The sequence below is a fragment of the Poecile atricapillus genome, chromosome 4 (genome assembly GCF_030490865.1).
Source record: "Poecile atricapillus isolate bPoeAtr1 chromosome 4, bPoeAtr1.hap1, whole genome shotgun sequence".
NCBI lineage: Eukaryota > Metazoa > Chordata > Aves > Passeriformes > Paridae > Poecile > Poecile atricapillus.
The window spans coordinates 14,253,957-14,320,704 of NC_081252.1; the positions used below are offsets into that span (position 1 = coordinate 14,253,957).

The 66,748-nt window shown below is 39.9% G+C and overlaps 2 pseudogenes; both read left to right on the forward strand.

Annotated features, from left to right (window-relative positions):
• The first annotated feature begins 27,840 nt into the window (after positions 1-27,840).
• On the forward strand, positions 27,841-46,206 carry LOC131578707 (uncharacterized; annotated as a pseudogene).
• Positions 46,207-47,103: 897 nt separating this feature from the next.
• Positions 47,104-57,957, forward strand: LOC131578710 (uncharacterized; annotated as a pseudogene).
• The last annotated feature ends 8,791 nt before the right edge of the window (positions 57,958-66,748 follow it).

Here is a 66,748-nt window from a genome sequence, read left to right on the forward strand (position 1 = left end):
ACCTCAGTTTGAATTCCTTATCCTATCACTACAGCTCCTGATGAAGAATCCCTCTCAAGCTTCCCTGTAGCCCCTTTCCATTCTTGAAGGTTGCAATGAGGTCTCCACACAACCTTCTCTTCTCCAGGCTGAACAGCCCCATCTTTCTCAGCCTGTCCTCACTGGGAAGGAGCTGCAACCCTCTTACCAACTTGCTGATTGTAACAGCCTATAGTTGGTATATAGCTGCACAGATAATTTGGCTTAACAGATACCAGCTCGACCCACCTAGCTCATTAGAGAATAAAGGTAAACATGACATGATAGTGATAAGTTGGGTTCAAATTCAAACACAGGACCACAGCCAATCCTTTTGAAGTATGAATGCAACCATAGCATTGGCCAGTAAGCTGGGCAGAGTTGAGACCTTTGACCAGTCATGTCTGTAAGTATGGGAAATTTGAACACCCTATAAAAGGAGCTGCCCAAGAATAAACTTCGGCTGTTGCAGCATGAACCTAGTGTGTGCTTGCTACTTTGCCTGTGTCCGAAACTGTAACAATTGGTGTGACCTGCTGATGTGATCCAACAGCTGCCCTGAGAAGAGAAGAGTGGGGAGACAGGTGGGGCAGTGTGGAAGAGCTGCCTGCAGCCTTCGAGTTGCAAAAAGCAGTGTGGAGAACTGCAGGGCAGCCTAGAGAGCTGCCTGCAACCTTTGAGTTGCAAAGTCCTGGTAGAGAAGAGCAGTGTGGAGAGAAAGCTGCCTGAAGCCTTTAGAGCTGCCTAGAGAAATGACAGGGAGAGTTGTCTTTGGTCTGGACCCCTTTGAGAATTGGAAACTCCGCCAGGAATATGAGAGCATGGACTTCAGTACCAGAAGACCCTGTTCATGAGGTATGGAATTTTTTTACATTATAAAACCATGGAGGCTTATGGAACAGGCTCTAAAAGCCACTGCAGATATTATAAAATCATGGAGACTTGTTTCAGACTGGCTGAGGAGGTTGGAAGCTGTTATAGATACGTAGTATAATATTGGCTTTTTGCAAGTATTAAGATGAATGCTATATGTATGTTAAAATTACTTTGCTGTATGAATACAGTTTTCATTTCTGCTATTAGCAAAAATTTAGGCATAGTGGTAATACTTGATATATAGTATGCTTGAACTGTCTGCTTAGTTGGGATAACATCTGTTGTGGTTTAAAAGCAGTAACTAAAAATTACTAGAAAACTTACTTATTTCTTGCTGTGATATATGGATTAGAACAAGAGCAAAACAGGCTTAAAACTTAAAAGGAACAAAGAAAGTTTATTAACAAAAACTACAAGAATAAGAAACTAGAATAAAACCTCCAGAAACCGTTTTTTCCCCTAACTACCCAACCATTTCCTTGTTCACATGACAACATAGAGACAAAAAAAATTCGGTGGTTAAAACAGTCTCAATATTTGAAATAGTCTTTTCATCAGTCTTTGTAGAGAAAAAGAAGTCCTCTTCTGCTAATCTATGGAGTTTTTCCATTTTCTTCCTGGCTTTCTATTTCTCTGCCACCTGCCTGGAAATTGTGCCATCAGTTTTCTCCTGTCATCACTCTGAGGTGTGCTATGGGTCAATGAGTCTAGGGATGTCATTTTTAAAGATGAGTTATTCAAAGGCAAAAGTGCTCTTCATCTATTTTTGTGAGCCTCTCTGGAAACAGAAGTTTTCTTGTTGCCTCTTAAAGGCCACAAATTTTCAACTACTACTTCTCTTTTTCTGTTTCAGCATCTCATAGGATTACAGCTACTTCACTATTTGTTTAAAATCCACACTTTGAAACACTCTATTTTTCCCAATATACTCTGTCATGAATTAAAGGAGTTTTTTTCAGAACACTATTGTCCATCTCCGTAGCTTTAACAGAAAAATATTTCAGCTTATTAAAGCATCTCCTTATTTCTCTTCCCCCTCTGAAGCTTAATTCCTTTCTTCAGTGTCTTTGATAGTTTATGTTGTCTCTTTACATGTTGATCATTCTCTCTCTCTTCCCCTCTCTCTGAAAAAAAAAAAAAATTAATCTGCAAGTCTCATCTGGGTAGTGAAAGGGTTAAAGTCTTGCTCAAGCTGCAGGTGTTCATGGTGTCAGGTTTAAGTTGAGGGGCAGAAACTGCAGCCGAGCCAGGAACCGGCCTGGCCCAGCCTGGGCCTGCTCCCTGCCCCCAACTCTGTGGCCTTGTCTGGCCTGGGGTGGGAAGAGGCTGAGCTGGAGCCCTGTTACCTCTTCAGAAGCCGGAAACTAAAGAGAGCAAGAAATTCCTGAGCTTAAGTCTTAAGGTGGTATTCACAGGTTGATCTCACTTTCCAATGGTCAAAACCACTGTCAGATCTCAGAAATGGCTGAGTTATTGGCTAGGAGAAAAAACTCCCATCAGCCTCCAGCAGTTTCAACTTCCCTAGCTCTCAAATCCAGTCTTAAAGGTGCAGAACTTAATATATAACATAAACCAGGCATTTGGAGATACCAGTATCATAAAGTTACTCCAGGACAACATCCAATAAACAGATAATGAGGACCCTGCTTCTTATCAACACTCACCGTTATTTAGAAAGAAGGTGCCAAGGCCCAAATTAAGGTGATAAGAAAAAGATACTGCCACTATTAGCACTTTTTAAAAATGCATGTTCTAAAAAGGCAGACCCAAGGAATGGCCATGCAAAACAGTTCTAGGAAAAGTTTGAATATGTATAATTGTTTATGAATATGCAATTGGCTGATGCAATGGAAATGGTATATAAAGGGTGTCTCCAAAACAGCAGGTGTGTTCTTGGCAGAATGCCAAGCACTTGGCCATTTTAACCCTTTGCTTTATTGTCTTTGTCTCCTATTGTCTTTTTTATTAAACCTTTTAAAATTTCACCAGGAAAAGTGAACATCATTTTTCACAAAGCCAGGAAAAATGCAAAAGCAGCTACTAAGACGCCAGCCAGCTGCTAAAAATGGCAGAGAGAACATGGCGCTGGAGTCACCCAAGATGACAGAGTGTGTGCGCCAGAAATTGGAAAATAAGCCAGCAGCCCGGCCACTGGTGCCCAGGGCTGTAGACTGCTGCATACCACCCTATCTGCAGTCAAGTTTCAAGAAACCTGTGAAACACTGAGGTAGCCAGTGCCACAGTCAGTGCCCAAGAGACTCAGCTGATGCAAACAGCACCCAGGACCATGAGACATCACATCATGCCAGCTGCAAATGGCCCCAGACTTCAGCAGGTTCATGCCGCACTGCCCACCACCACCACCAACTGCATTACCTAGCAACAACTGCGGGCACCGGATACATCCGCATGGCCTGCATGGCAGCTACCAAGCTGCCACCCCTAATGTCAGCATTGCACACAATTTTGCCCGTGTCCCGACTGCCCAAGCTGCCACCAGAGTCCACAGCTGTGGAACACCGTGTCTCATTGCAGCTGAATCCAAGCTACCGCACTGCATCTGCAGACCAGAAAAAGAAGGATGCTTGTGCCGCCACAGCAGTCCCTCCAAGCCGTGGGATCTATGTTTCTATGTCTCTTGACAACAACTGTAATTTTACTGGGACTGTGGGAGGAGAACTGAAAGATGGGCCCCAATCCCCCAATCTTCCTTTATCTAGAGGGAAACCCTAACAGTGTCACAGGAGAGCCCATGCTGCCCCGTGCCATGCGGTGTTCGCTGGAGCGGGGGAGGCCCTTTCCAACAGCTCATCCCCTTTCCATATGCTTTCTGTGGAGGTCCAGCAGTGGGGGAAGGGCAGGCAGATCTGAAAAGACACGGTGCAGTGACGGCAGCAGTGAGTTCACTATATCAAGAGGATGCCTGGCACTCTGGGCCAACCCCAGCCATGCTGGAGCATCCCACCCCAAAAAGGGGGTCCCTGGGATCCCACCCCTGCGCCAAGACTGAGGACTGAGGCATGGGCAAAGCCGCTGCGGGGAGCCCGGCGAGTGGAAAGCAGTGGTAAAGGTGGCGGGGGGAGGAGTGTGGGGGTGTCATGTTGTGGGGTCCTAGCAATCAGGCCGTCCCAAAAAAAGGGCGACAGCCACATGGTACAGCCGCCATGTAGCGCCAAAGGGCAGGCTACCTTTTCAGCAAGCCCACCAGGACGTCAGCAGCTCCCTTTGTGTGGGCAGTGAAGAGGTAAACCAAGGAAATTAGTAGCGCCAGCCAAGGCAATGCCGACAAAGGCAGCACTGAGTTTCCTACCACACACACATGGCAGCCTTTGCCTAGTAAAGTGCAGCAGTACTTCAGCAGAGCCCCAAAGCCGCCCAACCTGCTACTGCTTTGACTTTGCCAAGGTTCTCATACCCTGCAGATCCTAATAAGGTGATACTAAATGGAAGAAAAGATCAGGCTAGTTTAATAGCCCCTTCCTCAAGAGGGAGGATTGAAGCATTTGCATGTGCTGAAGTTGAAACTGATTCATATGTTTGTTAGCTAATTATTTTGCAATTATTATGAAGGTGTCACACCAATGTTAGGAATATGGACAACAGATTGCCAAATATGTCCTTAAGTTTATATAGTCCAGTGTTTCTTGATTTTGCTTTTGTGCACTCTGCAGGCATCATGCTTGCTCCATCAACCCAGAAAACCTAAACCACCAGTGTTTTAAATTTAAATTGTCAAATGCTGTCATTTGACATTTGTCATTTGAGTGTTTACAGCTTAGAGCTAAACTTATAGTTTCCTGCAGTTAATTCGTAGAATGTTTCTGCCTTTACTATTCAAATAGTGATTCCTACATGATTTGAGAAGTCAGCACTGATATTAAGCCTATGTTACAACTACCCCAGACCCCTAATTTAAGATTGCCTTTTATGAATAGAGGCTCCTGTAATAATTCGAATTAATAATATCCTTTTCAAGGTATTCTTTCTAAAATACAGCCCAGCCAGGTAGATTTCAGATGTGCTAAAAGGATGCCAAAACCAGGGGGTGGTAAGCGGGGATGTCCTGGCCATCCCAGCCACTGTAGCCCACCAACATCAAACATGACACATGCCATGGAAGCAAACATCCGTTTCAATATTGGATCCTGTGTATACCTTCAACAGTTTTAGTAATCATTTTCTTTTCAAATATGCATCAAGTTTCAGTATAATATTGTGAAATATATAAGGATGTTAGTTTAACTTAATAATTCTCTCCCATATAAAATTCACAGTAATTTTCCAGGCTGTTTTTATCCTCAAAAGGAAAGGAATCTTCTTCATAAAATATTACCTGGTGTATGCTTGTTGCTTTGCCTGTAACACCTGGACCTCCTCTGGACTTGCTCCAGCAGGTAAGGTCCATGTCCATGGAGGGGGCCCAGAGCTGGATGCAGCACTGCAGGTGGAATCACACCAGAACAGAGCAGAGGGGCAGAATGCCCTCCCTCCCCTGTTTCCCACACTGCTTTGAATGCAGTCCAGGATACATTTGGATTTCTGGACTGCAAGTGCACATTGATGCCTCATGTTGAGCTTTCCATCAACAAAACCAAATTTTCCTGACTACCTAGCATTGTATCCTTGCTCAGCCCAGAACTGCCAGTCTGATAATGTCAACAAATCTAAAAATGCAAGAGAAAATCCTCTACCTAAATTGCTCAAGGATTTGCAGATTTTCTCAGGGCATAATATGACTCTATTAATAAAAAAAAAAAATGTCACTTTGGTATCACTATCACGATTCCATTCCATTTTGCATGAGTGGGCTTGGGAAGTGATTCTGTGAACTGTACCAGGTACAATACCAAGCAGAGCAACTGAAGCCCACTCCTCTTCCCCACTGAGCTCCCTGATCATTTAAATGCCCTAAGCACCGGCCATTGATACAGACACAGTTTTTCTGGTCCTCTCTTTTGATCCTATGTTTTCCTGAGAATGACCAAAGACATTATTCTTTCCCAGAGTTACAGAACTATCTCAGGAAGAAGAAACTGAATTCAAGTCCTGACCTCCTATATAAGTGCTCTAAAAAAAAATTAACAGCTGCATAGTGAGAGAGGACCTTGAGTGTCACCCTGAAAATCAAGCTAACACTGTTGTCATAGTTTCTAAACACTTTCCCAGGAAAGTAACTATAAACATAGGTGTTTATACATTCCATTAAAGATATATCTTTTGATGGACGTTTCTTATGACCAGTGTGGTTGGGAAGGTGGTAACCTAACTATCCAATCCCTGGTCGTTGTCGAGAATCTATAAATACTGAAATGACAGAATAAAGCTTCTTCTTCCTCTACCATACATCGAGTGGTGTCTGTGTAAATAATTTTGTGTCCGACAGTGACATCTGGTGACCTTTGACAGGTATTGCAGGTGATGGTAGCGGTGTCGGTCAGTCCTGAGCCATGGCTACCTTCGGGTTTTTACCAACGGATGCCTCGGTTGTGGGCTTTTGGCATGCTGTATCCAATTGGAAGTGGACTGATGTTTCGGATGCTGATTTTCAGCGGTTGTATGCTTATGGCAGAGCTAAAGGATTTTTTTTCCTATGGTTGAGACGGTTTTTTCGAAGCCAGCTTGGGACGCATTAGGTGATTCCCTGATTCAGGCGATGTCCGTGGCATATGATGCCGACCTGGCTCGGCTTCTGGTGATCTGGCGGCAGTGTGACTGCGCTCTGGATAGCTGTGCATCCTCTTCGGGCAGTTCTGTGGCTGTTTTCTCTGACCTGAATGATGAGGATGGCTTGGATTACAGCCTTGGGAGCACGGTGAAGTTTTCTCTCTCTTCCCGTGATGCGGGGCTGGGGGTAGGCTGTGGCTCAGGTTCTGAGGTCGGCTCCCCCGGGGTTGCTGGGGCCCCCAGCGAGCTGGGTCCCGGCCAGTGGGCCGTTGGGGGTTCCACAAAGCAGATGGGCATGGCCCCGCCTCACCCGGCGCCCAGGCGGCAGAAGCCCGGGGCGGGGTCGCTTTCTCTGTGTGCGTCTCCAGTGAAGAGCGCCGTGGAGCTGCCTGAACAAGGGTCTGCACAGCCCCTGGAAGAGGTGCCGGGGAAGGTCCGATGCCCTTGTTGTGACTGGGCTGTGCCGTACCCCACAGGAGTTGGGGGCGGGGGGGATCGGGCGGGCTCCACGCCGGCTGCCGCGCATGCTCAAGCAAACGCTGTCCCGGAGGGCGGAGGTTTGGGTGACTGTTTCTCAGCCCCTGGCCCAGTAGGCGGGGTGTTCGTGTTGCTCTGCGGCCAGCACCGGCTTTTGAGCCTTGCGTCCCCAGTGAAACTCTGTTGGGGGCGATCCCAGCCACTTCTCCTCCCACACCAGATTCGTTGGGCTTGGGGGGTGCCGTAGCGTGGATGCTGGACTGGCTGCTCTGGGCCCCGTGATGCAGGTTTCCCCTCCCACGAGCCCAGAACAACCCCTGGCAGCGGGACGGGGCGGTGCCGTGGCTCCGTGAGCCACGCCCCTCCGTGTGCCTCCATCTCCTCCTGCTTTGGGGGTGGGCCACCCCGAGCTGGCTCCACCCCCCTTTGCCTCAGGTTTCTGGATGATGCCCGAGCCTGCCGGTGGAGTGGGGTTGTCCCTTCTGTCTCCTGTGGCTGGAATGGCCACGGCAGATCCGGGCCCTGCATTATTAACTCTTGGCACAGGCGGTGCCTCGATACCGCTGTCATGAAGCCAGTGGCCCCCAGGGGCAAAGGTCCCTGGGCTGATGGGGCCTCTCCAGCTGGCCTGCGGACTTTGCCTCCCGGCCAGACAACCATACAACCACGAGACCAGGTGTGGTTTTGGGAGGTGGTGAGAGCAAAGGTTGATGAGGTGGCTGGTTGTGCTTCTGAACATAGTCCCCTGGATGGTGGGGATGGGTCCTCTGATTCTGCTGGTGCTGCAGCAGCTGTGATGCCGAGCGCTGTTGTGATGTCTTCTGGCCAGGTGCCTGGCCTTGTCTCAGTGAACTCTGTGAGACAGGACATGGCAGGCAAGACCGTTCCTCCGGAGGGTTATCAGGCATTTCCTGTGCTTCAGGATGCGACTCAGAGGACCCATCAGCCATTATCCTGGAAAGCTTTGGCAAATCTCAGGGAGATGGATGAGAAACATGGGTTAGGGTCAAATGAAGTTATGAAGGTATTTTGGGGCCTTGTTGGTGGTGTCCTAGTACCTTATGATATCCAGAGTTCAGCCCGTGTTCTTTTTCAGCTGGTAGAATATGACATTTTTGTATCGCAATGGGCTCTGATGGCCTGTTGAGTGGTGCAGCAGAATACTGCTTTGGGTCAGTGGGATCCCATGCGGGTGATCAGTTCTGATGCTTTGCTGGGCAAAGATGGCTTTGCTGACATTGGTAGGCAGGTTGGCCTTGACCCTATTGTGCTTGAGCAGCGCAAAGAGACGGGCATGGCATTAGTGCAGACCATAGAATTGGCCACCCCCAAGAAGCCTTTTGTGACTGTTGTCCAGTGGCCTGATGAGTCTTTCCTGTGATTTGTGAATTGGCTGTCTACTTCTGTGGAGAGGCAGGTGCAGGATCACAAGGCGAGACAGATTGTGCTCAAAAACCTCTCAAGGTCTAATTGTAATGCCGTATGTCAGAGGACCATTAGGATGCTTCCTGGTGATCCCTCACTGCTGCAGATGGCACAGGCTTGTGTAGAGGCAGGTGTCGCTGCTGAGAAGCCCCCTACCATGGCTGCTGCACTGCAGTCAACTTGGGTGAAGCCGCAGGGTGGACAGTGGCAACAGGCCAGCAAGAAGCAGAAAAAGAAAGTGCAGGGGGTCTCTACTCCCCTCTTTTTCTGTGCCCAGTTTGGTAGGCCAAATCATGCAGCGAGTGTGTGCAAGGCAAAGGTCCATGCCACTGGTCAGGCTCTGCTGGGCTCAGGAAATGAGAAACAGAGTGCAACGCTCAGACACAAGCCTCTCTTTACACCCTGGAGCTGATGGAGGTTTGCTTGGCCAGCACCTCCGGCTCAGCGGGCCTTGATGTCTGCACAGCAGACACGGTTGTCTTAGACTCTTGCAGGGTGTACAGGGTTCCTTTGGATGCTTTTGGTCTGGTGGGTGAGGGCATGAGTGGGTGAGGGCTCTCCTTGTCGGGGGATCTAGCACCACTACTCAGGGCATTGTAGTGCACCTGGGAGTCATCAATTCAGATTTCATGGGTTGGATTTATGCCATGGTTTCTACGCTCACCTCCCCTGCTGATAGTAAAAGGTTCTAAAATCTTAGAAAATTTGGAGACTTAGAAAGAAAGTTAGGTTTGGAAAGCCCTGGGAAAAGTAGGCCCTGAGAAATGTTAGGCCTTGTGGTTGCTAAAGATCAGCTCAAACTGCACCTGTGTAGTCAGTATATGATAAATGATACAATTGTTAGATGTGATTAGATATAATTGTAGTTTAAAGAACGTGAGGAACAATGTTAGGGGGCTAGGGGGGATCACGAGAAATCCATGCTTCAGTAAAAACAATGCTTACAATAGAACAATGTAAGTTTAATAATTAATATGTAAATTGTATAACGATAGGGTATAAAACATATTCAACTTAAAATCAAATTGTGTCAGATTTGGGTATGTGTACCCCTGATGCCCAGAGCTCTTCAATAAAGCACCTTCATATAATCATTCATGATTATGTTGTTCCTGAACGCTAACACTGCCACTATCCCTGTGGGAACCAGGCTTGCTCAACTTGTGCCTTTTAAGTCTTGTGTTTGCAGGGCTGAGAACCGGTCAGCCACCTCATGCTCACTGGACTGCTTTGGTCCTGACGGCCAAGGAACATCCTGAACAGGTCTGCACCCTGTCCATCCCTGGTGGGACACCACCAGAGATTAGCCTCCGTGGGCTTCTTGATACTGGAGCGGACATCATGATTATCAAGTTTGCTGACTGGCCCCCAGAGCGGCCCTTGGAACCGGTGCGGACGTCTGTCGTGGGGTTGCCAGGAGCAGCACAATGCTATGTGAGCCGGAGGCCTCTGTTCATCACGAACCCAGAGGGAGACACGGCCATGATTTGGCCATATGTTACAAAGGACTCACGGATAACTTTCTGGGGGAGGGATGTTCTGGCTGCATGGGGAGTGTGTATGGGGACGGATTTTTGATGGGGGCCACTGTGCTGGAGGGTGCAGACTGTCCAACGCCTCCTATATGGTGGCTGGTGGATAAACTTGTTTCAGAGAACCAGTGGCTCCTCCCTCACAATAAACTGGTCACCCCCTGTGATTTGGTGCAAGAAGAGTTGGAGCCTTCTACCAGTCCTTGGAACACTCATGTTTTCTGTATCAAGAAAAAGTCTGGGAAATGGAGGTTGCTACAAGACCTCTAGAAAGTTAATGCTGTGATGGAAAGCATGGAGACATTGCAGGTTTGCATGCTGTCACCTACCATGCTTCCCACTGGTTGGCCAGACCTCATCATGGATCTAAAAGATTGTTTTTTTATTATTCCTTTGCATCCCGATGACAGACCAAAATTTGCCTTCTCAGTGCCAGCTATCAACAATACTGAGCCCCCACAGAGATATCATTGGAGGGTTTTGCCACAAGGCATGTGGAATTCGCCTGCCATTTGTCAATGCAGGCTCGAGCCCTGTCTGGAGTTCGCCAGCAGTTTCCTGATGCTTACGTCTATCATTATATGGATGACATTTTGGTGGCTGCAGCCACCCAGGATGAACTGCTGGAGATACAGCCTCAGCTGATGAGCATTCTCTGAGCTGCAAGTGGCTTCAGAAAAGATTCAGCACCAACCTTCTTGGAAGTATTTGGGGGTCAAAATTTTGGAACAAACAGTCCAACATCAGGAGGTGCAGTTTGTGCATTCAGTAAAGACACTGAATGATGTTCAAAAGTTGGTGGGCGTCATCACTTGGTTGCGTCTCTATTTGTGACTGACCACGGTGTGATGGATTGGCATTTAAGAAACAAAGCGAAACACCTAAGGAAGTTAAGGCTGCTGGAGGCTGATGGGAGTTTTTCTCCTGGCCAATAACTGGCCATTTCTGAGAACTGACAGTAGTTTTGACCACTGAAAAGTGAGATCAACCTGTGAACACCACCTTAAGACCTAAGTCTGGGAATTTCTTGCTGTCTTTGGTTTCCAGCTGTTAAAGAGGTAACAGGGCTCCAGTCCAGCCTCCTCCTCCCCCCAGGCCTGCCTCCAGTGGGCAATGATATCACAGGTCTTTTCTCCTGTGTGAGTGGAAGCTATCATTACTTCACTCTTTGTTGCAGTTTCCTGCATACACTTTCCAAGTCACCAAAGGCACAAATTTCAAGCACTATCTTTTAGCTTTAGCTATGCTGAATAAAGCCTAAATACTTAGAAATACACACAAATGTACGTAATATTTTTTGTGGGCATCTAGAAATGGACATGGAACTAAGTTTAAAATGAGCTATCTGTAGAAGTCATAATCCCTCAGTATAGGTTTACAAAATTAATCACAATTTTCCTAATTTTAATAATTTTAGTTACAGAACCACAAGATCATGTAGGTTGGAAAAGACCCCTGAAAGCGTGGAGTCCAACCTTTGGCCAGACACCACCATGTCAACTAGACCTTGACATCAAGTGCCACGTCCAGGAATTTATTGAACATCTCCAGGGATGGTGGCCCCACCTTCTCCCTGGAATGGCAGCCCATTCCAATGCTTAGCAACCCCTTTTGTGAAGAAATTCTTCCTCATGTCAAACATGAACCTTCCCTGATGCAGCTTGAGGCCCTGTCCTTTTCTCCTTTTGCTGCTTGGGAGAAGTGGTCAACTCCCACCTGACTACAGCCTTCTTTCAGGGATTCATAGAGAGTGATGAGGTCACTCCTGAACCTCCTTTTCTCCAGGCTTAACACCTCCAGTTTAAACTAGTTTAAGCTGTTGTTTATTTTCAAAGATACTTCAAAACTTTACATCAAAAAAATCTGTTGAAAATAGGATCAAAGTAATAAGAACTTTTTTTTTTCCCAGTGGTTTGCACACAAATCATATATTATGTCCTCTTCTCACGTCAACAGCACACTGCTGAATAATATCCTCAGAGCTGTGCTAACATCATTTGAAGATACTGTTGTAGGAAGATACTAAAGTGCTATTTAAATGGAAGTTGTTAAATAAAAAGAGTTTTGCCTGGATTCTGTTACAGTTAAGAGACAGGAAAACAAATAAATGTTGCTGCCTGGAAAAGGATGAAATCAATAGGGGACAAAGTACATTTTCAAGGCATTAAAAATCTGAAAATTTAAAAGTTTTAAAACTGAAACATTACCTGTCTGCATCCTTTTAAATCAAAGTTCATGGAATTTGTAGAAGGTCAGATGTCAGATAATACCATGCATCTGAGAGCTTAGCATTGCAGATTGCAGTTTTCTGATAATGTACCTCTGAAGGCCTAGACTTCAAAAAGAGTGTTGGAATCATCAGCCATGATTTATGGAAGTAGTAATTCCACTTCTCCCTATATTTCATGTCATTAAAAGAAAGATTGGTCTGTCAGCTGAAATTCTCTTTCTTCAGGTAGAGCTAAAAAGAGCAGTAAAAACTATGCACGAACCACACTTCAGCCAAGTGATTTTACAAAGATTAGCTACTATAGGTACTGAACAAAAGTCTGAGTTATCTTGAGTGTTATTCAGAGCTCCTTTTCTTAGTTTTATGTGCAAGCTTCTGAAAGGTATATCCAGCAAAGGTATATGTTGCTGGAGCTGGGAGGAGGAAAGTACCAAAGCTCTAGAAAGGCTTAAAAACCAGAGTTTGGTTATTGGCATATGGCCCTAGCTTCTATCTTGGCATATATAAGGACCCCGAATAAAATGAGTCATAGAATACCAGCCTGAAAGGAACAGCAAAGATAATCTGCTCTAACCTTTCTCGGCAAAAGAATGGAACTGGTTGGCTGCAGAAATAGCTTTTTTTCCTTGTAAAGAGACATAAATCAGTTTCAGGATCTGCTTTTAAGTCTATTTTGGGTGCATACACATATAATTTTGTTTTCCTTTAAGTAAAAGACAGTCACAGCACTAAAAGCAATTGCAAATCTTAGGAGAGCTTGAGAGAAAATAGATGTGGCAACATTTACAGCAGAAATTCACTCCCTGGTTTGCTAACACCAGACAGTCCTTTTCCAAGCATCCTCATAAGTGTGTGGAAAGTAACTTTCTATAACTGATAAAATTTAGGATGCCACTGATGTCCTGCTCTCTGACAATGCCCCTCTGATGTCTACTCCAAACATTAACTGTGTCCTGGCCACAACCAGGACAATGTCCTATAAAAAGTGATGCCAATGTATATCATTAAACACTGGTTCTTGAGGATTTCTCTACTTTCTAATAGACAGCTACACTTAATTTTTCTCCCAAGTTTGCCCTCTGAGTTCAGGTCAACAAACTATAACTATCTTTGTCACTCAAACACCTTGGTTATCTAAGTGAACATAAGGTTAGTGAGACAGGTGTTTCAATGGTGCTATTAACCTTAGCCATTAATTTTTAATTTATTTTGAGCCTTTATTCTATGCCTTCATTGCTATTTTTCTTAGTCATAAACAAAGGCAAAATGTTTAACAGCTGCCAAATAGTTTCCAAATCAAAACAGGTTTCTTGCTAAAGCACATTGTAGATTTGTGAATTGAGGTAGGTATAATACTTTCAAACCTGTGGACAAGAACTACACCAACAGTGTGTTAAACCCAAAATCATCCATTTGTTCGTATACTGTTGTGTCTGCAAAGTCATTCAAATTTTGTAGCATATTTATTCAAAACTTTCCAATATAAAGGGAAGAAACAAAAAAGGCAGACTGAGAGGCTGTTCTTATTAGATTTTGACAGTAGAGAGCTGCCACTTTAGAAATGTGGAAAAAAGGCATATAATATTGCAGACATCATTGAGCAATATATAATTCATTGATTCAGCAAAGGTTCTTGAAGTTCCTCACTAACCACGGTCTGAAGGAGCACTTCATTCTTCCTTCTTAACTACCTAATCTCTGTGTCACTCAGAGCATTTTTTACATAGAAAACTATTCCTAGTTTCCATGAAAGCTTTTTGACTGAGCCAGCAGAGAAGGGTGACCTAGTTACAGTTTGGTAAGTCCCATTGCAAACCTTGCCACCAACAGCTATGTAGACATTACCTTCTTGGAAATATCTGCTGAAGAGCTCATACAACTATGAATGATCAGACAGAGAATTACAACACTTGCTTAAATGGCAGAGCTGTGCATTCACATTCACAGTCATTTAGATTTGATGGCAACAGTAGGATTATCACTGGGAGATAATCAGAGAACTTCTGACAAGTAAGATTTTAGCAGTTCACAGAACAATTAAAAACCTAAAGCAGCACTTTGTAGCATGTAAGAGAGGGTAGTTTTTATTTTAAAGAGTTTTAAATTGTGTTAATGTGGTTTTATACATTATTTAGTGACTGCTTAAAGAATAAGACTGTCTCAAACCTCCAGCCCCTCAAATTTTTGGGCTTTTTTTCATTAATTGGTAGCAGAAAGCATCCTAAATACATTTTAAACCATATGGTTAAAGATATTGTTTGAAATCTAATGATTAAATCTTTGTTTTCATTCATTCATCTGTCCATTGCACAACTCACCTTTCTACCAAGTCTGGACTAGCTACCACAAGAATCAGTGGGAAACAAGAAGGGGACAACTCAGCTTGGCTTTCAGAAATCTCAGAGCCAGCTAGCAGACAAGTTCTTAAATATTTCTCTGTACAAATAGTATAGAAGAAACTCGTTCTTTGCCTTTCCCATTGAAGTTTCCCACCCCAGTACACCTGTTCCCTATCACATTTGCTCTCCATCATCATCTATTATATGAAAGGAATACCATATAGTGCACTTCCTGCAATCACATGGGAGCTTTCAATATGCACAAGTTAATGTGCTAGAAAATCCTCCACCAGGATTTAACAGCACACAGGGTCCAAAGACCTGACAGAAACGAAGTCTTGCATGTTTCCTTCTGTAAGGAAAAACACTCAGCACTGATTTCAGAGACAGCAATGCCTGACTCCTAATTACCACTGCTTGGGACATAGTTCCTTCCTCTCATAAACTTTGCATAGATCAAGGACTTTGCGAGATCCAGCTTTTAGCAGGTCTTGGTTCATGCTTAAACCAGAGAACATCACTTTTCCTTCCTTGCAATTAGAGTAGTACATGCCAAGAAAAATAGAGCCAGCAGTTGTTTGCCTGCTAATGATAATGAAGGGCATGTTATAGGGATGAAGGAAAGGTACTATAGAATCCGTTCCAAAATGGATGTTCTAGATGGGTGGTCAATGTTTCTGCACCAAATACTGTCCTTCACATCTCTGAGATGAAAAACCACTCATTTCAGTTAAAAGCACAGATTCTGTTTTCTGAGACACTGACAAATTATTTGTATGGGAAACTATTTCACAGCTTTTGTTGAAATCTGTCATTTTTATACTACCTTTCCATCTTAGGAGCCTTACAGTACATCATGTTATTTTGAAAATGTTAGCTACACATAAATGAATGTGTTTTCTTGCTCAGAGACAAGTCTGACTCCTATAGACATCAGGTTTTCAATCTTCAGATTATAAATAACAGCCAGGCCTGATTGGCCCAAATTTCTAAACTAAAAGTAAAGCAACAATAGTTTAAAACAATAACTACAAGGGAGGTATTCCATTAAATGAGAGGAAAAATATATGTCCTACTAATTCTATTTACTATTGGCTTCAATAGGTGTTGGGGGTTAGGTGTCCTTTTTTCAGTTCTGGCTTGCCCGTGGAGTTTTTACCCATTAGTTGCAGGGAAAACCTAACTGCGGGTACTTGGTGGGTGCTTGACAAAAGACAGAGTTCGGCTGGACCCAGGGGCAGAAGGGGGGGCAGGAAAAAGGGAGGGTGGGGACAGTTTGGCGGGCTTTCTTCAGCTTCAGAGAAGGACACTTGGGGCACGGAGCTGTTGTGGTGGAGAGAAGGGAATTTGCCATCACCCAGACAGAGCTGCTGCTTCTTCTCCCTCTTCCCTCTTCACTGGTGGCCTCGCACCCCATGTCCTGCCGGGATGTGTAGCGGTGCCAGCCACCACCGCGGAGCTGCTGATCCACCTCAGCCACCGGCCCAGGATCTCAGCTCATCCCTGCTGTTCCAGCTGAGTGTTCCTCAGAGCCCTGCAGGAGCACCGGGACTGACTGCCCGAGGGGGTTTGTGAAGCAAAGCCTCTCCTCCATCCCGTCTCAGCCGAGAAAGCTGTCACGGGGCCCCTGGTTCTGTTTTCTTGCTAATGCTGTAGTTATTGTTGTTTGTTTGCCTGGTTATACACACTAGTAAAGAACTGTTATTCCTATCCCCAGATCTCTGTCTGAGAGCCCCTTGATTTCAGAATTATAATAATTCAGAGGGAGGGGGTCTACATTCTTTCATTCCAAGGGAGGCTCCTGTCCTCCCTAGCAGACATCTGTCTTCTAAAACAGAGACAATAGGTAAGAGATTTTACTGACCTTTCTAACATTTGATGCAGTGCAGTAACCAGAGAGAGATAATAAAAGCTACAGATTGGAAAGGGGTTAAGGAAACAGAGAACAGAAATGAAGTTTGGTGTCCTTTATTCAATCTGTCAACTTTAACTATTTGAGTTCATTTTACAGCTAAAATGAACTCTTTACACTGAGTAAAAAGGGTCCCTTTACTATGCATAATGTCATAAAATCAATGAAATTTTGCACTGAAAGATGGGCACACATGATATTTCCTGTGATTCTCTTGCCTTAATATCCTGTGCTTCAAGAATATGGACAAAGGAAGTTTTAGTGCTTAGTCTTAACCAAAATTGGCTAGGCTATTCCAAAACAGAAGAGTTAAGCTTTTCAGAAAAGATCTATGCCCAAAAAACCTTCAGAACATCAACTAAAAATTTGTGAGAACTACTATTTACTTAGCTATGGAAAGCCAAGACAGACTAAAATCAAAGTAGCACTTCTAAGATTCTTTTGAAATGTTTCTGCTCAAGACTTATAAATATTTTATTGGAAAAATAGTAATTCCAACTGTCCCTTGAAAATCTGTTGTGCTGAATTTAGAGATTCAATTCAACCATTAAAGTATCAAATAGGGATTTTAGTCCTGCTTTTTATTAGAAATCAAAATGCAAATTTTTACTGTGGAGCCCCTAATGAGTGGAGCCCACTCATGAAACTGACACAAAAAAAAATAGATTTAGTCTTGAAATAAAATAGTAATTTTTTCAGACAAAAAGATTGCTGAGAAGATTCTGTTTTATTAAAGATACAGAAGAGGACATTTACAAGGTATGAATCCGTTTTAATTCACTAAGTAGCAAACCAGAATAAATTAATGATCACAATTTGGGGACATATGCAGATGATAAGGATGATCACAGCCCCTCATTTCAATTTTAATTTCAACATGTTGCTGCTACAAATATCTGTCAGACTTAAGGAAATAACTGCAGACTATCATTAAAAAGTTTAGTTAGAATAGAAGAATCCAGGATGAAAACAAAAGGTTTTGTAAAGAATTAAATTGAAAGAGTAATCAAGGCTCCATACCTGAATTCACTCTATTTGCCAAATGACAGTCTGACATTGAAATTTCCATGTAGTTAAGCTTTGAATATGTGCAAAACAAAGAAATTTTTATCCCTTATAGTGACACATAAATATGTTGGTACTTATGTCACAGTACCCAGACAGAGCATCCTAAGCCATATATATTAGTCAAGTGACCATTTTGCAGATGCAGAAACAGGGATATTAAACTGAACAATAGATTTGGTTTAAGGCCATGGAGAATACATGTCTTTAAATTTATTGCAAATATGGAAAGACTACTTCTCTCTAGAATTAAGAGATACCTACAGATTGTTACAATATTCTAAGGATTTCTTGTTGTTGTGGTTTTAAAGCAGTAATTAAAGAAATACTAGAAAACTTGTTTTTTGTTGTGAGATATGGATTAGAACAAGAGCAAAGCAGGCTTAAAACTTAAAAGGAATAAAGAAAGTTTATGAGCAAAACTACAAGAATACGAACACCAGAATAAACTTCCAGAAAACCCTATTATTCCCCTACTACCCAACAATTCCCTTGTTCACATGACAACATAGAGACAAAAAACTTTGGAACTTTGGTGTTTTAAACAGTCCCAATTCCTGCTAGAGTCTTTTCATTAGTCTTTGAAGAGAAACAGAAGTCTTCTTCTACTAATCTATGGAGTTTCTCACAAGAAAACTATTTCTGTTATAGCTTTATATTTTTCTGATGCCAGCTGCCCAGAAATCCTGTCATTAGAGTTCACTCCTCCCATTTCACATCACTCTGAGGTGTGTATGGGTCAACGAGTCTAGGGATGTCATTTTAAGGATGAGTTATTAAAAGGCAAAAGTTCTTTTCATTTGTCTCTGTGAGCTTCCCTGGAAAACAGAAGTTTTCTCTTTGCCTCAAGCGGCCCCAAATCTTCAACTATTACTTCTCCCCTTCTGTTCCAGAACCTCACTGTATCACAATTACTCCACCTTTTGCTCAAAATCCAAACTTTGAACGCTCCATTCCTCCCCATATACTCTGTCATGAATTAAAGGAGTTTTTTTCAGAACATTATTGTCCATCTCTATAGCTTTAACAGAAAAATATTTCAGCATAATTAAAGCATCTCCTTATTCTCTACCTCTTCTGAAGCTTAATTATTTTCTTTACTGTCTCTGATAGTTTATAAAGTCTCTTTACATGTTGATTACTCTCTTTTTCTTTCTCTGGAAAAAAAGATTAATCTGCAAGTCTCATCTGGGTAATGAAAAGGTTTAAATCTTGCCCAGGCTTTGTAGATGGTTCTGTGATCTCTGCCGGAGCAGCAGCTGGAGTTGTCTGTGATGGAATATTCTTCATGGCTGTTCTGGAGAGTGTGGTCACTGTCTCATTCCACCGCAGGTCAAGAGCTTTTTTCCTTTCTTTACTTGGCAGTCTCTGATGAATTCAGTCACAGCAAAAACTGCAGCCGAGCCAGGGACCCACCTGGCCCAGCCAGAGCCCGGGGCAAGCCCCACAGGCCCCATCTCCCGGCCGGGAGTTGAAGCAGGCCCAGCCCCTGCCCGGGCCACATGGCCTGCGCAGGGAACGGGAGGCCAGCTCGAGCTCTGTTACCTTTCACAGCCAGGAAACAAAGAGAGAAAGAAATTCCCAGGCTTAGGTCTTAAGGTGGTGTTCACAGGTTGATCTCACTTTTCAATGGTTAAAACTGCTGTCAATTCTTAGAAATGGCCAGCTGTTGGCTAGGAGAAAAACTCCCATCAGCCACCAGCAGTTTTAACTTCCTTAGGTGTTTCTCTTTGTTTTCTTAAATGCCAATCTATCACACTTGTTTATGCAGTTACTTCAAATGGTGCAATAATTTTTAGCATTTGCTATCCCATCAAAAAATGTACAAATAACAAAACAGTGTTGTTTACAAATCATCTGTGGCATTGGAACAGGGATTAATGTAGAACAAGAAGAAATTAGGGAGTGTTTTATATTGCACAGGAAGTAAACAGTCCAAATTTGCAGAAATAAGAAAAGACAGGTAAACACAAAGTAAGTCTTTCTGAATTAATTATGCAGGGTGTGGACATACATAAGAGGAGAAAATTACATCTGCATTCTTTTCACTGTCTAGTTGAATATTGATACTTAGAGACCATCACAAAAAACTCTATAAAAGTGTATTAATTTCATTACAAATTTGCAATATTCTGATGAAGCCAAATATTGTGAAGAAGAAAGCAGCAATCTCTGAACAGAACTGTAACATGCTACATGAAAATAATTTATCTGTGGAGTAGTAAATTGATCCATCTGGCTGCAAACTGATTTGCAAGAAATGTAAATATCTAGTCCCGTCTGTCCATAAGAAGGAAGAAATTTTTTTGTGAAAATTTCTGGAATGAAAAGGTTAACTTTGTGACTATGTCTGAGTAACTATTCCCCTTTGCAGTAAATTGTATATCAAGACTGTATGCATATCACATGCGTGTAGCATGCATTTCCACTATATGTATAATGCTTTCATTTGCCTGATACAATAGTTACTACTATTATATTACTGTTATGTTGTCATCACACTCAGGATTACTTTTGCAATGATAGAATTAAGTGAGATGTCACACAGATCATGCAAGTTATATGTCTGCTTATAGTATTACTGACCAGTTTTTTAAAATGCATGTCTAGCAATATCAGTAAATTGCTTGCTCTCTCTGGTCTCCAATCTGACCCAGAGAAGCCAGATTAAAGTAAAAATAATGAGCTATAACAGCTGTTGTAACACTAGAACAGGCTCAGCCAGCCAGCCAGTCCTTTGTATCTCTCCCTGTATGCAGGATGTATGCTCAGAAATCCCATCAGACTCACACCATGCAGAACACCCAAGGGTTCACCAGGTTTGGTTATTTTGGATCAATTTATTATCCTTGTCAGACCCTGAAACTCATCATCTCTGGTCCTGACATCTTCTCTGGGGAGCGCAGCTGGAGACTGCCATTCAGAAACAGCAGTTTTCTCCTTCCTCTCTACGTGGATTTTGCTTCGGCAGCTCTGTGTAAGCTCAGCATAATGAGGGATATAACCTAATCATTCCAGAGGAACATTTCATTCCACCAATGACTTCTGTTTCAATCTACTCAGGTGTCATTTGTATACACATTTTCTGTGTAGGGCATACCAATATTTCAAGTTTAGATTTCTGCTGCAGTCCCCCTCTTGGTGAAATTATAAAAGGTGCTCCTACCAAAATTGTATTAAGATTATGCAGACATAATCTAACTGTTTCTGAGGAAGCTAATTTCTTTTTGCTATTGCACAGGTCAGTTAGGGAGAGACAGTCACATAGAAAGCTAATTTTATCACAAATTTATATTAAAGCAGAGTCTGTATGGTTTTCACATGTGGTTAAAATTAGACTAATTAATAACATTCCATGATAGTTCATTAACTAGAAGCAAATGTAAGCTCAGTACCACCATTAAGTGCCAAAGGCCAGCTAAATTGACATTCATGTGAAAAATCAGGAGCATCAAGGGATGTAGCTCTAGTACTGTTGATGGCAAGAAAGGAGCTTGGAGCATCTGGTTCAGAGTCACCACTGTATAGCTGCGAAGTTTGCCAGACATTCTTGAGTGTGAAGTTGTTCATAGGCCAATTAAACTACAGCCCTAGGGGATAAATATGAGAAAGCAGTGATTTTATTTTTTTTTTTTTTCTGGTGCACTTCTCATAACAAGAAGAGGTATGACATAGCACTGTACAGGGACTGAACATTCTTACCAGGATAACAATATACTGGATAAAACATTTATGAGGTTTAGAAAATAAGGAGAGCATCAAACCATATTGGTTTTTGCTTTCAGAAGAATATCTAAGAAAATCTCCTATTTATATATTTGAATAGTCTTATTTTAAGCCAGGAGGCTATAAAATGACATATTTCATCTTATATTTAATTAGCTTGCTGAAGCAAGGTATTTTGTACCCTATATTGATAGGTTAAGGATTACTTAGGTGCAAGGTTCAAAGCACTTAAATTATTCTATCAGTAATCAAAATATATCCATTTGTATTAAATTATTTCCACTCGCTCATTCTTCTACATTTTATATAACTGTATTCACCATTAATACTGATAATTTATTTTCTGATGCAGCCAAGATATTAGGAAACATATCTATAGATTCTTTCCTTAAATGAAACTAGGATATTGCTCTTACCTATTTCAGCTTATTTCATCAAAAAGATGATTTTAGCCTCTCCCTTTAATGAAGAAAAGTATATTGCAGAAACATGACCAGCGCTGCCAGGGAAAATACAAACAGTAGTAGCTTTTAGAAATATTACAGAAATTTCACTCCAGCAAGACCACAGCCCATCAAGTTAGCAAGAAATATCTATTGAATACAAAATTTATTTTTTTTTTCTAATTCAAGGCTATGTAATCAAAACAACTGCCAAAATGGAATGGGCCTAAAAGTGCAGCTGCCTTGTAAAGTAGAAGATTCTCATCAACTTCAGGGAAGAGTCGTAATCAAGATTTTAAACATTCTAATTTATATAATGCACTGACTTATTATGTATAATAAATTGTTCATGCACAGCATACAACAAGTGAAATAGCATAGCAAAAGGCAAGTTCTCAGCTGTGTTGCAGGCAAATCATATACTGGCTGTTTCAATTATCCTGTACTAAACATGCCCTGTATCTACCTTGTAGAATTCAGCATGGCTGAGTTGACCAAAGAAATTTCACAGGACATTCTTCATATGTTTATCAGGTATGTAGATTTTATACAAACAAACAAAAAAAACCAAACCAAAAAACCAACCAACTAACCAAACAAACAAAAACTAAACTAAAACCAGCCAACCAAAAAAATTCCACGACCATACATACACATACACATATACCCACCCCCCACCAAAATCAACCAAATCCAACAATTTTTTATTTGGCAATAATGCCTAGAAAACTGTAACACCAGGATTTTCACTCTCCTGCTACATAACAAATAAGTTCCATGGCAACTAGAACACGTGCAGAAGAATGAGATAGAAAGTATAACCTATGGTGGCTAAGCTACTTTGCTGGGTCATAAAAAACCTACTCTACCATTAGCAAACTTGCAGATGACACCAAGTGAGACCAAGTGTCAATCTGCTGGAGGGTAGGAAGGCTCTACAGAAGGACCTGGACAGGTTGGGTCATTGGGCCAAATCCAACAATATGAAGTTTAAGAAGTCCAAGTGCTGGGTCCTGCACTTTGGCCACAGCAACCCCCAGCAGCTGGACAGTGCCCAAGTAGAAAGGGACCTGCGGTACAGCGCCCACGTGGCCAAGGAGGCCAATGGCATCCTGGCCTATATCAGGAATTGCATGGCCAGCAGGACCAGGGAAGTAATCTCTCCCTTGTACTTAGCACTGGTGAGGCCATGCCTCAAGTGATATGTCCAGTTCTGGGCCCTCAGTTTAGGAAGGATGTTGAGATGCTGGACCATGTCCAGAGAAGAGCAACAAGGCTGGTGTAGAGTCTGGAACACAAATCCTTTAAGGAACAACTGAGAGACCTGTAGGTGTTTAGCCTGGAGAAAAGGAGGATTGAGGGAGTCCTTACCACTCTCTACAACTTCCTGAATGGAGGATTTAGCCAGGTGGGGGTCAGACTCTTCTCCCATCCAACCAGTGACAGGACAAAGAGGATGCAGAACTAAATTGCAGTAGGGGAGGTTTAGCTTGGACATTAGGAAAAAGTTATTCCCAGAAAGGATTATTGGGCATTGGAATGGGATGCCCATGGAGGTTGTGCAGTCACTGTCCCTGGAAGTGTTTAAGGAAAGACTGGATGTAGCATTTAGTGCCATGGTTTATTTGACAAGCTGGTGTTCAATTATAGTATAGATGACCTCTGAGGTCTTTTCCAGTCTAGTTGATTCTGTATTCATTTCCTTTTAACTCAGAAGAAAATAAAAAAGCTTTGTTTTACATTTTATATGCTTGTAAGGAAGAATATTTTTTATTAGAAATGGAATCTAAATCTTCATATTTGTCACACTCAAAGTTTGTTCTGTTTCTTTGGCTCTGTGGGGTTTATTTTTTTTGTTTTTTCAGTAAGTATGGGGGGTTCTGTACCAAAATACATCACTCCTACTAAGGATTATTTTCTAGAGTTGACTCAGATTTGAAATTTCTATCTATTCATCCAAAACATGAAAATGTATTTCAACAAGATCTACATGCCTTTGCTGTCAGAAAAAAACCCCAAGCTAATGACCTTTCACTAACTTGGAAGCAATTATGCACTAGTCTTACAAGCTACCAGCGTTAGTAAGAATAATTATTGATCTAGACATGAATTTATCGGGGAGAAATGTGCAAGAATTCAAGACTAATAAACCTGAAATGTAATAACTGCTAAGATCAAGGAAAAATGTAATGTATGCTAAACATCATACTCAACCATATAATCTTTCCCCCTAAAAACTCAAAGGATCATGGACATTATTGTTCTTTACAATACTGAAATTAAAGCTGCTCCTGCAGACTGTTATCTGTAATGCTCTTACAGTACCACAAAATTTCTAACACTGTCTTTCATATTTTCTGATTTTGAATGTCTATCTCGACAAGTACTGTAAATTTAATATCCCTGCGGTGTCCTTGGCTTTCACTCCAGATGTATTTCTTAGCACTGATTTTTATACTCAGAGCAGTCTAAGAAATAATGTACTCCCAAACCTGTGACATAGGCTTTCTAAATGTGATTCTGTGTCCTCCTGTATTTGTTGTGATTTGAAATGGCACCTGCCTTTTGTTCCCTCATAGCAAATCTTCACTCTTGCATTAATCTTGGCCTGGTTCATTTGAAGCTCATAAATATCCCAGCTTTTACACTTATTCTAAAGTATTTAAACAGAAGATAATCTGTACTTTAAATATTGGTATATATAGCCATAAATGCAATAACGGCTCAATATTTAACAGAAATACTGTCCTGGTTTCGGGCAAATTTGGGAGGAAACTTCAAAAGGGGTCCCTCTAGAAAGCAGATTCAAGCAGTCCCTCCCCCTCCTGGTTCAGGAAAATATTTCCTTGGAGAAAAGTGAGGGGGAAAAAGTGCTTATTTAACAAGCAAAGTATTCACAAGCATAAAAAATGGAACCTCTCGTTCTGAAGAGATGGCAAATTCAGAAAGTCCTTGTCATGAGGTCTAACGTGGTTCACTCAGTCCCTGCTGCACTGGAAAATGCCACATCCTGGGCTGTGGTGGGTCATAGGTGTGAACTCCCAGTATTTTTTGGGTTTTCAGTCCAGAGGAGGGCTGATCAAAGAAAAAGAAAAGCCATAGTCCAGGGAACTTCTCTGCCTCAGCTAGCTAAAAAAAATCTAACTAAAAAAAGTAAAGGAGAGCTCTCCCATTGTCTGTCCATGCTGTGGACAACACAGTCCAGAAGCAGGAATGTGAGGGAGCAAGTGCAGTTTCTGAAAACAAACTGCGGCTTCTTCTCCCCGCTCTGCCCCTCACTCTCAGAACCAGTCTTAAAGGTGCAGAACTTAATATCAAGCATAAACGTAACAGATGACTGGGGATACAAGTACCATAAAGTCACCCTAGGACAAACACCTACAAAGATTTTAGGGGCTTTCCTCACCTTTCTTCTGTATTCTTTGTCCTATTATCCACCATTTCATTCTTCTTCATTTTACTGGTAATTATCACATAGAGTTGCAAATGTTTAGACCTGAGAGCAGTTCTTGAAAATATTAATATGATAAAATGTTTTTGTGCTATTTGATTGGGACAGTAGGGGAAAACTTCAAAGAGCTCTAACTCCCTTAGGGTTTACATACTTTAAAATAACAGTATATCTTTATGGCCAGGGAACGGGGGTGGGGGAGAAACAACAGAACTTCAAATTAATATTACACTGGCAGCGGGTTTTTACAGACTATTTTTCAGGACTGTATGATGACTCCCTAGCTTAATGAACAGTTTGATTTAAAGCTTAAAATTATAAAGTGTTCCTACCAGATTCATAAATAATGCAGTTTACAATATTCCTATCAAGCATATAAAACTACATTTGTCTTCCATTAACAACACACTTTTTAAGTAGTCTGACCTCTTCAGATACATAAGAACTTGCAATTAGTGCAATTTGTCACAGGTCCTTTGCATTTTAATAAGATGTAATTAGTTGTCTGCTTAGTCTAATTAACTTTGAAACCCTGACACTTTTTGCTTTCTGGTATAACACGCAGTTCTTTATTTGAATTGCTAATACTGGACAGAGTGCCTCCATACAACAGAAAAGTTAAATCTGTGTACCTTTACTGACTAGGAGGCACTGAAATAACCTGCCAATATTTGCACTAACTTTTCCAAAGTCTTTTTTGTCAATCTATGACAATATATGGGAGTCAATAATATGGAGGACTTAATGTGGGAGCATTTGAGAAACAGATGGAATTATTGTACAGTACTATTATTCTATTAATGATCACACAACTGAATAATTCTGGTTTAGTCATACTTCTCATATTTCAGACATGATTTAATAAATGCATTACAGACTCAGCCCAATGAAGATGTACATCCTTTGTGCTCTTTGAAGTTAACCTGTACCTAATGAAGAATCAAGTGAAGTATCAAAGAGATGACCTTGAAAACATGACGTTTTAGTGATCACAGAATGGTATTGGCTGCATGGAAGTAACATTGAACATTGAGGTAAAATCTCCAGAATAGGTAAAACATGTTAAAAGCTCTGATATTCAGATTTAAAATTTTTTTTTTCAGCTATAAGATAAGACAGTATATATTGCTTTGAATGGAAATTATTACTTTAGAATATGGCAGATTTATTTTATATTCTACTCAGGATTATTTTAATTACTTAGAGGACTGAATTTGCAGATAAATGACACAATTCAACCAAATAGTAAATAAAGTGCAGATTTATCATTGTGTCCTCTCCTGAATAAAATAATTCTCTGCAATTATACTGCAAAACTTAATAATCTTCAGAACTGTAGAAACAGGAGAATGTAAGAATCTATACATAAAAAGAAAAGAGCATGCAGAGAACAGAAACCATTCAATGAAGTGTTGATTTATGTTCAAATAGAGCATATATAATACATTCAATGGAAGATTTTGTGAGTTGAAATAATGCATATTATCTTAATCCTGAAAAGAGGAATAATTTCACAGTCTCAGATTCTGTGCGTGGCTCTCACAAAATGCCAAGTAAGGGGATATATAAATCTTACCTACTATAATGCATAGACACTGACAGGGACAGGATGGGAACCAAAGCAAAAATGAAGTGGAAATTATTTTTCATTAGTTTAGGTATTTCTTGCTGTCAAATAAAAATGAGAGCATTACTAAACATTTTACAGAATGACAGCTGTGCTTTTATAGATAACTTCTACAGTTTGATGTATGAACCAGAAAATGTGAAAGATACTGTGAAGTACCACCTTGACACAATGATGGAATGCCATAGGAAGCAAGCTAACTCCAGAAGAATGTAGTAGACCACTGTTAAATAAAGGAAGGATGCCGCTCTATTAGGAACGGCAAGAAGAATGACACAGACTCTCTTGTGAGTTGAACAGGAGAGTTCTTCCTCTCTTAAGGTTTATTACCTCAGATCTTCTTTTATAGACTGATACGTGAAAGTACAGAAAAGTAAAACTCTTATTGGTGAGTAAACTAACACATCACCATCATTGGTCAGTGGGATACACCACCCCTCGACCTTCTCTTGCAAGAAAACAAGAAACTGACAAACAGTACCTGCAAGGCTGTTTTCTATCTCTGAGGATTGTTTTAATTCCTCCTTACGATTTCCCAGGCCACTTTCTCAGGCGAGACGGAGACGGTTATGCGGCCTGCTATTCCACAGGCACTGTGCTCCCTGCTTCATAGTTAGCATCCATAGAAGGAGACTTCAGGTCCAGCCAAAAAACCAAAAAAGAAACAACTAAACACTCTGTCTTTAGAGGAAAAAGAGTTGCAAATCTTTTTGTTACTGGCGGAACGTATTGAGAGGGCTTTAAACTAGGTTTAAAGAGGGAAGGGGATGTAGATGGGCTGTGTGGAAGCTCAAGGGTGGGAAGCCTGAGTTAGGGGTGAAATCAGCAGCCCAGCTGAGGTGTATGTATACCAATGCACACAGCATGGACAACAAACAGACGCTGGAGGCCATGGTGCAAGAGCAAAGCTAGGATGTAGTTGCCATCACAGAAACGTGGTGGGATGATTCAGGTAGATGGAGCGCTGCACTGGATGGCTGCAAGCTCTTCAGAAGAGACAGGAAAGGGAGAAGAGGTGGAGGGGTGGCCCTTTATATTAGGGAAGCTTTGATGCCATGGATATTGAAACTAATGATGATGAAGTTGAATGCCTATGGGTAAGAATTAAGGCAAAGGCCAACAAGGCTGACATCCTTCTGGAGTCTGTTATCGTCCATCCAACCAGGAAGAGGGGGAAAACTTAAACAGCTGGAGAATGCTTCATGATCACCAGCCCTTGTTCTTGTAGGTGATTTTAACCTACAAGACATCTGCTGGGAATTTAATGCATTAGAAAAAAGGCAGCCCAGGAAGTTTTTAGAGTGCGTGGAGGACAACTTTTTGTCACAGCTAGCGAGTGAGCCTGCTAGGGGAGGGACTATGTTAGACCTGTTGTTTGCAAATAGAGAAGGGCTGGTGGGAGATGTGGTAGTTGGAGGCAGCTTGGGGCACAGTGATCATGAAATGACAGAGTTCCTGATATTTGGTGATATCAGGAGGAACACCAATAAGACTTTTACACTGGACTTCTGGAGGGCAGACTTTGGCCTGTTTAGGAAAGTTATTCAGAAAGTGCCTTGGGAAGCAGCCCTCAAAAACAAAGGAGTCCAGGAAAGGTGGGTGTCCTTCAAAACAGGGATCTTGAGGGCACAGGAACAGACTGTCCCTGTGTGCTGAAAGATGAGTCAATGAGGCAAATGTCCTACCTGGTTGGGCAACAAGGTTTAGAAGGAACTTAGAAATAAAAAAAAAGATGTATCATCTTTGGAAGGAGGGTCAGGTTTCTCAGGAAATATTTTAGGAGGTTGCTAGAGTATGTAGAAAAAAAGTTAGTGAGGCCAAAGTTCAGCTGGAACTTAATTTGGCAACTTTTGTAAAGGGCAATAAAAAATGCATTTACAAATATATTAATGGTAAAAGGAAAGGTAAGACCAACCTTTGTTCTCTATTGGAAGAGGGAGGGAACTTAGTAACTGCAGATAAGTAGAAGTGCTTAACACCTTCTTTGCCTCAGTCTTTAGTGGGAAGATGGATTGTCCTCAGGATAACTGTCCTGCTGGGTTGGTAGATGGTGTCAGGGAGCAGAATGATCCCCCTGTTATCCAGGAGGAGGCAGTCAGAGAACTGCTGAGCTGCTTGGATGTTTATAAATCTATGGGCCAGATAGGATCCATCCCAGGGTGATGAGAGAGCTGGCAGATGAGCTTGTGAAGCCGCTCTCCATCATTTGCCAACAGTCCTGGCTCACTGCTGAGGTTCCAGATGACTGGAAGCTGGCCAATGTGACGTCCATTCACAGAAAGGGTAGGAAGGAGGACCCTGGTAATTATAGGCCAGTTAGCCTGACCTCAATACCTGGTAAGGAATGGAGCAGTTTATACTGTCGTCATGGAGGATGTACAGGATGGACAGGGCATCAGATCCAGCCAACATGGGTTTAGGAGGGGTAGGTCATGTTTGACCAACCTGATCTCCTTTTATGACCAGATGACCCACTTGGTGGATGCAGGAAAGGCTGTGGATGTTGTCTATTTGGACTTCAGGGAGGCCATTGACACTGTGTCACAAAGCACACTCCTGGAAAAGCTGGCAGCCCATGGCTTGGACAGGAGCATTCTTTACTGGGTTAAGAATTGGCTGGAAGGCCAGGCCCAGAGAGTGGTGGTGAACGATGCTGCATCCAGCTGGCAACCAGTCACTAGTGGTGTTCCTCAGGGGTCTGTGCTGGGACCAGTTCTGTTCAATATTTTTATTGACAAATTGGATGAGGTATTGAGTCTTTCATTAGTAAATTTGCATATGACACTAAGCTGAGAGCGTGTGCCGATCTATTGGAAGGTAGGAGGGCTCTGCAGAGAGAACTGGAATGATTGGATAGATGGGTAGGGTCCAGTGGGATGACATGTAATAAGTCGAAGTGCCACAAAACCCCCTGCAGCATTATAGGCTGGGGACGGTGTGGCTAGATAGTGCTCAGGTGGAAAGGGACCTGGAGGTACTGGTCCACAGCCAGCTGAACATGAGCCAGCAGTGTGCCCTGGTGGCCAAGAAGGCCAGTGGCTCCTGGCCTGTATCAGGAATAGTGTGGCCAGCAGGAGCAGGGAGGTCATTCTTCCCCTGAACTTGGCACTGGTGAGGCCACACCTTGAGTGCTGTGTCCAGTTCTGGGCCCCTCAGTTTAGGAAGGATGTTGAGATGCTTGAGCAGGTCCAGAGGAGGGCAACAAGGTTGGTGAGGGTCTTGGAACACAAGCCCTGTGAGGAATGGCTGACGGAGCTGGGGTTGTTTAGCCTTGAGAAAAGGAGACTCAGAGGTGACCTGATCACTCTCTACAACTTCCTGAAAGGTGGCTGTAGTCAGGTAGGGGTTGGTCTCTTTCTTCAGGCAACAACTGACAAAATGAGAGGACATGGTCTTAAGCTGCATCAAGGGAAAGAGTTTTGTACAGCAAGGGTGATAAAATATTGGAATGGTCTGCTTGGGGAGGTGGTGGCGCCTGAAGACTGGATGTGGCACTCAGTGCCATGGTCTAGTTGAGGTGTTAGGGCTGGGTTGGACTCGATGATCTTGAAGTTCTCTTCCAACCTAGTGATTTTGTGAATTTTTAGACAACTGCCCAAGTTCTGATGGTCTTGTTTGAACAGGATTATGCCTTGGATTTTAAAAAAAGAGGGTTTTGCAAACATTTGTATTACACCCTTTACAAAACATCAGAGGGCACAGCAATTCCAGTATCACAGATTTTGTTACAACTGGCTATGTAGTTTTTAACAGCAGTCAGATAAAGCATGCTCAATAGGCAGTAGGTATGTGGCTAAATCAATTTAAAATAACTGTTATAGTTTTATTTGTTAAAGTCTGCTCCAAGCCTGACTATAAACAGTGATAAGCTAAAAATGAGTAAGAACCAAATTCAGTGAACATTCATTTAAATGCACACTTAACATCACTTACACAACACTTAACACACACATACCACAAACTAGATGCTTCTGTATTTTTCATACTTCAGTACTGTGCCCTGTGCTCCTCCTTAAAGCCAGGGCTCCATGACGACCCCAGTTTGTGCTTAAAAGAGATTTAGAGACTATCACATGGAATAAGGCCTACAAAATCTGGCCCAAACAGAAAGAAATCATCTTACTAAGTTCAGAAAAAATGTAAGGCCAAAACACATGACAACAGATTTAGACATATGTCAAATTTGTTATTAACTAATAGTACTAGGTGTCTGTTGGGGAGTAAGAGGATTAAATGTTGCATATCTGAGAGGTGTGAAGCAATCTTTCATTTAGACATGAGGAAAACTTATTTTTTTAACCATAGCATTGCATACATGCTTAGAATCATAGAATCATCTAGGCTGGAAAAGATCTCTAAGATCCAAGACCACTAAGGCTTATGAGAGGTGCTTCAATATATTTTTTTCAGAGTATGTAAGCACATAACTTCATCTTTAGAAGACTCTTCAAGCTCTAGAGCCTTTCTAAGTGCTCTAATCATAGAAATAAAAATAATTCCTAATAAGCAGCAACATTTGGATGGACCCAAGCTTAGCTCAATAGCAACTTAAGAGACATTCAGTTTCCTAGCATATATTTTAAGTAAAATAGTTTTTTGTGTGTCTATAAAGAAAAATCACAGCAAGAGTTCTTATATTAATATATTCTAAATTAACTTGTGTCAGATGATTGGAATCTGAAATAAAAGCCTCTCTGAGCCCCTCAGTGAGAGAATGGATCTAAAATATATAAAACCATGTAGACATGAAATAAGAGTGTAGGTTTTAGTTTTAAGTAATTAGAAATATATCTTAAGTGCCTTAAGAGACTGTTAGTTAGTAAAAAGCCCCAAAGCCTAGTTTAAAGTTCAGTAGTGTCACCCTTTACAGAATTAATTAGCTCTAGACATAATGAAAACATAGCTTGCATTTCTAGATAGGACACATAAAGCTTTTAATGTAAACAGATAATACTCCATACGTATAATTTAGGTAAGGACTGACATTGCTTTCATACATTAAGAATTAATTAACTAATGAAAGAATTAAGATTGGTGCAGAAATGTTGGAGTCTGAGACACAGAGTGTGTGCCCTTGTTTCTGATACCTAACTCTAAGATCCAGAAAAACACTGAATTTCATATAACATGAAATTCATGAGCATGTTTTCATGGTGATACATGAAAACAACTGTTAAAGTTAGATAGAAAAAGCTAAAAGTGTGAGTGTGTAGATTAGAGAGTTTTCTTAAGTCACTGGGTGAAAAAGTTAGTTTAGAGTTTAAGTTAGTTCAGAAAGCAGAAGACAAGATGGAGAATTTAGAATGTTGTTTCTTTTCCTTCTTCTTTCTTCTTCATGTTCTTCTTCTAGAGGTTTTTGGGTAATAGTAAGTGATTGGACAGAAAATGCTGCAGCACACAGGTGATGGGTCATTGGGTCATTAAGAAAAATTATATACGTGTCTATTTTTAATTGGATAAGAATAAGTATAAAGATAAAATAACTGCATAGTTCAGGGCCATTTTGTGCTTTCAAACTCAAAGTGAGCCACAAAGCCATTCTGTAACATCAGAAGAAAATGAGACAGGTTGTGGTGAATTAAGCTTGTGCAGCTAGTCTGGAGAGACCTGACAAGTTTTGTGATAACATCCTAATAAAAACAAGAAACAAGATTCTAATGGGCTCGGGAGTTTTCTTCAAACCCAGAGAACTGAGATAAGTGGGACTCCCCACAAGGGAAGATCCCAAAGGAGCTCAGCCCAAAGGGGACTGAGAAATCCAAGAGAAAAGTACAGAAGAAAAGCAGCAGAATCAAAGAAAGAGAAAAAAGAAATAAAAAAGAATTTTTAATAAAAAAGTTACATAGAAAGAATGTTTAGAATCATGTTTTTAGCTGATTGGATGATTTACAAATACAATCCCCTCTATTGGGGTGAAACACCACCACAAAGAAGAAGGACAACTGCAGATCATCTTCAGCATCGCAACACAGAAAAAAGAAAGAAAAAGAAGCTGCTGCTTCTACTCAGAGGGAGCTGCTGCTGCTCAAAAGTCTTTCATTAGTAAATTTCTAATCCAGAAAGCTTTTAGCATGGACTTTAGTACTCTGAACTCTGCCTTTAAGACTGATGCATTCATACAGTGAACAGATTGACTGCAACCAACAACTGCTCTTGTCTCCTTTAGACCTGGAGACCCCCATGAACAACTTGACTGTCGCTAGTGGACATGAAGTATGAAGCAAGGGTTCTTATCGCAAGCAGCTGAAGTCTTATTTCAGAAGGCGAAAAGCCTTTATTTTGGAGTTTTCAATCCTATTTATAAGGTGTTCCGACACAGGTTAACCTGATTGGTACAAGGAACAACACCTCCCTCCTCCCATTGGTGGGACAAGAGAAAAACACTCTCAGAATATCTGTGTCATTGTTTTGGGAACCAAAATCTTATTTACACAACAGTCCTTGAGACAGAAAAATTTTCCCAAAAGACTTTCCCTTGGAAAACAGATCAGCCCCTGAGAGCCTAAAACTCTGAGGTTCAGAAAATCATGTCCACACTCGACACCAGATGAGAAAGTCCAGTGAAGAATTTTGGCACTGTTGACTGTAGCTGACACGCAGGTATGACTGATTTCTGCCTTTGATCCAAGGATAAATGGAAAGCCGGCAAATGCCAGATATACATAATGCCTTGAATTTTAAGCAAAATTGGTTTTCAGACATCCTATTTGGTATTTCCCCCTCATACGTCTAATTATTTCTTCAGGTATATTGTGTGTTTATAGAAAATGTTTTGCTGTATAGTCTGTTTTTTTCACATCTGCTTTAGGCTTTCTCCAGGCAGCTGCAGTTATAAATTGGCCAAAAAGCACTGCTTGTAGCGGAGATGAAATAGAAATCACTCCTGTTAAAAAAAAAAGTTAAAAAAAATAAAGCCTTGAAAAAGAGAGGCCTTTGTATTGAGTCATTAGCAGTACACTGAATTTTTATTCCACTCACTCTAAACTGCCACCCAGGCTACTGCTGCAAAGAGGTAGTAAAATAATAAAGGAGAACTTTGGTCTTTCTGATATGTGCTAGGAAATTAAAATAACAAAAGCATGGAAAGCATTTCAAAGGTCTCATTAGCATATGGATGGTCCTGCTGGAGCTGTCTAGTAAGGTTCAAGGAAGATATGAGTTGTATGACCCCAGGAACACAGTTCTCAGTACATGCAAGATGCCAGTGGAGGTTCTACCCAGTGTCTCCTGTGATTCTGCCTTGCTGCTGTCTCTGGTTTGTCATGTTCCATGCCTGTTACTGAACAAAAGAACATGATCTATGCTTCAGGGCTTCCTTCTCTTCCTGCTTCTGTTTCATCAAATAGGAAAAAAAAGTAGCAGAGTTTATAAGCTTATGGGTTATATATTTACTCCTGGGAGATACACATAAAGCCTAGGGCAATGAATGTGTGTGCGATACTTTCTGTTACAGTCAGAACTCTAACTGCTATTTCTGTGTCTGTGTTACAAGAGCTTGGTGAGTCAAGGTCTAGCTATGAGTGGAAAATGAGGAACTGCAGCATTACCTGCCAATCAGCAAATAGACATTTGTTTAAATACTATTAAGCATAGCACATTGATTCGCACTGTGCCATCTTCACATGTAAGTAAAAGGGATAAAATCTTGAGCAAAGAAGGTGGAACTCCAGACACTGATCCCCAGAGTCATATTGACAAATTCAGTTTAAAACATAAATATAACCAGCCTGAATATCACCTCAAGTTAAATCCCTAGGCATGCTGGCAATGTTTGAAAAGTGAAATTTGCCTACAGGCAAAACAGTTTGCTGGAAATGTAGCGCTCCAGTTAGAGACATGTGAGTAGCTGTAAATATCTCAGCAGGTGTTGACCCTGTCTTTCCATTTATCCATCAATTAAAAAAAGAAAAAAAAGAAAAAAAACCAAACCAAATAGATAAACAAAACCCACTAAATCCCCAAAAGCTAGGTATCCTACAGACATCCTTCTTTTCAAAACAATTAAATATTAGACTAACATTTGCATTTTCTTCATGCCTGACAAGTAAAACCCCAAATCAGTCTTGAAATGGACATGGGTTCCTCTTTCAACATTTGGAGACTGAAGAAGCACAAGCACAAGTTTTCAATTTTAAGATCAAACTAACTTGCATCAACTTGTCTTATAGCAATCAACTTTAATATTATAGGTGAATGTTTATATAAAATTCTGATTCCATGGTCTACTTGGAAATATTTCATTGAACCTTTCCTCCCTATGATTTTTTAAATCATATTCAATGCATTGGTCATTATGCAAACTGTCCAACTTTGTCTTGGAGTTATGCCTTTGAAATATACACAGTAACTCTGTATATTAATAATAGGAAAGGAGATATGATAAATGAAGGTGTCCCTTTATCACAATAGATAATGTGATACAACCGTGCTGAAAACAAGCTTAAACAAAACTGCTTTAAGCTGTTGTAGTCTATCATTAGAGCCAGACCTAAGTTTACATTGAATGCTACTTACTTTCATATCTATGTTATCCAAGAAACACCTTGATGTGAAGATGACAAATAGTTTTAACTATTATCACCATCATCATCTTATCTTAACCTTAAATGTTGAACCTCCCATTAGATACTTTCCATGTCTCGTTACCATACTTAGCTTTCCAAAAGTACCAAAACAGAATCTTGTTTAACATCACAACTCAATAGACAATTAGCACAAGCTAGAAACAGCACAAACTAGAAATCACAGAATAGCCTATCTGTAGATAGTGTAATAAAAGCAACAAATATTGACATTCCATTGCACATCCATTGCATGCAAACACATAAATCTTAATTCTGAGTGACTGTATTGGCACAACTGCAAGGAGGTCTTTGCAACCCTCTGTTGATCACTAGCTTATAATCAATCTCTCCCATTTAGTCTAGAACTCCTGCTGTCTTGCTAACTAAAAGTACTAATTAAACAATCTATAAGAGGTCCTGGAAGCATTAGAGAAAAGCAGAACATACTTTAACTCTCTTAATTTCTCTGCCACCACACTCCTGGAACATTCACTTTGGGCAAAAGGGAAAGAAAATACATATTTTTTTCAAAACATTCAAATTCAAAGCCCCAATGACACAAGAAGTGGCAAGAGGCAAACTGCTGCTAACTGGAATCATAGGATATAAAGTAATCATTTCTGTGTTATAAAATTAAACCAAATCAAACCAACATTGTCCCAAACTCACTTCATAACCCAGTTCAAAACTTCTTGGTATTGACAGAGTGTTTGAGAAAAATACCAATGAATGCTTCAGTTTACACCTCCCAGAATGGTAGTGATTTATACAATACACTCACAGGTGAGACTTTGCTTTTCATTTTAACCCCTTCTAAAAAAAAAGCAAAACAATATTTTTCTTTGCTAGGAGCTATAGGTTAGTTATATGATAATGTATCAGTTCATGTATTAATGAGTGCTTGATCACCTTTTTCTCCCCCTAAAAGTATAACCGTTATATAAATAAAAAGTATTATTAAAAATATTTACTTCTATTTCTCTTAACAGTTGTAATAGATCAGGGATGGATATCTTTGAATTTATTTTGAATTCTACACATTGAATTTTTTATGTATGGAAATCTTGAGATTTTTTGTCTCTAGAAAAGCTTGGCTGATCAGCAATCCAACAGTAATTTCCTTGCCCTGAAACAAAACTTACGGCATTTAATTAGTTATTATTTGTTCTTTACTTAGCCATACTTGCTGACTTAGTGGGAGTTTAGTAGAGCAGGAACTAGAAATAAAATTGGGTGAAGACATTAACATCTGTTCACCTGGAAACAGTATTTGTTCTTTCTTGGCTTACTTTATATAGCTGCTGTTGAACAGAACAGCACCTAGTTATTAACAGAATATTGCATTGTTATTAACATAATATTGCAAAATGAATAGTTTATAAAATCCTCTAGAGGGATTAAGGAGAGAGGAGATACCTGATTTTTTTCTGAACTGTACCCTGAAGTTCTGTCATCTGACAGTAAGAGTCTAGCAGGATTTCAGCTATGTCAAAGGGTACTACACAAATGTTTTTGGCATACTCATAAACCTCTTGGATACACTGCACAAAGAAATTAGTTAAGTAGAAATTATATAATAATGTAGAAATTATAAAATGAACTTTATTATGCATTGCTGAGTTTCCTAGTCAGACCATGTCACAGCAGTAACTCATAAGCACCCCTTGTTTTGTGTGGACTGACTACACAGTTTTTGCTCTCATTATCCTTTCTCCCTGTAATGCTGAAAATTAGAGGCTTTGGCTCTTTGTTTCATCTGCCACAGATTTCACTTTCGGCTTGGGTTCTCAGGAGAACACTTTGGACTTGTATTTTGCAGGGACATATGGTACAAATGTACCATGGGTCCTTCTAGATTCAAAGTATATATATACATATCATTGGCAGAGGAATTGCCTTGAAATTATAAGCTGAAAGCTGAATTCAAACTCTCCTCTCTTCAATGCTCAATGCCTTTAAACAAACCTCTTTACTTTCAAAGTTATGAACACCACTTGCAATATCCCACTGTAACTCAGAGGGCACTCCTTTTTCACCCCAGGCACTAAATTCCAGGGTGAAACCAAGATTCTTTTGCTCTGGGTAGATTCAAATTAGATATTCTCAAGAGGTAAAAAACACACAAATCTTACTGGCAACATTTAGAATATTAAGGAACAAAAGAGTACATACAACAAAACATCACTTATCAGAGCACAGACTTAGCCCACTGAATGTATAAAACATTGAAACATTTTGTTGGAAGAGGGGAAAAAGGAAGGGAAGGGAAGGGAAGGGAAGGGAAGGGAAGGGAAGGGAAGGGAAGGGAAGGGAAGGGAAGGGAAGGGAAGGGAAGGGAAGGGAAGGGAAGGGAAGGGAAGGGAAGGGAAGGGAAGGGAAGGGAAGGGAAGGGAAGGGAAGGGAAGGGAAGGGAAGGGAAGGGAAGGGAAAAAGAATCACCAGGGAAGAAGTCTGAAAACAGGAATCTGAAACAGTTTGGACTATTCTGTAACGCTGTGTTTGGACTATTATGTGAATCTATGTGACACTGCATTGGAAAGGTTGCATAGTGTATGCCCATTGCCACCTACAGATAGAGAGCAGTGCTCAGAGACTCAGCTCAGGGCAAAGAACTGGTGAACCCAGGATGCACCCATTCCCAGACAGGAGCCTCTCAGCAGTCTTTAAGTGTACTAGATCAGCTTTCAGAAACATACGCACATTCTAAAATTGTCTGTGAAAGAAACAGTGAGGAAAACATAATAGACGGCAATAGTAATGCACTTGATGTGTCCACTAGCAACAACAGTGCAGAGGAAAATCACATCCTCTTAAAATGCATGCCAGATTAAAAAACAAAGACAGTTACTATAAATACATGTACCATAATTGTTTACTTTTGCTGAAAATTGATAGAAGAATTTCCTGCCTCATTGGGGGAAACACAGACAAGGATTTTACATGAAGGTAGCTGAAAAGATAAGTGAATCACCTATGTTAACAGTAGCATGTGATGGCACCCATATTTTCCTATAAGCATGATCATTCCTTTTTATAGCAACATTAAATGTAACTGCATGTAACACAGCCAGCACACATGTAAAATATTCCTCTCATCATCTCTTCAAAACAACACCTTCAATAACATTATCACATTCCATGAAACACTTATTTTGTGTTTATGATAAATTAAGGAAGTCCTAATTTTAAAATAAAACAAAATGAAAACACCACTTGTAGAAGAGCACAATTTAGAATTCTGCCTCCAGACAAACATAAAGGCTTTGGAAAGCAAACAGTAAGCACAATTTCAAAACAAAAGATTTCTCAGGAATAAAACTGTTGCTGAAGTATCAGACAAACTTTTCCAACATTTTTTAATGAGCATTTCAAACACCCTTTACAGAATGTGCCATTTTCTTTACTGGTGTGTGGAAGTACTTCAAGTTGTTTTTTTTCCTTCCCCCAAAAAGTGACAAGCAGTGTTTAAATTTTCATTTCATTAGGTTAAAATATGTCACTTTAATGCAATTTTGCTGAGATCAGAGAAATAAAGGCAAAAACATTGAGTAGAAATTGTGTAGAGCCCCTAAAATAGCACAGTTATTGTCAAGATCTTACAGAAAGGATATTTTCATGAAACAGTTATCAAGAATATTACACATATTGAAATAAATATATTTACACATACTTTTTTAAGACTGGTGAAACATTTTTCTTAATTTTATTTGAAAGAAAGATCACAGTCCTTTTCTAATTCAATGGGACTATTAAAAAGTAGTTGAAGATCTGTCTCTCTGGAATATCAAATTTAATGAACATGTCTGGAAGGCATTTTCATTCATTGTCACCTTCATACCATTGAAAACATGGGTTACCACATCATCTACAGGACTGGAATGTCACAGCTATGCAGTAAATTCTGGCTCCTTGAAAGCACATGACCTCCTCCACACAAGATAAGAGTGTTGTGTTTGTGTAGTAATAGTATAAGAAAAGTTATGTCCAGTTCTGAGACTGCCACAGCTGTCCTTCCTAAACAAGTGTAAGGTGCAACCTTCCAGCCACAAATTAGTCTAGCAAGGCTGAACGTTGATGAACATTTTCAAATTAAAATAGCGGTAGCTGTATTACTCACTTATATATTTCTCCAAATAGGTTAACAAAGCAATTTTTACACCATTTTCAAAATACAAATTTTAGATCATTCACTTCCTGTCCTCTTTGCTCCTTAATATATAAAGGAGGGCCTCCAAAAAGCCTTAGCACAAGCAGAGAATGGACGAATATGTATAACTAAATTTGCTTGCAAAATGCGCCTGCAGCCAACAAAATCTCCAAAAAGCATGGAGCAACTTTATACATGTGGTCATAACTTCCACAGCATCCAGTTCAACAGAGTAAAAAAGAGAAGTTATCGGATAACATTGTCCTGGGTAAACAGAGCTGTATTTTATGGAAGAAGTCTGGAAGCAAATCAGTCTTTTCTCATATGTTTCTAGTTACTGTCTTTGCTGTGTAACAAAAGTGTCAAGTTCTTTTGGCTATTGAGAATTCTCTATCTTTCCTGTCAAGCAGTAAAACCTATAAATATTTTAAAATGTATTCTATTTATCTCTGTTCCTCTTTAAACTGTACAGGAGTATGGAGAAACACGTATGAATTACATACTACTTTATACCTTTATTGAAAATTAGAGCATTATAAGCATATGCATACATGTCAACTGCACCAGCCTCGTTAAGATTTAAAAACATTTCTTTCTATTGAAGAAAATTAAAAATATGAGGTTACCTGATGAAAGACTTAAAATTGAAGGACGATAATTAACATAGAGGTGGCTCCTTGATAAACTTTTTTTGTTGTTCCTGGAATCTAAAACACCAGCTCCCTATTATGGAACACAGCACACATTCAGTCCATTTTAATGCAAGGCAACATTGCAAAAGTGTACAATTTCATCATCCCCTGCTTCTGCTTGTTCAGATAACCTGAGAGACTTTTTATTTTCCTTTTTTTCCTTATTTCTTAATTTTTATTTTTATTTTTATTGAAGCCCCTACACTGGCCTTTTAGAAAAGCACTATACGCTGCCAGCCAACCTTACCACTTTGTTAATGTCACTTTTGGCCTGGAACTTGTTGGTTATTCTGAAGTCTTCCAAGGAGGAACTGTCAAATCCAATTTCTTTTGTCACATAAAATACTGCTTTTAGTCTTTCCCTGTCCAGAATAATCAAAGAAAAGATCATGAAGTGATCCTCCTTTTCGAGACTTAGGTTGGCTTTCTTTTGTCTTTTCAAAATCAAATAAGGACTGTGTGCTGGAATAAAGTTCATAAATATATGGAATAAAGTTCATAAATAAATGGGAAGACAACTCTGGCACAACTCCCATGGTTATCAAGTGATTTTGTAGTAGACCATGTTCATTAAGTACCTCACATTTATATAAAAATATTAATCAAAAATTCAGAATTTTTTTTGCTTGTTCTTGCTGTATAACCATTTCCTCAAGAATTCCCTCAGCTTTTCATTCATGTTTCTTCAGTTTTCCAGTTATAAAGCATTAAATAGGCAACACTCTCCTAAAAACCCATTTCTCTGAGGTACAAAATAGAAAGTACCAAACTCTCCACTGTTAATCCAAGCTCACATTGCTTAGCCAGAAACTGAGATTAACAAAAATAAACTGTGAAATTACTTTATTTATAAAAAATTAATATGCAATAGATTATTAACTTCTCATAGTATGATTTACTCATTGCCTAAAAAAACATTTTAACTGAACTCTGTAATAGAAGCCAGTTCACAACTACAAGCTTAGGGTTGAAGGAACTCTGGCCAAAAAAAAATTCTAAGCAAGAACAATCCCAAACAAAAGCTTCAGGGTAAAAAACATGCCACATAGTAGAGGCAAAGAAAAATGACATTTCAAGTGCTTTCTGTTGCTAAAAATTGAGCTAGAAAAATTCAAAACATTTTTTGTTGAAATTGTGAAGGACTTCCATTTCAAAACCTGCTTCTTCATAACAACAATTTATTTTATGTATAGTGGTTGATGAACAGGTTTTATCTTACATTTATGAATTCATTTAGAAGAGAGATAAAATAATCTTGAAACTACACTTTATTCTGAAAAAGACAAGTTAGTGTTTCAGCACAGGCAAAGAGAATGCTTTCTACCCTCTGGAATACAGTGTCCCAGATTGTTTCATCCCACATGGTCACAAATTTCTAGCTGATTCTAGATCAACTGTGAAAGCCTCCAGACCACAGAAGTCCTCACAGATGTCATAAAGTGCCTCCAATAGAAGATAGAGCTTGAATTAGGCAGAGGCACTCAGATCCTGGCCTGCAGCATCCCCAAGGAGTACTGCTCTGTATTGTTATCACTTCACTAGTGCCTTTTCCCCAGCTACTTGACTCCTATGCAGGAAGAAGTTATTCTCCCAGCCTAATCTGCTATGAATGAAATGATGAAAATGAAAATTAAAATGAAAGTCAAAATCAAAATGTCATTTTGATCCTTGGGGAACAGGAGAACTTTTCAACATAGGATTTAAGAAGACATTAAAGGGAGTGGGCAGCTTGCTTTACACTTTTTAAAATATCACTTGTTTTAGAAACTCCAGTTTCCTTACAGCAGAAAAAGTAAAGTTATGCTGACTCCATTTTGCTCCTTTTTAGCTGTACATTTCCATGATGCCAGATTTCTTATTCTCTAGACCTTTTTTCCTGTCTCCTTGGCTTTACCTTCTTCCTAATCAGATTACAGCAATTCCTGCCAACAGTGGAAGAAAGCACCTCATACTAAGTTAAAAATTCATTGTGTTGCCAAGGAATTTGGATTCCTATGACTATGAAGACTTGATACCAGAAAAAACTGTCTCGAGTAGGAATAAATTTTGAATTCTAGGCCCTTGGTGGTAAAGGGAAGAATATAGGAGACAGAAGGGACATGCTGAAAAACAGGGATGGAAAGGCAATAGAGTGAACTATAGCCTCTTCCTTTTCATAGTTACTATCTTGAAACCATTTCAAGTTCCTGCTGTTTAGAACACATTAATGGATAGTATTCCAGACATACGTTCTGGTGGGAAAGTGTTATTTTTTACTACTTTACTACAAGGAAAATTACAGAACGTGAAGTTACTGTTGCATAAATTGATGTTAGAAGTATCACTCCAAAGGATTCTGACTGCCAGCTGGAATGAAGATGAGACAGCATTTATCTATTAACTGATATTGCACATTAGCAGTATTTCATTAGTATTTATTACCAATTCAAACTTCAGGACATCAGACAGGCATCATACAAATTGACATTAGTATCTTCACTTCCAGCACACATTCAAATTCTTAACAACAGAGAGGCAGTTCTAATGGTGCCTAGCAAATTCCTGATGCAGGAACTACAGAGTTGAGAAAAATAACAGTGACTGACAGGCTGTTGCTAGACTTCTGTATGAAGAATTATTATTATACAGTTGTTTTTATTTTTTTTAATGTGGAATTCAGTTTTAAACAGAAACAGCTAGATATATGTTCTCTTGTCTTTAAGAGTTTGTGTTGGAGTCTGAGACACAGAGTGTGTGCTCTCGTTTCTGATACTTAGTTCTAAGATTTAGAAAAAGACTGAATGTCATATAACATGAAATTCATGAGCATGTTTTCATGGTGATACATGAAAACAACTGTTAAAGTTAGATAGAAAAGCTAAAAGTGTGAGTGTGTAGATCAAAGAGTTTTCTTAAGTCACTGGGTGAAAAAGTTAGAATTTAAATTAGTTTAGAAAGCAGAAGGCGAGATGGAGGATTTAGAATGTTGTTTCTTTTTATTCTTCTTTCTTCTTCATGTTCTTCTTCTAGAGGTTTTTGGGTAATAGTAAGTGATTGGTTAGAAAATACTGCAGTGCAGCACACAGGTGATGGGTCATTGGGTCATTAAGAAAAATAATATACATGTCTACTGTTAATTGGATAAGAATAAGTATAAAGATAAAAAGGCTGCATAGTTCAGGGCCATTTTGTGCTTTCAAAGCCAAAGTGAGCCACAAAGCCATTCTGTACCATCAGAAGAAAATGAACCTGATTGCAGTGAATTAAACTTGTGCAGATAGTCTAGAGAGACCTGCCAAGTTTTGTGATAACATCCTAACAAACACGAGAAACAAGATCCTAACAGACTTTGGAGTTTTTGTCCTGACCTGGAGGACTGTGATAAACGAGACTCCCCACAAGGGAGGATCTCAAAGGAGCTCAGCTCAAAGGGCACTGAGAAATCCAGGAGTGGGGAAAGAAAAGTATAGAAGAAGCACAGCAGAATCAAAAAAGAGAAAAAAGAAACTAAAAAGAATTTTTTAGGAAAAGTTACAATTTGTTGTTTTACTCAATGTAGAAAAAAGACTGAAAACACAAAAGTTTTCAAAGTTTCAGTGACCTCCAGCTAAGCCCAGGACCTCAAAGGAATGAGAATTTAGGAAAATATTTTGCCTAACTCAGTACAATGGGAAGACTAACAAAATCTGATAATAACATGCTTAACATAGTTAGGAATCACAAGCCACATGCACAAGCCTCTTTTGCTTTTTACTGTTCCACAGGAACTGTGCCCTGTTGATTCCAGTGCTGCATGAAAGAAAAGGAACTCAGGGTTTGGAGGGTCAGATAAAGTAAAAGAGTATAATCTGATTATAAAAGTAAAGTGTTAGGCAAAGTAATAGCCATCCCAATACATAAAATTTGTGAGAATAGCTCAAGAAACACTGTAGCCCTAGAATGCATATGAAGAAAAATAGTAACGAGCCCCTCTGTAGCTAGACAGCTCTATACTTTCCCTCTGTCTGGATTTTCCTGTTGTCAGGTTGATTAATGGAATGTCTTCACATTAATATGGTTTGGATATCTTAAATCTCAACAAGTCCAATTCATGTTCTTGCCACCAAGATTTCCAGTAGATTTCTTCTAGCATGTCAGAATGACAGATAAGTTCCTGCAGCCAACCTTGTAAAGGGCTCATTATTGTTTCAGACTCATGAAGTCACCCCAGAGGTCCTCTGTACAAAGGCATGCAGAGTTTTGGGTCATTTTAAAATCTGTGTTGAGTAAAGGTGTCATTTCTCTACTCAAGCTATGCAGCAGGGTTCAAGGCCACATTCTGAATATTATACCATTTTATATTATCAGTCCGCATACTCTAGAAGTAATTGCAATAAACCCTAAGTATCTCAATCGAGCACACACTTGAGGTATTTTATTTGTGTAGTTTTCCTGCCCTATGTTGAAAAGCCACAAAGTTATTTATGAGGTGATTCTATTATTTTTCTTTAGAACGTTTCAAGCTCTCACTGGCAACAAAGCAACATTATCAGTATATTTTTTAAATCCAGTTGCAAAATGCTGCTGGTTTGAAGCTCGGGTACAATAATCACTTTCATTGTTTAAAAAGAGAATTTTGGAAAAAAAAGTGCAACCGAAATCCCTTACATAAGGTCAAAATAAACTAATTCTTACTCTCACTATGCAATTTTGTATGCAATAGTGAGCTCAATCAGGCTCCAGTGTAGCTGTATCAGTAATGATGCTTTATTATAATTGTCATGAGTTTCACACTGAATGAGTGAATTTATGAGTAAGCAATGTGGTGGCAGATTGATCAACCACTTGGGAGAGATCTTGCCTCTGTTCCACACTGTGCCATCATTCATACTCCAAAGTTGGTGACACTGACTCACATATTTGGGGGCAGGAGGAATAAGGGAGGAGGATATTTGTGATCTTTTATTTGAGTTTAAAAGCATGAGGGGATCCTTAGTAGGAAATGTTCTGTATTCTTTGCCATCATGATTGTTTTTTCCAGTCTGCAACTAGAATTTGATAGAAACAAAAAATTTAAACCATGCAGATATTCTAAGCAATCAGATCACAAGTAATCCGAGACAGAAGCATAAAATGGGGTGAAATTAGGTAACTACTAAAGAAGTTTATATTAATTGCAAACAAGACATTTTAAAAATTAAAGCTTGAGTTTTCTGGTCAGCTCAACATGTGTCTAGAAGTTACTACCACATTTAAACCCCATCTACTGCCTAAGATCCTGGGATGGGCTTCCTCCAGCCCTCAGAGGGGTGTTTAAAGAAGGCTCTAGGATGACTCAGTGTGTGGCAAACAGGAGTGAGGAAATGGGCACAGCACATCTTTGAGGGCGTGGCATGGCAGTTTGCACAGGCAAGGTAAGCAGGCAGGGTTGCAGCCATCTCTTGCTAGTGGGGTTTCTATTTTGTATTGGGGGGGGTTTTATTTGTTTGTTTGTTTGTGGTTTTATTTGCAGCAATGATCTCCAAACAATCAAAAGGTGTAGCTAGTAAAAGTGTACCAACCCAAACAGAACCCTCGAAGAAGGATGCATCTGTTTGGACCCCTTCCTATACAGAGTATTTGAGGCTGTCAGTAATACCAGGAGACACTGCAAAAGACACCTGTGTGCAGTGGAATGATCTCCTCTGTCTGGTGGCTGAGCTTAAGGAGGAAGTAGACAGACTAAGGAGTATTATGGAAAGTGAAAGGGAAGTAGACTGGTGGAGTTTCACCCTTCCATCCCTGAGAGAAGCCCACCAGGACTCAGGACCCCATGACTCCTACCATCAGGCAGAAGGAGAAGACCCGGTAAATGAAGGGGAGTGGAAATGGTTCCCTACTCAGGGAGTTAATAAAAATTCCTCCCAACCCAAATCACCTACCCAGGTGTCACTTCTGAATAGGTATGAGGCCCTGGATCCAGAGTGTCAGCCAGATGACATAGAAGAAAATAATCTTCCTGGAGACCCTCCCAATTACACTTTGTCTGTCAGGCTACCTCTAGCATTAAAAGGAAAATAAGGATAGTCATAGTGGGTGACTCTCTTCTGAGGGGAACAGAAGTCCCCATATGTCATCTGGACTCATCCCACAGGGAAGTCTGCTGCTTCCCTGGGGCCTGGGTATGGGATATCACTGAGAGACTCCCTGGGTTGATTCAGCCCTCTGAATATTACCTGCTGCTGATACTCTAGGATGGCAGTGATGAGACTGAAAAGAAGAGCATCAGGGGCAATTAAAGGGACTTCAGGGCTCTGGGCTGATTGGTTGATGGATGGGGCAGGAGCACAGGTGGTATTCTGCTCAGTCCCTTCAGTGGCAGGGACAAATGATGAAAGGAACGGGAGAACCTGCATTATCAACAAATGGAAAAGTACTGGTGCAATTTGGTAGAATTTTGGGTTCCTTGATCATGGGGAAACTTTTACGGAAGCTGGCCTGCTGGAGACAGATGGGCTCCTTCTATCTACTGAGGGCAAAAGGATTCTAGTCCACGAATTGGTGGGACTGATGGAGAAGGCTTTAAACTAGGTTTGAAGGGGGAAGGGGATGCAGATGGGCTGTGTGGAAGCAGGCCCAAGGATGGTAAGCCCAAGTTAGGGGTGAAATCTCTAGCCCAGCTGAGGTGCATTTATACCAATGCATGCAGCATGGGTAACAAACAAGAGCTGGAGGCCATGGTGCAAGAGCAAAGCTAGGATGTAGTTGCCATCACAGAAACGTGGCGGGATGATTCAGGTAGCTGGAGTGCTGCACTGGATGGCTGCAAGCTCTTCAGAAGAGACAGGAAAGGGAGAAGAGGTGGAGGGGTGACCCTGTATATTAAGGATGCTCCCAATGCCATGGAAATTGAGATTAATGATGCTAAGGCTGAGTGCCTATGGATAAGAATCAGGAGGAACAAGAAACAAGGCTGACATGCTGGTGGGAGTCTGTTATAGACCAGCCAACCAGTTTGAAGAGTTGGATGACTTATTCTACAAGCAGCTGGAGGATGTTCCAAGATCACTGGCCCTTGCTCTGGTAGGTGACTTTAGCCTGCCAGACATCTGCTGGGAACTCAACACAGCAGAGAAGAGGCATTCCAGGAAATTCTTAGAGTGTATGGAGGACAACTTCTTGTCATAGCTGGTGAGTGAGCCTACCAGGACTCCACTAGACCTGCTGCTGGCAAATGAAGAAGGGTTGGTGGGAGATGTGGTGGTTGGAGGCTGTCTGGGGCACAGTGATTATGAAATTATAGTTTTCAATATTTGGTGAAACAAGGAGGGGCACCAATAAAACTTCCAGAGGGCAGGCTTTGGCCTATTCAAGGGATTTATTTGGAGAGTTCTTGAGGAGCAGCCCTTAAAAAAAGGAGTCCAGGAATATGGGCATATTTCAAAACAGAAATCTTGAAGAGACAGGAACAGACTGTCTCTTATATGCCAAAAGATGAGCCAACAAGGAGAATGACTGGCCTGGATGGGCAAGGAGCTTTAGAAGGAAAATAAAAAAAGCGTGTATCACCTTTGGACAGAGGCTCAGGTATTTCAGGAGATGCTTAAGGGAGTTTCTAGGTCACATAGGAAAAAAAATCAGAGATGCAAAAGCCCAGTTAGAACTCAATCTGGCCACTTCTGTGAAGGACAATAAAAAATACTTTATAAATACATTAAAGACAAAAGGAAGGGCAAGGACAACCTCCATTTTCTGTTAGGTATGGGAGGGAATTTAGTGATTAAAGATGAGGAAAAGACAGAGGTACTTAACATCTTCTTTGCTTTAATTTTCAGCAGAAAGAAAGGTTGTCCTCAGGACAACTGTCCTCCTGGGCTTGTAGATGGGCTCAGGGAGCAGAACAGCCCCTCTGTTATCCAGGAGGAACCAGTCAGAAACCTGCTGAGCCCCTTAGATGCTCACAACTCTGTGGGACTAGATGGGATCCAACTGAAGGTGATGAGGGAACTGGCAGAAGAGCTCACCAAGCTGCTCTCCATCATTTACCATCAGTCCTGGGTCACTGGGGAGGTCCCAGATGACTGGAAGCTGGCCAATGTGATACCCATCCAAAAGAATGGCCAGGAGAAGGATCCAGGAAACTACAGGCCTGTCAGTCTGACCTCAGTGCTCAGCAAGATTATGGAACAGATCATCCTGAGTGCAATTAAACTGCAAACCTAAAGAATGGCCAAGAGATCAGACCCAGCCAGCATGGATTTAGGAGGGGCAGGTACTGCCTGGCCAACCTGATTTCCTTTTATGACCAGATGATATCCACCACCTGGTGGATGTGAGAAAGGCTGTGGATGTTTTCTATTTGGACTTTAGCAAGGCCTTTGACACTGTCTCCCACAGCACACTCCTGGAAAAGCTGGCAGCCCAGTCCTGCTTGGACAGGAGCATTCTTTGCTGGGTTAAGAACTGGCTGGATGGCTGGGCCCAGAGAGTGGTGGTGAATGGTGCTGCATCCAGCTGGCAGCCAGTCACCAGTGGTGTTCCTCAGGGACCTGTGCAGGGCCTAGTCCTGTTTAATACCTTCACTGGTGATCTAGATGAGGGGATTGAGCCCACCATCAGCAGATCTTCAGATTACACCAAGATGGGTGCATGTGTTGATCTGTTGCAGGATAGAAGGGCTCTTCAGAGGGACCTGGACAGGCTGGATAGATGGGCTGAGTCCAACTGCTGCCTTGAAGAGGATACCTAGAATAGAGGCTAGACAGGAAAGGAAAGGTTAAAGGAAAAAATAGGTATAAAAGACCTTCAAAGTATACACCTTGGGCAGTACAAGAGCCTAGCGTCCACCCAAGATGGATGAGGGGTCACACGTTTTCACTTTTATAAATTTTGGTCCATTTACATATTGGGGTTAATTGTCCAATTACAGCTTCAGGTTATGAAGTCACATCCTCCCAGTTTGCTCTCCTCAGTTTGCTGGTGTTTATACTTTTTGGGTCCAAAGCTGCAACAGTGTCCTTGGTTCTCTGTCTGGAAAAGGATTGTTTTGTCTAACTAAATTTGCTAACACTTTATATGAAGTTCAGCTATATACTAATTCAGTACAGAATCTGGAAAATATGAAAGCTAAAACTTAAGGCATCACAACAACATGAAGTTTAACAAATCCAAGTGCTGGGGCCTGCACTTTGGCCACAACAACCCCCTGCAGCACTACCAGCTGGGGACAGAGTGGCTGAACAGTGCTCAGGCACAAACAGATGCAGGGGTGCTTGTTGGCTGCTGACTGAACATGAGCCAGCAGTGTGCCCTGGTGGCCAAGAATGTCAACAGCATCCTGGCCTGTATCAAGAATAGTGGCCAGCAGGACCAGGGAAGTCATTATTTCCCTGTACTTGGCACTGGTGAGCCCACAACTTGAGTTCTGTGTCCAGTTCTGGGCCCCTCAATTTTGGAAGGACATTGAGATTCTTGAACATGTCCAGAGGAGGCAACAAGGCTGGTGAAGGGCCTGGACCACAAGCCCTATGAGGAATGACTGAGAGAACTGGGGGTGTTGAGCCAGGAAAAAAGGAGACTCAGAGGTGACCTCATCACTCTCTACAACTTCCTGAAAGGTGGCTGTAGTCAGGTGGGGATTGGTGTCTCCTCCCAGGCAATCGCTGACAGACCAAGACACAGTCTTCAGCTGTGCCATGGGAAATTTAGGCTAGACATCAGGAAAAAATTCTTATCAGAAGGAGTGACTGGGCATTGGAATGGGCTGCCCAGGGAGGTGGTAGAGGAACCATCCTTAGATGTGTTTAAAAAAAGAATGAATGTGGCACTCAGTGCTATGGTTTAGTTGATGTTAGGTCATAGGTTGGACTTGATGATCTCAAAGGTCTTTTCCAATCTAATTCATTCTGTGATTCTGTGAGTCTGTGATTCTTTGAATACTGTTAAATTGCAGATGTTCCTATATTAAATATGAAACTGCATCTAGAGTTTCGTTCAGGTATCACTGTCAATATGCCCAGTTTTCATTCATTAATCAGTATTAACTTCAATGTGTAAATAAACAACTTATAAGTATTAATTATGCTGTAAATAAATCCTTAGATATCACTTCCCTATTTTACACTATTTAACTAATGAACACTAATACAAGATCAACTACAAATACTGAAACTCAATAGAAATCTTGAATTGAATTTAAATTTGATAATTTGTTTGCACATACTGCTTCCTCACATTTTCCAAAAAGTGAAAACTTGTACTCTTTATAAAAGTGCAATACTCACATGAAAAACCTGATGGGTAAAGAAAATATTTCATAACCTTCATTCTGAAAAGTGGTTGAGACTTTGCACAGAGACTTCTCTCTCATCTACTTAACAGGACAGAATGTTTAAATGAGAACATCTGCAGCATTCTTTCAATACTCTGGGGAAAGCATGAAGAGCAGTATGTTACAGCAAGAGCAGAAGCAATGTGGATTCTTTCTTTGCAACTCAGTCAAAATATGCCACATCTAGGCATATTTAATTTTTTTTAAAATGAATTTATTTAGAATTCTTAAAGAAACCAGCTGTTGTTACTGTATCTGTGTTTGAAAATCCTCTGAGTCTAGCAGTTAGAAGATTACATACTTATTCCATTAATTTAGATGACTGTGAACATTTCCCATAGAATAACTGTTCTGCATAATGCATGACTATTTATTCTCTAGTAATGTCAACTGAAAGAAAGGAACAAGGGGGAAAAGAAGCAGGGGAGTTTTGGTGTTTTTATTAAGGCTTGTTTTTTTAGGGGGGTTGGTTTTTTTTTGGTTGGTTGTTTTGCTTGTTCTTTGAGGGGATTTTTTTGTGCACTGGGAAATTAATAAAGTCCAAGAATGTTAGTGCTGCTTTCATAGGGCTTAAGTCGACATGCCTAGGTCTCTGAAAAATCCTCAGTGTCGCTTTGGTTTATATTACCCACAGAATCCCATATTTTTTTATAGTCTGGGTCCAATTACTTCCAAACTTTGTATGTTTTGAAAAAGGACACAGAACAAACCAGTATCCAAACTGCAGATTTGTCATCTGCCTAACCATCATTAACTTCCTGAGGGAATTTAGTTTCCAAGGTGATATTAAACCTAGGAAACAGCTTGGTAGATTAATTTGATTTTGGTACTCTTAAAGCAGAAGAAAGTTTTATGGGGAAAAATCATCTCCTGAATATTAACCTCATCTCTGCCCTTTTCTTGTCTCCCAGTTTTCCTTCTATATCTTTTGAAAAAAAAATAACTTCCTAAGGACTGGAGAGTAGGATCCCAAAAGAGGTGGCCATTTGCAAAACCTGCAATTTTCTCCAGAAGTCAAGGCCAAGATACTTCCAGCCCCTCTCTCCTCCCACCCAATTCTGTCTCTAAGCAGGCAAACTAATCAGAGCAGAACTCATAGAACGCTGTCCTTAATTTCTTGTTGATCAGAATGTTTTCTTTGGGTACAGTCCAACACAATTGGGTGTAGAAGGGCTCACATTTTCCTAACATCCTATACATACCATAATTAACATAAAGACATTAACCTTTAAAGTGGAATGAGAATGTTCACGAAACTGCCCATTTATAACAGCAAGCTATACTGAACAGTTATCTAGAAGACCCTTGTCCCTGCTGTCATACCATCCCTATGGATACCTACACTGAAAGGTTTAAGACAAGACACTTAAAATACCTCTATACCTTGCTATAGAGAGATTCTACTTGACCTTGTTATGAATAACACAAGATCTCTTGGCAGACATTATCCAGTAGAAAATAACCCCAGGTTTTTCGACGACGTCAAGTGAAGTAAGGTGCAGATGTAGTCATCTTGGCAGGTCTTCCTATTCAAAAAGAAGGCATCAGTTCCTTGGAAATCCATTAAGGCATCCCAGTGGTAGTGTAAATGTGGAAAATGGATCATAGACAAGAGCATATAAATGCTGCACTCTGACACCCAATGTGTTTTCCTCCTCTCAGCCTCAGTGCTCTCAAAACTTGTCCAATGTGAGGGTGCAATTAAACAATGCCCTAAAAATCAGTGAACAACCATGAACTACACCTTTAAAAAGAACTTCAGTTTCCCATCTGAAGGATTTCTTTTGCTTTAATCCAACATACCAAGTGTTTTACCCTGGCTGACCCAAGAATTAGATAGTATCAGCAAACATCATGAGATCCCCATCAATATCCTGCATAACTCTCAGTAGACATGTAGTAGCAATGTGTAACTCATGTGTACCACTGAGGCTGGAAGTAAATTAACTGAAGTCAACTTACCAGAATAAACCTTGGGGGTCTAAAGACGTGCAGTGGAGGTACTCCTAACAGTAGCAGAGAAACTGAAAGAAATAAAAGAAAAAAATCAAGATTAGACTGAAAGACTGCCTTGTTCTAGGTGAGAATATGGCAAAATGGATTAAAACCATCTTTCTGCCAAGGAACAATATAAGAGCAAAATCTGAACTACTTTTCAAGAAACCTTTGCAAAGGTCTTTAGACTCAAATACAAAATTTCTCATGCCATACAGGTGGTTCTCACTTCTAACTATATGTAATCAGAGCCTCAGGCCACAAGAAAAATGTGGCACAGTGATTCATGCCATGGATCAAATATGATCAGGCTAATACAGCAGAATAAAAGAATCACTAAGAAAAAACAAACTTTCAGTTGGAATAAATTGTATAAATTTTGGTGAATGCAGCCAGTGAAAAGAAGAAAAACAGAAGTTAAAGATCTAATTAAAGTGAATTGAAAAACAACGTTCTTGCAAACAAACTACTTTAACTCCTTACAACATACACTCAAGATAAAAAAAAAGGCTGTACTGGGTCTTTGTATAGAGGTTTGTCAGTTGTTTTATTTGAACAGAGATGGCAAGGAAATTTTGAATAATTAGACTCATCAGTTTTTTGTCTCTATGTTGTCACGTGTACCAGGGAATAGTTGGGTAGTGGGGGAAAAAAGGGTTTTCTGGAGGTTTTATTCTGGTTATGTTATTCTTGTAGTTTTGTTAATAAACTTCCTTTATTCCTTTTAAGTTTAAGCCTGTTTTGCTCTTGTTCTAATCCATATCTCAGAGCAAGAAATAAGAAAGTTTTCTAGTGATTTTTTAGTTGCTGCTTTAAAACCACAACAAATCTTTTATTATTTCAGTACTTCAGCATTTCTTCTCATGAACATTACCTACACTGGTACATTGCTGATAATCTTTACAACTCTTCTGTGAGTTACAACTGTTTTGGTGACATTAATATTTTCCCCTTCTCCTTTTGTATATTTATTTTTCTTTGAAGGTTTGTTCAATTCATTGAGTAACCATAAAGGAAGTTGTTCTTCAGGAATTTCTTTTTTTGTCCTAGTAGAAATTTTATGTAAAAGTGTCATATATGTGTAAAAGTCTTTAGTTTTGTATAGTGATGGTTGAAAATTGCTTTAATACTGAACTCTATTTACATGAATAATACCAAAATAGAAATGCAATTTTTGTGTTTTATTCCACATGATATTTAATACTCCCATCTCAGGTTTAGAATGCTAAAGATAAATTTTTATTTTTAAAATATCAACATTTGAACTATTCACAGAATTTCTCTGTTAAAATCAATCCATAGTCCACCATGATGTTTATAACCAAACTGACTATTTTACTGGAACAATGGATGAGCTAGTCTCCAGAGTGAATTTCCTTTCCTTTTAAGGTATTAGTACCCAGGATTAGAAGCCTATCATTTTCTCCTTTCAGTTTACTGCTTGTATATATCGCTTCCAATCATATAGCATATAAATTGCAAATCTAGATATGACCATTAGGAAAAATGTCTCAAGTGGATTTCAATGCTTCTATTGCTGTTTTAAAAAATGCTGTAGAGGTTAAAAAAGGCACAAATCCAATTTCAGGTCACACATCAGCCTACCCACGTGACTTAATTGCCTACTGATTGATAGAGGAGTGAAATATTTGATCTGTAAATTCTTCCCCTACACATAACTTCAAAGGGAGCACTCTTTAATCTGTGCCTCTCATAAATTTGGGTGTCAGTACATTAGCCAGTGGAAGCAATTCTGCCAGTTTTGCCTTTATTCTTGCAAAGGAAGACAGTCATTAGTTTCCTGGTGCAAGGCAGCTATAAGAGAGTTGGATTGTTCTTTAAACAATAAGAATAAAACTGCTATTTTTTCCCCTCCCACAGGAGTTGAATACGTGATGCTTCACTGAGGATGTCAAAAGGCCTTTTGGACCAGTGAGCCTTTCTGAACCTGAATTTAAATGTTTTGTGAGGAAAGGGAAAATTGTTGTTTTAATAGATTTCTTACACTTCAAATTCTTCAGTCAAACCTTGATAACCTTCAGAGAAATTCACTGAAAGACACAGATACTGCAATGTGGGTGACAAAAATGGGTAAGAATATTTTTTCCACAGTGCTATTACCTGATTTTTCTATCACTAGCCATGTCTGTTAGCCTTTTCTGTTTATACATTCTTTATTTATAAATATTTCCTGTGATCAGAATGTATGAAAAATCATATTCCAGTTTTCATCGGGCTAAACAAAACACGCAAAGTTCCAATGCTATGCTTAAAGCACTGTTTTTTGTATTAAAAAATCCCAGCACGAACAATTAACCTTATGATTCTACTGTGTCATTATGAAATAAAAATTATTCAAATTCATTCTCATTTCCAATGAAAAAACTGTGGAACCTGAACTGCTATTGATAAAGTTTCCTAATTGCCATGTAAATCTAATACAAATACAAATGACATTGGATGTAAAAGTCCGTAAATAATGATGATAAAAAGCCACTGTTCCTGTACATCTGGGTTCTCTCAGTGATATTTTGAAGTGTCAAGGGCATTAAATTTAATTCCTGGCTCTTTGTATGCACAATAATGATTTAGATAACCAATCTAGTTTAAATCAGCAATATATGTTTAATTAATACTCATCTGCAGTCTCTCTATAAATCAAGCAATGAGACTGTTGTGGTTTTAAAGCAGTAACTAAAAAATTACTCATTTTTTGCTGTGAGATATGGATTAGAACAAGAGCAAAACAGGCTTAAAACTTAAAAGGAATAAAGAAAGTTTATTAACAGAACTACAAGAATAAGAACACCAGAATCAACCTCCAGAAAACCCTTTTATCCCCCACTACCCACCATTCCCTCATTCACGTGACAACATAGAGACAAAAAACTTTGGAACTTTGGTGTTTAAAACAGTCCCAATTCCTGCTAGAGTCTTTTCATCAGTCTTTGTAGAGAAACAGAAGTCTTCTTCTACTAATCTATGGAGTTCCTCACAAGAAAACTATTTCTGCTATAGTTTTCTATTTCTCTGATGACAGCTGCCCGGAAATCTGTCATCAGTTCACTCCTCCCATTTCACATCACTCTGAGGTGTGTATGGGTCAATGAGTCTAGGGATGTCATTTTTTAAGGATGAGTTATTCAAAGGCAAAAGTCTTCTTCATCTGTCTCTGTGAGCTTCGCTGGAAAACAGTTTTCTCATTGCCCCCAAAGCCTCAAATCTTCACTTCACTCTGTTCCAGCACCTCACTGTATCACAATTACTCTACTTTTTACTCAAAATCCAAACTTTGAACACTCCACTCCTCCCAATATACTCTGTCATGAATTAAAGGATTTTTTTTTCAGAACACTATTGTCTATCTCCATAGCTTTAACAGAAAAATATTTCAGCTTATTAAAGCATCTCCTTATTCTCTCTTCTCCATCTAAAACTTAACTCTTCAATGTCTTTGATGATTCTTTGATGTCTTCTTCATGTTGATTCTCTCTCTCTGTCTCTCTGGGAAAAAGGAGCAATCTGTACGTTTTATCTAGGTAGTAAAAAAATTAAAGTCTTGGAAAAGCTGCAGATGTTCATGGTGTCAGGTTTCAGTCCAGCAGCAGAAACCACAAACTAAACCAGGCTGGCCGGCTCTGCTTCTGTCCCCGCCCCCCTCCCCCCCACCCTCTGCGGCCTTGTCCGGCCTGGACGGTGGGGGAGGAGGCCAAGACAGAGCCTTGTTACCTTTCCAGAAGCTGGAAACCAAAGAGAGCAACAGAACCCTGGCTTTACATCTTAAGGTGATGTTCACAAATTGATCTCACTTGTTAATGGTCAAAACTGCTGTCAATTCTTAGAAATGACTGATAATTGGTCAGGAGAAAAGACTCCCATCAGCCACCAGCAGCTTCAACTTCCTTAGCTCCCAAAGCTATCTTAAAGGTAAAGCCACCCCATGACACTGACTTACTCTATAAATCATACTATTACAATTCAAAATTCAAACTATTTTACCTAATGTAATTTCTTACCTACTTAAGACATATTCTTGCTTATAACTATAGAGACATAAGTTTATGTCTCTACCAATGTCTGTGTACCTTTATCACTACATCAATCCAAGCTTTCTCTAAGGCTGCAAATTTTGGTTTCCAACATGCCTTGAACCTGCCAACAAAACATAGGCATATCTCCTTTCCAAGTTATTGAATCATTCAGGGTTAGCTGTGGTACACTTAATAGGGAATTCAGATTTTATAATATTTTCTAAATTTTTGATGTAAATATTTAATTATTCAAAAATGAATTGTGATCTAAATTCCTAATGTACATATTGCATTAATTGATTGTTCTTAGGGCATCAATTCCTTTTTCCCTTTTTTTCATTTTTTTCTTTTTTTTGTTTAAAAATGAGATGCACCTCTTTTATCATACACATGAAAAATATCAAAATTAAACTATACACATAATAAACAAAAAACCCACAGCAGTCAGAAATCAGTCAGATAATAAACATTATTAATAACATGTGATAGAGAATTACTATTAACCACTAAAATACTGCACCAGCGTCTCATAGTCTGCAAACAGACGACAAAATCAGTGAAGGATTGGACAACCACCTCTGGAAATGATTCTCCAAGCCCACTTTAAAATTGATCCAATTGACAATTGATTAAAATTGTCATAGTGATAGGGTCACTGCATCCAAACGAGAAAGTCTCTGAACTCTTGCTTAGTTAATGTAGCAGAATTACTTAACAACTTTTTAAATTTATAATAAACGTAATTAAGTGTTCCTCAAACCAGCAGAAACTTTTTACATTTGAATAGCCATACTCTTCACTTGTATGCCCGTGGAGAAGGAGGGGAGAGACTTGCCCCCCTGCTGCTATTGTTAACTCTAGTGGATACCACAGGACCGTTCGTGGGTAACCCCAGTGCTTTTCTCTCTTTGCTCTTAACTGCTTTAGCACTGCAAGGATTGACTTCCACAACATGCTAAATCCCTTAGTTTACTTTAATCCATCACTCATGCCATCCCAGAGGATTACTCCCAGCCTTTCCCACTCAAGGATATCGAAAACACTCCTGGGGGTGGCAAAAAATCCTCTCTCCTGACCCCATTTTAACAGTTTTTTTAAGACTTCTGGGTCATATTTATTTTTTCTCTTAGAGAGTATACGTTGGAGTATGTTTAACATTGCCTGCTCTTCTTTTGACAAATCCTTCCCCATACTCCAATCCTGGCCTCTCACCTGTTCTGGTGTACCACTGCAGCATCTATATCTGTTTTCCAGAGGTCGTCTCCCAGGAAGTCTCCCTTCCCACACTCCGAGTGGAGTCGTCCTCCACCTCCCACCAAAACAGTCCCACCATGTCAGTCTCCAACCAGGCCTCCTGCCTTTTCACTCCGCAGGACCCCTCTCCAAGTTCAAAGGGCCTGGGAGTCTACTTCATATCATGGCACTGTTTGTCACATCGGGGTCACCAACATGCAGGAGCTCAGGATCTCTGACTAATGAACCAATATGATTTTGCAGAAGACATTACACACTTATTTATGCATTCTCTAACTACCGTTCACGCAATCACGCATCTTTTCATTGGTGCTCCTATCCTGTCCATGCACTCTGCATGCACCTCTTGGGGCACAGGATTGGTTACGGTCCAGGTGTTCAACCACCCTCTGTTATCTGGCTCTTGTGGTCCTGTTTTCTTGCTTTTCAAGCTCTTCTTTCTTATTTTTAGAATAGCTTATGTCTCAGCAACCTTGAGAAATTCCAGAGGGTCTGATAATAAACTCTAAATATGATTTGCCTGGAGCTCATCATGGCCCAAGCTATTCAGATGCATTACTACACTTAGACAGTACAAGCAGAAAGCATAAATTATTTCTGCCTATGCAAATAGGCAATTAAAAAAAATTAAAGTAATGATTTTCAAATTATTTTTGCTCAAATACAAGAGAAATTAGGCTTTTAGAAAGAGGGTGGTCCATATTGGAAGGACTTTAGTATGGTTCCACTCAGCTCTGAAAAGTACTTCACAATCCATAATCCAGCTCTGGAATGGAATGTCCAAGATTATTTACACAGAATAAGAAAGAGTCAAGGCCCATACTTCACTTCAGCTGGGATTTACACATTTAGTAAATGTCCAGCACAAGCATCACGTGACTGTAGCAGCTGAGAAAACATTTGTTCCAACCACCCACGTGTCAGAGTCAAAGCAAAGTAAAAGGTAGAGAACAAGTAATTAAAATCACCCTCTGCAATTTACAAGAGCTCATTTAATGGAGCCTCCAGACTTTCTGCCAAGGGTAGGTGAAGGTCTTTCTAGTTTACTTCCTGCATTTTATGCTTCAAATAGCACAAATTTTTTTAGATTTCTAAACGGTTTGGGTGGGGTTTTTTTAAGTTGATCCTAAACTTTATACAAAGCTATTATTCTGATTAGCTATGTTTCATGCTCAGAATAATTATTAAAGTGTGATTAGTAAAGCCTTATTATGAAAAGAATACAATACTGAGTTTAAGTACTTCCTATCATTCCTGAGAACTATAGGAAGCTGAAACTCTGGCAAAATTAACTAGAAGACTGCTTGAAATCATAAAACAAACTTCTTCAGCAACTTTTGTAGCATAGATGATGTATGGAAAGTGTTTTAGTCTCCAATAGTATGTCACAAAGATGATGTGTATGGTATTTCCCTGTTGTACAGAGCTTGCACTAAATCGGTCACTGCTCTTCAGTCAAGAAATAAAAGCATTGAGATGCGCCACTACAGAAGACTTGCAGCATAAGAACCTAGAAAGCAATTTCTGATTTTTTTCTCCCTAAGGATACATAAAATAAAACAAAGCAGAAACAGAAAATTACAAAACTGTGTTTGGATGCCTCTTGGGTTAGAATGCAAGATGTAACCAAAAGTATGTAATCTATTACCAGCTGTTAAAAACAAGTGGGGCAGTGTTCTTTACTCTTCCACAACCCATCCTCTCTCCAGAGGGAGATCTTCTGTTAATAATGGGCCATTGAGTCTCACTGGATGACTGATAAAATTACATTATTCCATTGTGAGATGCTCCACCCAGGGGGAGGAGCCAAGCATTCCTACCTGATAAAAATCTGAGATTTTGACCACCACAATCAGCCTTTCTCTACTGGATTTCCAGAGGAAAACAGGACCCATCTACACCACAACTAGACTTTCAGAGGAAAACTACACCCTTCTACAGGATCATTGCTTCAACAGAACCACATCTGTCACTCCAGGAGGACTCCAGCCACCATTTAATTGGACTGCTACCAACACCCTGCCCAACAGATTGTCTTGTTGCATTCTGACTCTGAGTCAGTGGTTTGTGGTTATTTTTGTACTACTGCATTTTTATTTTAATTTTCCTAGTAAAGAACTGTTATTGCTATTTCCCATATCTTTGCCTGAGAGCCCCTTGGTTTCAAGATTATAATAATTAGGGGGGGTGGGTTTACATTTTTCCATTTCAAGCGAGGTTTCTGCTTTCCTTAGCAGACATCTGTCTTTTCAAACCAAGATAAGATACTTTTGATTGTGTTTTTTACACAATTCACATATCAAATATCACAAAATCAGCATTGTAGTGCTGCCATATTTCAATTTCGGCCACCAGTTTTAAATAGCAGGCTTTGGTATTCTTACATGTTAATTAGTGACAGAAATCACAGAAGCTGAAATTTATCATTAGTTAAGTATTTTTAGTCTGAATTCGAGGAATGTTGAATTGGGGCTTGCCAACACTGTTTGATAAAGATTAAAGTAGCAGTGACATGGCAAGTGCCTGCATCACCCTAAGTCTGAAACCTTCCTTGCATTGCGGGAACTGTTAGTGTTGGGAATGCATTTGTTGTGGTGTCTAGCTCAATTGGATAGGAATCTGGAGCAATTTACTTTTCTGCCTTGGAAATGTGAATATAGGATACACTAAAAATAATAAGATAGGAGCTTATTGTTAAAAAATTAGTAATAATAAGCTATGATCAGGCATCCTAGTATGGAATCTGAAAACAATAGCTTGTCTTCAAGTATCATAGTTACAGTCTCATAAATCAGCGGAAGCACAGCAAGAAACGAGACAGAGTCTGGGTTTGGGGACATTTTTGTAGTGGTGATTTTTTTTTTTCAGCTTAGAATTTAAGGAATAAGAACTATTTTGATGCCTGCTTTGACACATAACATGTGACAAGGATGAAGTCCAGTATTCCAAATGAGAAGACAGTTGGGCCTAAATCAGAATGAGAGCTAGCCCAAAAGTTATTGATTAAAAAAATGAGGTGGTAAGTACAGTTCTAACTTCCCTTTGCCATATTTCTACTGAAAAGTGTGTTAAGATCTTGTTTGCATAGGTGCACTTAGCATTTCATTGCTTCTCATTTTAACTGCAATTCTGCATTGCCAGAAATGGCTTTTTACAGTGAAGGGGCATTTGTTAGTCCTCCTATTTAAAAAGAAACATGCACAGAGCTCAGCTGTCTCTAGCACTAGCTCATGATTTATTTTACAAGCAGTTTCACACAGCTCTTTACTAAACAGGCATTCTTTGTGTTTTATTACAAGTTTTTTCCATTGTGTCATGCTCTCTGAGGGATGTTGTGTCTGTATTTTATTTCACTCCAGCCATTAATTACCTTCTGGGCCCTGTATCACGTGTCTCTCGGTCTTATTTATTACAGCAGTGCCTGCTAGTGTTGCTAGTCAAGGGGCTGTCAGTATTTCCATTAGAAAACTCATCTCTCAGGGGTTTATAAGTCAGCTGTAAAGCTCTAGTCCTTGGCTGATGGTTGGCATACAAGGCTATAGCCAGAAGGGTTCTTTCTTTTCTTTCTTAAATTGAGCTAGGAAAAAAAACCTCAATGTTTTTAAGTTATAGAATTAGACATGAATTTTGACTCTGTATTTTTGAAACTCAGAAACAACATTATTTCTTTAAACCTAGTTTTGTAGGCTGATAATGTAAGCCAGTGCTTGGGACTTTGGCTATTTTTAAAAGATTCAAGTTATCCTTCCACTTCCTTTTCCATCACTGAATGTCCTTCCACAACACCTTGCCTCTGACTAACAGGTCTTGAGTCTGCTCCTCTGAAGCTGCTGCTGTCTGAAATAGCTTTTGAATATTCCTGCACACATATGCCCTTCCATTTAAGTCCAACAGCAAAAAAATTGCTCTCTTCTGCCTGTATCTCTTCAATGATCATACTCTCAGTTAATATCTCTATAGCTCAAATTTGCCTGGAGAAGTTGTTGGTGCCCCATACCAGGAAGTGTTAAAGGCCAGACTGGATGGGGCTGTGAGCATTCCAATCTAGTAGATGGTGTCCCTGACACCATCAGGGGGTTGTCCCTGACACCATCAACTATCAGGGGGGTTGATACAGAATTACCTTTAAGGTCCTTTCCAACACCACCCATTCTGTGTTTCCATGAGTTTGTGCAGAACTGCGAGGAGGGATTTCCATGAGATTTCCATGAGATTTCCATGAGATTTCCATGCAGCAACACCTGATTTCTACTCCATTTATAACCAAAATGGGCATCCCAAAAGCTTCTTGGTAAGGAGTCCAAAGCAAGATAGGACAACCAGGGCCCTAGAAGTCCAAGCAGTCAAGGAGCAATCAGGAGCCTCACAGAGCCAGCACTTGCCAGACAGGGATTTACCACTGTAGCATGCAGGTGTCTACTCCAACTTAAAATTTAAAGCAATTTATTCCAATTTTATTACAATAAATCAATGAATGATTTTAGTGCAACCTTTCAATGGCAGGCATTTTCCAGAAATAAGTCTTTACAATGTGGTATGAGTAAATATGCTACAAAAATAGAAGTGCAAACTAGAGGTGTTTGATTCCAGTGTTCATATCATGGGAAAATATCTTTACATAAAAAAAAAAAGGGTACATATCAACAACTATATACTATAGTACAGAACAATTGGAAATTGTTTTAACTAAATGTATAAAGTTTATCTTAGGTCACTTTTCAAATAAGCTGGTTTTCATATGCTACACAAGAGCATGTACATGTTACAAAGGAGCTTCTGAAAAATAAGCCTGGGATATAGAAAGGAAATAAGCTACAGAAGACTTTTTTATATTCTTGTTAATCTGCAGTTTGATTTATTAACTTCATAGTGATGGAGAATAAGGCAGTCGTCAACCACTGACAGAGAACTGAGAATTAAATTACTGCATTTATGAGATACCAGTAAGATGAAAGTGAACACTTCTTTAACATGGTAAGAAGTAAGTAATAAGACTGATAAAGACCAGATAATGAGTGCCACTAAATAAGCTGGAAAAAATTCCAGTTAAATAAAATTTCTACCTATAAAAATCAACAGTCCTTGCCATTAAGCTTTATTTGTCTTAAGCTCCCTAGGATACATTATGGTTTTTCAGACTTCTTGGATAGATGGTGGGTTGCTTATTTCAATGCCCTCATGTAAGTGAAGTGGCCAAAAATTCTGAAAATTTATTATCCTCATTCTTTTATTTTAACTGGTATGGATATTCTGCTATATTTTTGTCATCTAAATAGAACACAATGCCAATCACTCTTTTAGACTGTCAGTAAGGAAGAACATTATATAGCAGATAAGGTACAGAGACAAGAGGACAATAAATCTATAAAAAATAATTTACTTTATCCAGGTGATAGAACATATTAGACCAAACGGAAAGGAAAATACTGGTAGGGAGACAAAAAAGTCTTTCAAATGCATACCTGGAAAACTGTATCAAGTATACAACCATTTTAATTATTAAAAAATCTTTAACAGTTTAAAGATAACCACATTGATCAAGGCTCCTCCTCTTCTCTGTAACCCCTCCTCCTCTTCTCTGTAAGCATCCTTTTCAGATGGTCCCAAGAGCATTGTCACTATCCACTGGCTCTCATTCAGATAAAATTATTCCCTCTCCAGTACAGTTAAGAGAGTTAAGATAATTTACATCAAATAAAACGGGGGGGCAGGGAGAAGGGGTGCGGGGAGGGGAGGGGAGGGGAGGTGGTTAGGGAGGAGGTGGCATTATACTACAAAATCAGAAGTTACTGTCATGAAACTGGCCATCACTTAGAAAGATAGATATAGAAGTTCAGTCATCTGTTGTTTTAGAATTTGTATTTGAGTTTTAATTACTTCATCCCTTGGAGTTTTACAGTCCTTAGAGAAGGGGACTGAATATGTGAACCTCAGACCAATGTTGAATACTAGACATATATTCACCTCATGAAATTCCCTCTTTTTTGTAGGCCTAATATTTTGGCATCATTGTCATCTTCATAATGAATTCAGGGTTTTTGCTGTGTTAACCTTACAAAATCAGCCTGGTTTGTTCTCTCTGCATCTGTTTGAATTCATTAAAGGCAAAATAAATCTTTACACAAGAAGAAAAAAAAGTTTAAATTCTACTCCATAATGCCAGGGATTTACAAAAAGAAAATGAAAGAGTATATTTTGATAAGTTCCAGCATATGTATGGAAGACCAGCTGATAAGGTGTGCAATTCCTTGACAGGGGAGACCACAGGCATGTTTCAGGGTTCTCACATCCTCTTTCAGGATCTACCTCCAGTTTCTTCTACAGCTGTGCTTTCTCCTTTATAACACAACAAAATGCACCTCCAACTCCTTTTCCACTCACCTGGCATGAAGTCTACAGTTTCCAAATCAAACAAGCAAAACACAGAAGGAAAGTGCTGGAAGGAGAGAGCATAACTCTCTCCCCCTTCTAAGCATGCTAGCCTCGGATTGCAGAACAAGACCTTTAAATAAAGTAACCCAAGAACCTCCAATCTCAAGTCCTTTACCCCAAGCCAAGACAGTCTTTGCACAGAGCCCATCTGCATAGGTTTTACTGTGTTCACAAGGTAAACTCTGGACACTCCAGAATTAAATGCAAACCATCTTGGAGACTTTATTGTTTAGGTGGTGCAAAATACAGCACAGATTATGAACTAGTGAAGCCATACCTCACCCCTCATGTTTTTTAAATCATAGATCAGTCTATATTGCAGCCTAATAACAAAACATTTACATGGTCCTTAAAGTATAGCATGAAACTACCGTTATTCTGATTGGATTCATACATATTGAAAATCTCTTTCAAAACATTGCTCTTTCACCTATGAACTGCAGGAATCTATTTTTCTAGTGAAGCATATATAAGAGGACTACTCTGGAACTAGTTTTTCATGCCAATGTGCATACCTAGTGGACAGGGCATGCCCAGCTTCTCCTCCACCAGCACTCCCAAGTCCTCCTGGGCACGGCTGTTCTCTATCTGCTCATCCCCAGCCTGGATTGACACTGGGGGTTGCTCTGACCCAGGTGCAGCACCAGCACTTGGTCTTGTTAAACCTCATAAGATTCCCATGGGCCCACTTCCTGAGGTTGTCCAGGTCCCGGTGGACATCCAATCCTTCAGGTGTGTCACCTACAAGTGTGCTGAGGTTGCACTTAATCCCTCTGCCTATGTCATTAAATAAGAAATTAAATAAAACCTGTCCAATACAGACCTGAGCGATGCCACTTGTTAACAGTGTCCACTGGGACTCTGAACCGTTGACCACAACCCTCTGGATATGACTGTCCAACCACCTTCTTATCCGCCTAACAGACCATTCACCAGACTATCATATCAGACTATTTAAAGAAAAATAGTCTTTATTTAAAGAAAAATATCAGACTATTTAAAGAAAAGTGATATTTGGATTATCAAAATTGTTGTCATTTACATATTTCCAGTATAAATTATGAATTGCCACCTCTGAAGCATCCAGTCACTGTTCTTATGTGCTCCCACTTTAATTTGCAAGATAGTTCCACATGATTTGAAGATATCAGGCATGTTTTCCTCCTATGCCTTTGTCATTCCCTGTCACTCAGTATGTGACAGGACAGTTGCTTTCGAAAGTAATGCTGAAGGAGCACAAGAATGTGTGGTTAGAAGCATCTAGGAAGGTACTGTATTCCTGGATAGGTATAATTTATGCTGAATTTCTTGCTTTTGTAACAGAAACAGAGTGGGCACCTAAAATCAAAGGGCTCAAAATATTATGAAAATACATGAATAAGAATAAACATTAGTCCTTTTCCATGAAATTTCAGACATACTCTATAGCAAAAAAAGGCCTTTCTGCTCTGAAGCTGTGTGTGCAAAAAGCTTAGGCAATTACAGAATATTCAGGATCATAAATTAATTGTATTATTACTCTTCATCAAATTAAGTCATTATTCAGTGTCCTCAATTTAGGCATGACAAGCCTGACAGATGTTTCAGGCAGGAATATATCTAGCTCTTAGAGACAGAAACATATATTCAGTTTTGTTAGTGAATTCAGTCAGGGGAAACTTGGTTTTCTGGAGAGGTTGGAAGCAAAAGAATTTAATAAACGTACTTGAGAAATTGAATGGAATATGAGAAAATGTCTGGGATTTTTACTTTTGCTAAATTCTTTTTCCTTTGTCTGTCTGAAAGATAGTTTTTACTTTTCCAATCTTTTGGCTTGCCTGTTTATACACAATTAGCCTAATATTAATTCATCGTAATTAGCAATACTCATCCTACTGCAGTGTCTGCTGAATTATAAGTAACAAGAAGAGTCAGTGTATTATTCCTCTCACTGTTAACATGAAAAATTAAGATGGTTACAGCAGAGGACTGAGCAGCCAGAATTTCACTGTTCCACCCTCAGTCCTGTGACAGCTCATTACAGAGACTCACATGGGTCAATTTTCCCCTGACTCCTTTTTAAAAGCTGTTCAGGGAAGAGGATGCAATACAAAGCTCAGATATTTCTGCATAAGTTTGGGCCACTCTGCTTGAGTTTCACATCAAATGGTAACTACAGTAAATGTCGTTCAATATCATTAGACATTTGATTTAGAGTAGCAACCAGTCATACACACAAAAAGTGAATTTCTAAGTAGACAGAAAAATAAGATTGTAATTAATACATTTTTTTAGTAATAAAATTGCTAATCTAATTATCTGTAGTTTATGATAGCCTACCATGCAAGAAGCTAGAATTTGGAAAGAACTCCATAGAAGCACAGTTAACATTTTCATCCATGCTGACACTATTATCTGTGAGGTGGAAATGCAGAGAAATAGAAGCAAAAGGAAAGATACAGCAAGTTTGTTAAAATATATATGCACATTGAGAAGACAGACAGAAGGCCTATCAATGTCTTTGATATTTATAAATGATACCAGTTAATATTTTTCCAAAGATATTTTACTTCAATTCATGTGCACATGATAATTGACATTA